Here is a 60,948-nt window from a genome sequence, read left to right on the forward strand (position 1 = left end):
CTCCCTTGCATATCATTAACGCAAGGAAGGTGTCCACCCAAAAAAATTACTCAAACTCCAAAATCTTTGGCGCTCCATGTGAGTTAGTTTTGCGTCGGATTTGCGTAAAAAAAAACAACGCAAATCCGCCGCAAAAAGAGTATAGATATGCCCCGAGGTGTTGGGAAGCAGTGGTTATTTGCACATCTCTAAATTCCTGGGTTCCCATACTAGCATGAGAATTGCAGGTCATTTCTCAAATAGGCGTCTTTGTACACACTGTCTTACATTTGGAAGGACAAAATGTAGAGAAAGATAAGGGGCAATAAAACTTGTTTTGCAATTCTGTGTTCCCCCACGTCTCCCAAGCTGTGGATTTTGGCCTCTAGCTCAGCCGGCACCTAGGGAAACCTACCAAACTTGCACATTTTTGAAAACTAGACACCTAGGGGGATCCAAGATGGGATGACTTGTGGGGCTTTCACCAGGTTCTGTTACCCAGAATCCTTTTTAAATCTCAAAATTTAGCCAAAAAAACACTTTTTCCTCACATTTCGGTGACAGAAAGCTCTGGAATTGGAGAGGAGCCACATATTTCCTTCCACCCAGTATTCCCCCAAGTCTCCTGATAATAATGGTACCAAACTTGTGTGGGTAGGCCTAGTGCCCGTGAAAGGAAATGCCCTAAAACACTATGTGGACACATCAAAATGATCAAATCTAAAGTACCTGTTTTTGAAGGGGGGAGGGGCCTGCGTTTTTCGTCCTGGGCTCAGCAGCCATATAGGGAAACCTACCAAACCCAAACATTTCTGAAAGCTAAACACCAGAGGGAATCCAGGGAGGTGTGACTTGCGTGGATCACCCAATGTTTTCTTACCCAGAATTCACAGCAAACCTCAAATTTAGCTAAATAAATCACATTTTTCCCACATTTCTGTGTAGGATCATCGCACCAGGACAAATTTCCTACCACCCAATGTTCCCCTCAGTCTCCCGATAAAAATGGTACCTCACTTGCATGGGTAGGCCTAATGCTTGCGACAGGAAACGCAACATGGACACCTCATATTTTTACTTTGCCATCTGACATGTTTTTTGCAAAGTGCCTAGCTATGGATTTTGGCCTCTAGCTCAGCCGGCACATAGGGAGACCTACGAACCCCGTGCTGTTTTGAAAACTAGACACCTAGGGGAATCCAAGATGGGGTGACTTGTGGGGCTCTCACCAGCTTCTGTTACCCAGAATCCTTTGCAAACCTCAAAATGTGTCTAAAAACACATTTTCCTCACATTTTGGTGACAGAAAGTTCTGGAATCTGAGAGGAACCACAAATTTCCTTCCACCCAGCGTTCCCCCAAGTCTCCTGATAAAAATGGTACCTCACTTGTGTGGGAAGGCCTAGCGCCCGTGACAGGACACGCCCCAAAACACAACGTGGACACATCACATTTTCCCAAAGAAAACAGAGCTGTTTTTTGCAAAGTGCCAAGCTGTGGAGTTTGGCCTCTAGCTCAGCCGCCACCTAGGGAAACTTACCAAACCTGCACATTTTTTAAAAGTAGACACCTAGGGGGATCCAAGATGGTGTGACTTGTGGGGCTCTCACCAGGTTCTGTTACCCAGAATCCTTTGCAAACCTCAAAATTTGGCCAAAAAAACACTTTTTCCTCACATTGCGGTAACAGAAAGTTCTGGAATCTGAGAGGAGTCGCAAATTCCACCCAGCGTTCCCCTAAGTCTCCTGATAAAAATGGTACCTCACTTGTGTGGGTAGGCCTAGTGCCCACGAAAGGAAATGCCCCAAAACACCATGTGGACACATCAAAATGATCAAATCTAAAGTACCTGTTTTTGCATGGGGGCGGGGCCTGCGATTTTGGTCCTGGGCTCAGCAGCCATATAGGGAAACCTACCAAACCCAAACATTTCTGAAAACTAGACACCAGAGGGAACCCAGGGAGGTGTGACTCGCGTGGATCACCCAATGTGTTCTTACCCAGAATCCACAGCAAACCTCACATTTAGCTAAAAAATCACAGTTTTCTCACATTTCTGTGTGGTATCACCGCACCGGGACAAATTTCCTACCACTCAACGTTCCCCTCAGTCTCCCGGTAAAAATGATACCTCACTTGTGTCGGTGGGTCAAGTGCCTGTGACAGGGAAGAGCCAAAAACATTGAGGGGGAACCAAAGCGGGACCAAAAGGGCGGTTTGAAAAAAAACATTTTTAGGCTGACTTTTTATCGATATAGATGAGACAATGCTGGGTGGTATGAATTTTGTGGATTCCTGCAGATTCCGGAAGGTTCCATCAAAAAAAATTTGGACAAATGTATCATTCCCAGCCAAGTTGGAGGTTTGCAGGGCATTGTCTGTAAGAAAATGGTGCGGGTGCATGTGAAGCACACCACCCTGGACTTACCCAGATGTTTAGTTTTCAGATGTGTCTAGGTATTGTGGATTTTTCTACATGGCAGCATCCCAAAGTCCAAAAAGTGCAACCCTCACCGTCTTTTTGGACGTGGAAACCTACCTTGCCTTAATGAGATGCAAGGTAGGCGTTTCCGTGCAAAAAATGACTCTAAGGCCTTAATGCCATATTTATACTCCCGTGCAAAAATGGTGCACAGGAGGGAGGAGGGGTAAACAAATGGTGAAAAGCTTGCTTTGCCCCATTTTTTAACACCTGGTTCAGGGAAGGCATTAGGGGACCTGTGGGCCTATTTCCATGATGGAACACCATAGGATAATCCCACAGGTGCCCTCCCCAGGCCCCAGGGATACCCCTACCCACACCAGAGGGACAGCGGAGGATGGCGGACCCCATCCTAGGTAAGTACAGGTAAGTATTTTATTTTATTTTTTTAAGTGCCATAGGGGGCCCTGAAATGGGCCTCCATACATGGCACAGGGTTCAGTGGCCATGCCCAGGGGACCCTAGTCGCCTGTGCTGGCCATTGGGGTGGTGGGCATGCCTCCTGTCTTTTCTAAGACAGAAGCCATGTGGTATGGATGGTTTCGCATCAGAAAATGACTCTAGGCATGTTAGAGTCCTTTTTTTTACTCTAACCTGCCTATAGTCATTTTTGGTACAAAACCCCCTTCTTACATACTGCCAGCCCCACCCGACTAACGTCATTTGTTTTTTACACTTGCCTACCCTTTGCACCGGCTTGCACCATTCCATAAATATGGTGCCCGGCTGGTGCATAGAAATGGTGCAAGCCGGTCCTAAACCTTTTAGTGCAAAACTGCGTTAGTGCAGTTTTGTACCAATGCGTTTAAATCAGGGCCATAGCTTGCTACCTGGAGGGAGTTCCAAGTGTTCTCTAAAGGAAGTTATGTGCTTCTTAACAGTCGGAGCTATTGTAGGGTGCGAGAAAGAATTGATGTAGTTTTGGTATCCCAAATTGTCAACTATTGTGACAACATTCTCCCCCCCCACACACACAACAGACAAAAGTATCAGATGTTTGGCTTTACATTGCTACTTCAAATGTGAATTTTGACAAGGTAAGCAGACTAAAAGATCTATTGTTCCGAAAACATTTGGCGCTGACATCTGCACACAAGACCTTTGCACTCCAAGTACTGAGGTCATCTGCAGAGATACACTCCCTTTTAATTACAAACTTTCCAAGACACCAGTGAACTTGTGGAATGGATTTTTAACATGTCTAGTACTACAGGGATTGTAGATTTCTTTAAGGCTATTGGTTCTGGTTGTGTCAGCACCTTTTCTCTACATTTGACATATTACCTTCAGCCATACACTTGATGTTGTTTAGTATTTTCAGAGGATTTCCAATTACTTTGGCTTTAACCCCTTCGCTGCCAGGTCTTTTCCCCCTCCTGTGCCGGGCCTTTTTTTGCCTATTTGGGGCAGTTCGCGCTTAGGCCCTCATAACTTTTTGTCCACATAAGCTAACCAAGCCAAATTTGCGTCCTTTTTTTCCAACATCCTAGGGATTCTAGAGGTACCCAGACTTTGTGGGTTCCCTTGAAGGAGGCCAAGAAATTGGCCAAAATACAGTGAAAATTTCGTTTTTTTCAAAAAAATTGGAAAAAGTGGCTGCAGAAAAAGGCTTGTGGTTTTTCCCCTGAAAATGACATCAACAAAGGGTTTGCGGTGCTAAACTCAGCAGCTTCCCAGCTTTCAGGAACAGGCAGACGTGAATCAGAAAACCCAATTTTTCAACACAATTTTGGCATTTTACTGGGGCATACCCCATTTTTGCAGTTTTTTGTGCTTTCAGCCTCCTTCCAGTCAGTGACAGAAATGGGCATGAAACCAATGCTGGATCCCAGAAACCTAAACATTTCTGAACAGTAGACAAAATTCTGAATTCAGCAAGGGGTCATTTGTGTAGATCCTACAAGGGTTTCCTACAGAAAATAACAACTGAAAAAGAAAAATATTGAAATTGAGGTGAAAAAAACATAAATGTTTCTCTATGTTTTACTCTGTAACTTTTCCCTGCAATGTCAGATTATCGAAAGCAATATACCGTTACGTCTGCTGGACTCCTCTGGTTGCGGGGATATATAGGGCTTGTAGGTTCATCAAGAACCCAAGGAACCCAGAGCCAATAAATGAGCTGCACCCTGACGTGCGTTTTCAATCTATACCGGGTATAAAGCAATTCATTTGCTGAAATATAAAGAGTAAAAAATTGCTATCAAGAAAACCTTTGTATTTCCAAAAAGGGCACAACATAAGGTGTTGAGGAGCAGTGGTTATTTGCACATATCTGAATTCCGGGGTGACCAAACTAGCATGTGAATTACAGGGCATTTCTCAAATAGATGTCTTTTTTACACACTCTCCTATATTTGGAAGGAAAAAATGTAGAGAAAGACAAGGGGCAATAACACTTGTTATGCTAATCTATGTTCCCCCAAGTCTCCCGATAAAAAAGATACCTCACTTGTGTGGGTAGGCCTAGCGCCCGCGACAGGAAACGCCCCAAAGCGCAACGTGGACACATCCAAATTTTTGGAAGAAAACAGAGGTGTTTTTTGCGAAGTGCCTACCTGTAGATTTTGGCCTCTAGCTCAGCCGGCACCTATGGAAACCTACCAAACCTGTGCATTTCTGAAAACTAGAGACCTAGGGGAATCCAAGGAGGGGTGACTTGCGGGGCTCGGACCAGGTTCTGTTACCCAGAATCCTTTGCAAACCTCAAAATTTGGCTAAAAAAACACATGTTCCTCACATTTCTGTGGCAGAAAGTTCTGGAATCTGAGAGGAGCTACAAATTTCCTTCCACCCAGCGTTCCCCCAAGTCTCCCGATAAAAATGATACCTCACTTGCGTGGGTAGGCCTAGCGCCGGCGACAGGAAACACCCCAAAGCGCAACGTGGCCAAATCCTAAATTTTGGAAAAAAACAGAGGTGTTTTTTGCGAAGTGCCTACCTGTAGATTTTGGCCTCTAGCTCAGCCGGCACCTAGGGAAACCTACCAAACCTGTGCATTTCTGAAAACTAGAGACCTAGGGGAATCCAAGGAGGGGTGACTTGCGTGGCTCGGACCAGGTTCTGTTACCCAGAATCCTTTGCAAACCTCAAAATTTGGCTAAAAAAACACATGTCCCTCACATTTCTGTGGCAGAAAGTTCTGGAATCTGAGAGGAGCTACAAATTTCCTTCCACCCAGCGTTCCCCCAAGTCTCCCGATAAAAATGATACCTCCCTGGCGTGGGTAGGCCTAGCGCCGGCGACAGGAAACACCCCAAAGCGCAACGTGGACACATCCCAAATTTTTGAAAAAAACAGAGGTGTTTTTTGCGAAGTGCCTACCTGTAGATTTTGGCCTCTAGCTCAGCCGGCACCTAGGGAAACCTACCAAACCTGTGCATTTCTGAAAACTAGAGACCTAGGGGAATCCAAGGAGGGGTGACTTGCGGGGCTCGGACCAGGTTCTATTACCCAGAATCCTTTGCAAACCTCAAAATTTGGCTAAAAAAACACATGTCCCTCACATTTTTGTGGCAGAAAGTTCTGGAATCTGAGAGGAGCTACAAATTTCCTTCCACCCAGCGTTCCCCCAAGTCTCCCGATAAAAATGATACCTCACTTGCGTGGGTAGGCCTAGCGCCGGAGACAGGAAACACCCCAAAGCGCAACGTGGACACATCCTAAATTTTGGAAAAAAACAGAGGTGTTTTTTGCGAAGTGCCTACCTGTAGATTTTGGCCTCTAGCTCAGCCGGCACCTAGGGAAACCTACCAAACCTGTGCATTTCTGAAAACTAGAGACCTAGGGGAATCCAAGGAGGGGTGACTTGCGGGGCTCGGACCAGGTTCTGTTACCCAGAATCCTTTGCAAACCTCAAAATTTGGCTAAAAAAACACATGTCCCTCACATTTCTGTGGCAGAAAGTTCTGGAATCTGAGAGGAGCTACAAATTTCCTTCCACCCAGCGGTCCCCCAAGTCTCCCGATAAAAATGATACCTCACTTGCGTGGGTAGGCCTAGCGCCGGCGACAGGAAACACCCCAAAACACAACGTGGACACATCACATTTTTTCATAGAAAACAGTGCCTACGTGTGGATTTTGGCCTCTAGCTCAGCCGGCACCTGGGGAAACCTAGCAAACCAGCGCATTTTTGAAAACTAGAGACCTAGGGGAATCCAAGATGGGGTTTGCGGGGCTCTGACCAGGTTCTGTTACCCAGAATTCTTTGCAAACATCAAAATCTGGCTAAAAAACACTTTTTCCTCTCATTTCGGTGACAGAAAGTTCTGGAATCTGAGAGGAGCCACAAATTTCCTTCCACCCAGCGTTCCCCTAAGTCTCTCCATAAAAATGGTACCTCACTTGTGTGGGTAGGCCTAGCGCCCACAAAAGGAAATGGCCCAAAACACAACATATTTTTTCACAGAAAACAGAGGTGTTTTTTGCAAAGTGCCTACCTGTGGATTTTGGCCTCTAGCTCAGCCGGCCCTGGGGGGGGGGGGGGGCGGGGGGGGGGGGAAATGCCCTAAAATAAATTTGACCCCCCACCCCCCCCAAACCCCCCCTGCCCAGGTGCGACCCTTGCCTACGGGGTCACTACCCCTTCGTGACATTGGCGCCAAAAAACAAATTCCCGGTGCCTAGTGGTTTCTGCCCCCTTGGGGGCAGATTGACCTAAAATCGACCAATCTGCCCCCAAGGGGGGCAGAAATGGTCTAAACACAGTTTTCCCCCCAGGGGAGCGACCCTTGCCTGATGGGTCGCTCCCCATCTCTAAAAAAAAAAACATACAAAAAAAAAAAACACAAAAAATTTTTTTGCCCTGGCGCCTAGAGGTTTCTGCCCCCCCCTGGTGGCAGATCGGCCTAATAATAGGCCGATCTGCCCCCATGGGGGGCAGAAATGGCCTAAAATAAATTTGCCCCCCGAACATCCACCCCCCGCCCCCGGAGCGACCCTTGCCTATGGGGTCGCTCCCCCTGCGTGACATTGGCGCCAAAAAACAAATCCCCGGTGCCTAGTGGTTTCTGCCCCCTTGGGGCAGATTGACCTAAAATCTACCAATCTGCCCCCAAGGGGGGCAGAAATGGTCTAAACACAATTTGCCCCCCAGGGGAGCGACCCTTGCCTGATGGGTCGCTCCCCATCTCTAAAAAAAACCAAACAAACAAAAATAAAAACACACAAAAAAAATTTGCCCTGGCAACAAGAGGTTTCTGCCCCCAGGGGGGGCAGAAATGGCCTAAAATAAATTTGCCCCCCGAACACCCCCCCCCCGGAGCGACCCTTGCCTACGGGGTCGCTCCCCCTGCGTGACATTGGCGCCAAAAAACAAATCCCCGGTGCCTAGTGGTTTCTGCCCCCTTGGGGCAGATTGACCTAAAATCGACCAATCTGCCCCCAAGGGGGGCAGAAATGGTCTAAACACAATTTGCCCCCCAGGGGAGCGACCCTTGCCTGATGGGTCGCTCCCCATCTCTAAAAAAAACCAAACAAACAAAAAAAAAAACACAAAAACAAAATTTGCCCTGGCAACAATCGGCCTAATAATAGGCCGATCTATGGCCTAAAATAAATTTGCCCCCCGAACACCCATCCCCCCCTCCCCCGGAGCGACCATTGCCTACGGGGTCGCTCCCCCTGCGTGACATTGGCGCCAAAAAACAAATCCCCGGTGCCTAGTGGTTTCTGCCCCCTTGGGGCAGATTGACCTAAAATCGACCAATCTGCCCCCAAGGGGGGCAGAAATGGGCTAAACACAATTTGCCCCACAGGGGAGCGACCCTTGCCTGATGGGTCGCTCCCCTTCTCTAAAAAAAACACCAAACCAATAAAAAAAAACAAAAAAACAATTTGCCCTGGCGCCTAGAGGTTTCTGCCCCCCCTGGGGGTAGACCGGCCTAATACCAATAGGCCGATCTGCCCCCAGGGGGGGCAGAGATGGCCTAAAATAATTTTGCCCCCCCCCGGGGAGCGACCCTTGACTACAAGGTCGCTCCCCTTGTGTGACGGCGCAAAAAAAAGATCCCTGGTGCCTAGTGGTTTCTGCCCCCCTTGGGGGCAGATTGACCTAAAATCGGCCGATCTGCCCCCAAAGCGGGCAGAAATGGCCTAAATACATTTTGCCCCTCCAGGGGAGCGACCCTTGTCCAAGGGGGTCGCTCCCCATCTGTAAAACAGAAAAACAAAAAAATCCCTGGTGCCTAGTGGTTTCTGCCCCCCTTGGGGGCAGATCAGCCGAATCAAAATAGGCTGATCTACCCCCCCCAGGGGGGCAGAAATGGCCTAAAATAATCCCCCCCCCCACCCCCCCCGCAGGGAGCGACCCTTGCCTAAGGGGTCGCTCCCTTTGCGTGAAATTCACGCAAAAAAAAAAACTCCCTGGTGTCTAATGGTTTCTGCCCCCCTTGGGGGCAGATTGGCCTCATCAAAATAGGCCAATCTGCCCCCAAGGGGGGCAGAAATGGCCTAAATATAATTTGCCCCCTAGGGGAGCGACCCTTGCCTAAGGGGTCGCTCCCCACCTAAAAAAAAAAGAAAACATAACAAAAAGAAAAAAAGAAAAAAAAAGATCCCTGGTGCATAGAGGTTTCTGCCCCCCCTGGGGGCAGATCGGCCTAATAATAGGCCGATCTGTCCCCAGGGGGGGCAGAAAAGGCCTTCCCAAAAAATTGCCCCCCCTGGGAGCGACCCTTGCCAAAGGGGTCGCTTTGTTGCGTGACATTTGCGCGCAAAAACAAACTCCCTGGTGTCTAATGGTTTCTGCCCCCCTTGGGGGCAGATTGGCCTTATCAAAATAGGCCAATCTGCCCCCAAGGGGGGCAGAAATGGCCTAAATATATATTGCCCCGTAGGGGAGCGACCCTTGCCTAAGGGATCGCGCCCCACCTAAAAAAAAAGAAATCATCACAAAAAAAAAAAAAAAAAAAAAAGGTCCCTGGTGCCTAGAGGTTTCTGCCCCCCCTGGGGGCAGAAAAGGCCTTCCTAAAAAAATGCCCCCCTGGGAGCGACCCTTGCCCAAGGGGTCGCTCCCTTTTGCCAATTTCAAGAAAAAAAAAAAAATCCCTGGTGTCTAGTGGGGTTTCAAAAGCCGGATTGCAAGCAATCCGGCTTTTGAAACCTGTGAGAGACTTCAAAGGGAAGGAAATACATTTCCTTCCCTTTGAAGCCTCTCGGGGCCTCCCCCATGGGATTGAAAAAGAAATGCAAAAGCATTTCTTTTTCAATCGCGCTGGAAGCTCTGCTTCCAGCGCGATGGGGGAGACCCTGTGACTAATCAGCGCGCGCTCGCGCGCTGACGTCACAGGGGGGGTTGGGGGGGTCGGGGGTGGGAGGGGAAGGGCTTCCCCTTCCATCCCTGACTTGGGGGGGTGGGGGGGAACCCCACAGAGGGAGCGAGAGCGCTCCCTCTGGGCTCTTTGCACAGGACGTAATGGTTACGTCCTGGGCACAGCAGCACTGTGCCTCAGGACGTAACCATTACGTCCTGGGCACAGAAGGGGTTAATAGCTGGCAATTTGCTGTTGCTGCTTTTTATTCGCAATGGCTGTCCTAACGCAACTAGGAGGACTGATAGCGCTTTGACCAGCACAACTATGTTGTGAACGCATGATGCAGTTTTTTTTAGCTCCATTCCTGGAAGAATTGGAGTGCAACTGGTCTCTGTCATTTAACCTGGTTTGGGATTGAATGCAGCCCATGTTTTGGTGCCTCTGGTGCCTTTTTCAATGTGCACTAGAAGTTTGTCTTTCTACGCGGTGGTTACTTTCATTGGACGCTGATCTGTTCATTTTCTCGCTAAGGGCTCATTACCAGACATGCGCACTGAGGGTTCGTTTGCAAAGGGAAGCCACTTACGAGCTGCTCTTCATGGGTTATGCAGCTTTTGACTCTGTGACAACACTGAATGCTGCAGCCTCTGCTGGAGCTCAGGCTTTGGAACATGTGTCCTCTTTTGTTTTCCTTGTCACCGACTTGGTCACATTAACACCTGCTGAAGTGGACATTTCATTGATTCAATTGTCCTGACTGTGATTTGAGATTTTCAAAATGATGCTGAGGCACATATTTATACTTTTTTAGCGCTGCATTTACGTAATTTTTTGACACAAAAGCGGTGCAAACTTACAAAATATAATTACGTTTTGTACGTTTGCGCCGCTTTCGCGTCAACAAATAATGCCAATGCCGCACTAAAAATGTATAAATCAGGCCCTAACTGTTATAATTCAGCTTTATTGACCCCCTTGTTTTTTTATTGTCTTTAATTATGTCTGGTCCTGTATGTTTTGACTTGTCACAATTGACATTTATTTGCATATATATGCAAAACAAAGTTGTACTCCGCACAAAAGCACACTATTAACAAGGTTGCAGTTTATTTTGGAAAGCAGCAAAGCCAGTAACATTCAAAGAATTCTTTACACATTTTCCAGGCCTTACGGGTTTCAGACATCTCGTCCTTGGTGACAGGCCAAATACTTGGGTTGAGCAAATTATTGCAGACACCTGATTACTTGATGAAATACTCTGGTGTGTTACACAATGCATCCTGGTAGTGGTAGTCCTGCACATTTATATTACATCTTTAGTAGACAATCCTTTCTGCCTTGTTAGGTTGCTGCAGCCAAACACACATTAAAGCACATTTAAAAACCTCTGTAGGCGAATTCAAAGCACAGTTACCGAGTCTTGCTGAAATTATTCCATCCTGTTGCTCTTTGAACGACGATGTAGTAAAGTCACGCAGACCTGCTTTCTATCTGCAGTGGTGCTTCATCACTTTTTTATTTAATGACATTTTACAATAATCACTGCACTGCTCAAGTTTTGACCACGAGCTACACTACGAGGACTTTTTATCTTTCTATGGGGGGCATTAGCGCGAAGCTTCGCCACTTTTTTCTTTAATGGTTCTTTTACCATATTCACTGAGATACTTAATGATTAACCATGGGATATGCTACCAGGATTATTCTGACCTGATAGCGCGCACGCTTACGAAGCGTGAATATAAGCAAAGTAGGTTTTCCCCTCCAAAAAATGACTTAAACTCCATCACTTTGGTGCTAGACGTGTCTAGCGCCAAAGTATAAATATGGAGCTAGGTTTGCGCTGAATTAGCGTAAATCAAAATGACACTAATTCAGAGCAAACCGAGTATAAATATGGGCCATAGAGATTAAAAGTTGTAGGATGAATTAGCAAGTAGGGAGAACCAGCTCCATCTGCAAGTTTTATTCCATTTCAGGAGCCCAAGTCCCAAAGATCCTTCTTCCAAGGTTCCTCAAATTCGAATGTAGAAGCTGGAGTTGGCAACCATGGAGAAGGAACTTCAGGGCATATTTACAAGAAAGTGGTGCATCAGTCCCGAAGTGCCACTTTTCTTCAGTTGCGCCTGACAACACCATGGTTGTGCCGTATTTACAGTATGGTGTACCATTACAGTCATTAGAACAAGAGCGTGTCGAAAGTTTTGATGGTTTTGTTAACCTTAATGTAGCAAAGCACAGAGAAGCACATTCATTAAAATAGTTGTCTTTTTATGCCTGTTCTGAGCTAAACATTAAAAATGAAGGAAATATTGGTGTAATTAAATCTTGTAGGTTTCACTGCACCTTTTTTTCAGGCCTCCCTGTGCAAGCCTCTACAAACTGAGCCTTGGGCTCAATGCATTAGTTCATAGCTATGAAACAGTGGAACAGTGTGGAGCACGGATATGCACTACTACTATATTAAAAAAAAATATATATAGAAAGAAATAAAGTGACTCAGCCAAGCTCCTTGTAAATAAGATCCTTTGGGCCATATTTATACTCTGTTTGCGCCGGATTTGCGTCGTTTTTTTTAATGCAAATTCGACGCAAAACGAACTCCATATTTATACTTTGGCGTTAGACGCGTCTAGCGCCAAAGTCCATGGAGTTTGCGTCATTTTTTTGCGTGGACACCTACCTTGCGTTAATGATATGCAAGGTAGGCGTTCCCGTCTAAAAAATGACTCCCAGGCCTGTGCGCCTTATTTACACTCCCGTGCAAAAATGGCGCACAGGAGTGGGCGGGTAAAAAAAAATGACATCTAGCCGAGTTAGCGTAATTTTTTAACGCCTGCTCAGGGCAGGCGTTAAGGGACCTGTGGGCTCGGAAGGAGCCCACAGGTGCCCTCCCATGCCCCCAGGGACACCCCCTGCCACCCTTGCCCACCCCAGGAGGACGCCCAAGGATGGAGGGACCCACCCCTGGGACATTAAGGTAAGTGCTGGTAAGTATTTTTTTTTTTTTTTTTGTGGCATAGGGTGGCCTGATTTGGGCCCCCCTACATGCCACTATGCCCAATGACCATGCCCAGGGGACAAAAGTCCCCTGGGCATGGCCATTGGGCAAGGGGCCATGACTCCTGTCTTTGCTAAGACAGGAGTCATGTTAATGGCGTCTGGGCGCCAAAAAAAATGGCGCAAATCGGGTTGAGGCGATAATTTTGCCTCAGCCTGACTTGCCCCATTTCTTGACGCCCAAACTCCATTTTCCCCTACGCCTGCGCTGCCTGGTGCGTGTCATTTTTTTTGGCGCACACCACTCCGCAGCGCCGGCTAACGTCATTGAATAAATACGGCGCCCGCATGGCGCTTCAGAATGGCGTTAACTTTTTTGACGCACAACTGCGTTGGCGCAGTTGTGCGTCGAAAAGTATAAATATGGCCCTTTGTGAATAAGGCTAAGTTCAGCTGATGTCCATTGGGGCATTAATACCTCCCAAATACATCAGCAGGACAACTGACAGGATCAGACCCAGATGTACCATGAAAGGCTCAGACCCAGATGTCGAAGGTGTCACACAATGCTGCGCAGCACCCAGAGGTACTCAAGGGGTGGTAGTCATCTTTGCATAAGTCTCCTATCTTTGATGCAGTCACACTGCGTGTGGTGACTGAGGACGAGCTAGTGACACTTTTGGAAAACCTTTGCTAAAGCAGAGGTCGAGCAACATATTAATAAACAAAAGGTTGTGCATAGATAGTTTGGTTTGGAATTAATCTGAATAGATTTCAAGATCATAATTTTTGATATTTTTGTAAACAAAGGTTCAATTAAGCACTTTGTGAGAGTTGAAGTCTGTATTTTCTCTTTTTATCTTTAGATAATTTGTTACACTGTGCACTCACTTTTTAATCTAAAGGAAACCAGGGTAAGGTAGATCAACTAACAAGGCGCGTCGCTCCCAATGGGAGTTGATAAACATCTTTGGAAGGTTTCCATCTCACACTGTGTGTACGGTTAAACACAACTGATGTCCATGGGGCCATTAATATCTCCATATGACATCAGCGGCAGCCATCAAAGGCTCAGACCCGGATCTACAAAGGTGTCACACATGCAGCGCAGCACCCGAAGGTACTGCCTGTGTTGCACGACAGGGAGAGGGTAGGAGAGAACCATTTCTACCTCTATGTGGCTCTCTCCTGCCCTCTCCCCCACCGCTGGCGCGCGCACACACCTTTGCACCATAGTGCAAGTGTGTCCCTAATGAAGTCAGCCTGGCATCACACTGTAAATACACCAGGGTGCAGCACCACAGGTCGTCACTAGGGGTCCCAAATCAATGCAGCCCAGCCACCAAACTGTATGTGCACAGGGGGTGTAGTACCAAGACTTGTCACTAGGGCTCTCTGAACAAGTCGTGAGGCTGTTACTAGAGGTCCAACGTGTCCATAATGCATTGCAAAAAGTCAAACCCGGAGCCTCCGAAACAAAATAAACTTCTCATAAGTAGACTAATATAGTTGTACTCAGCATAATATCACCAAAAGTTTTTCTGTTCGTCTCGACCTTTTTAACTTGTATTTAATTGCCCTACTATTGAAAAGATCGAAAATTATACTCCATTCAAGGAGTTTCTTAGTTAAATTGCAGATTCACATCCTATATTGAATCGATCACCCCGTGCCTGCAGTACCTTTAGTGTCCACTAGAGGTCACTGTTCTGCCAAAGAACTACCTGGTGCTATATGCACACAAGGGCACTTTTAAGTGCTATTCCTGGAGCTGCATCCTGCTGAAGATACCTGCCTGCTGAAACCTGCCTGCCTGCTGTGGACCTTCACCTGACTACTGTGGACTTCGCCTGCCTGCTGGAACCGCCTGCTGGAGCTGCTTGTCTGCTGGAGACCCTTCCTTGCCTGCTGGAGCTGCTTGGATACTGAGGCCTGCCTGCCTGCCTGCTGAGGGGATCCCCTGCCTGCCAAGCTTCCCTGCCTGCCTGAAGGGAACCACTGCCAGCCACCAGGAGCAGGCTTGAGGAGTACCTACCTGCTGCAGCTCCCTGAAGGACCCTTCCCAAGGCACGCCGCAACAGCAAGGACAGGATGAGCAGACCGCTGAACCCCTGGTTCCACAACACGGTGAAGATGCAGAGGAAGGTGGAATCGGACGGATCCTCACCAGAGCTGAGCAGAAAGACTTTCACAGAGTTGCTGGTGACCAAGATGGGGTTCACAGCAGCAGAGATTTGGTGCATAATGTCGGATGCACCCAAAGGCACTTACCTGCTGACGTTCATGTCGAAATCAATCTGCAGGAGATACTGGCAGATGTGCTGGTCAAGACGGGACGAGAAACCCTTCGCCAACTTCCACCTGGAGTGCCAACTCGTGTTGGAGGTGAAGAGGATGACCGTGCACGTCTACAACCCGCATGTCAACATCCAGGACCTGACCACCTTCCTACGCCGACACTGCACAGTGACGAGAGAACCCTCCCGCAACCTGGACAGTGATGGCATATGGGATGGTAAATGGACAGTCATGGTGAAGCTGAAAGAGGACCCGGCCGCCCCGGATGGAATCCATCACCCTCCTTCAAGCTTCTCCCTAGGGCGCGACTCGGGCTACCTCTACTACCCCGGGCAGCCCAGACTGTGCAACAAGTGTAGTAAACCGGGCCACACCGCTAAAGATTGCACAGTGCAAGTGTGCAAGAACTGCAAAAGAGAAGGACACACAGCCAGGGCATGCAAAAAGGAAGCCCCCTGCAACCTCTGCGGTGCCGTGGGCCACCGTTTCAAAGACTGCCCGCAAAGAGCCAAGTCCTACGCCCAGGCGGCCAAACCTCCTGGGAGAGAGGCACAGGAGGAGGCTGCCGTGGCCAGCCTTCCAGTCCCAGCACCCAGAAAGACCAAGGAAACTGGGAGGAGGAAAGGCCCCAGGCAGGAGCAAGTCAAACCTGACCAAGGCTCCACCCCAGTCCTGGAGCCACAGAGCACAGAAGAAGGAATGCCTGCCATCCCTGAGAGTATGCCAACAGACAACCCTCCCGAACCCGCCTCTGAGATCCAGGAAGAAGAACCCTGGACAAAACAGGAGCGCAGGAAAAGGAGGCACAGTCCCCCACAAGTAACAAAGAAGACAAGGAAGAAACACCTGAGCAACCACAACCCCAACTCCGATCCAGAGGAGTCAGAAGAAGAAGAACAACCAGGGAATGAGGGTCCAGATGACCAACTGGACCAAGTCACCAGAGTGATGCAGGAGATGAGGGCGCTAGCCAGCGTCATGGAAGCGTCCCCACCACCATCGCCAGCAATAGCTGAGAAGGAAGAGACCTCCAGGGAGGAGGAAGAGCCAGAGACCAGCCACGTGGGCAAGCCAGCCTCAGAGAAGCACCAAGCAACGGTGGCCAAGACAACAGCCCCCGCGCCGGAGACACGCCAGGAGCCTGACCAGCCCTGTAAGTAGCCTTGTCACTGTGTAAAAACAGCTAATTACTCTGACTTGATAGTTAGTATTTAAGCCTAAGTTAAACTATTAAACACTAATTAAGATGGCTATTTCATTGTTTTCCATAAATGTGAGAAGTATCAGAGACAAGCGCAGATGTGCTAGCACCTTGAACTTTCTTGCCAGCCAGGAATGTGATGTGTACATGATTCAGGAATGCTCCATCCCTTTTTCAGCTTCATACGCACACCTAGAACAGCAGTGGACATTTGGGCCTTCTTTTTGGTCTGGGGGAACAGCAGTAGGTCTGTAGGAGTCGCTACCTTAGTCAGAGGGAGGTGCTTCACAATGGACTCGGTCACCGAGCTGGAAGGCGGCAGGGCTCTTGTTGTTGACGGCTCATGGGCAGGAGAACCGGTTAGACTGATCAATGTGTATGCGCCTTCTGATGTAGGTGAGAGACGGGAGCTGTTCCAGCGCCTCAGACCACAGCTGGTCACCTCCAGAACAATCATGATGGGTGGGGATTTCAACTGTATACTAGAGAGTGGTGGTCGATGTGGGACCAGAGCTAAGGAAGGATGGTTGGATGATGGTGCGAAACTCCTAGCGGAGATGGTGGGTGAGGCCTCCCTGATGGACGTCATTGGATCCATGGGGGCGGACGCCAGGAATTTCGCCTGGAACCGCCCTGATGGATCTGTGCGCTCCAGGATAGACTTTGTTTTCACCTCTAGATCAGTGAGGATCAGGCAGCACTCCATGGTGACAGTGCATTTCTCTGACCACAGGGCTATCAGGTTCCAGGGGGAACTAACAGGGAAGTTCCTGACAGGTCCGGGCACCTGGAAACTGAATAGCTCTCTGCTGGGGAGAGAGGATGTACAGGAGGAGCTGAGGAGGACTTACAGTGAGTGGCAAGACATGAAAGACACCTTCCAGTCCGTAGGGGAATGGTGGGAGTGGGTGAAAGGCAGGATTCAGGATTTCTTTAAGAACGTGGGCAGGAAAGCAGCAAGGGGGAGGAAGAGGGAGTTCAGTAGACTGCAGCAACAGCTGCAGGAACTGCACAACCTCCAACTCCGGGAATGGGACGTCATGAACCCTCTGGAGGCAGTCAAGAAAGAGCTGAGCGAGCACTTTCATGAGGAATCCAGGAGGATCATCTTCCGTTCTAAGGTGGAGAACCTGGAAAAGGGGGAGAAATGCAACTCCTTCTTCTTTAAGAAAATCCACTCTGCGCACACCCCTCTGGTTCAACTGCGCAACAGGGAGGGAATTTTGTGTGACACCAAGGAAGACATTAGGAAGGCTGTGACAGACTTCTATGGGGACCTCTACTCAGAGAAGAGGTCAGATGGGGATCAGGCAGAAAGGTTTTTGGCAGGTATCCCGAGAAAGGTTTCCACACCAGCAAGGGAAGTCCTCAACGCACCCCTCACTCTGGAGGAGCTGCACATTGCAGTTAAATCCTTCAAGTCAGGAAAGACACCAGGCAGTGATGGTCTACCAATTGAATTCTACACATCACTGTGGTACCTAGTGGGACCAGACCTTCTGGAGCTGTATGAGGAGATGGAGCAGGAGGGAGTCATGCCCCACACATTAAGGGAAGGAACGATTGCGCTCCTGTATAAACATAAGGGGGAGAGATGTGACCACAAGAACTGGCGTCCCATCTCTCTCCTGAATGTGGACTACAAGATCCTGGCAAAGACAATGGTGAATAGACTCAAGAGCGCTATGGGAGAGATAGTTCACCCAGACCAGACCTGTGGGGTTCCAGGACGCAGAGTGGCGGACAGCCTAGCACTGATCAGGGACACGATCCAATACATCACAGACCGGAATATCCACGCTGCGCTGGTCTGTCTCGATCAGGAAAAGGCCTTCGACCGCGTCTCCCATGAGTTCATGGAGAGGGTACTGCAGGGTTTTGGGCTGGGGGAGCGCTTCTGCAATTATGTTAGAATAATGTATACAGACATTTTCAGTTCAGTCATGGTAAATGGTTGGAAAACAGACCCCTTTCCTATCAGGTCTGGGGTAAGACAAGGCTGCCCGCTCTCGCCCTCTTTGTTTGCTTTGGTTATAGAGCTACTCGCAGAGTACATCAGGAAGAACCCGAACATCAGAGGGATCCCGACACCAGGAGACGCAAAGAAAGAAGTCAAGTGTTCGCTGTACATGGACGACGTCACCCTCTTCTGCACGGATGGGAAATCGGTCCAGTCCCTGCTGGAGGCATGCAAGGACTTTGGCAAAGCATCAGGAGCAAAGATCAACGTGGACAAATCACAGGCAAAGCTTTTCGGCCGCTGGGACCTATGCAACGAGCCTCTCCCTTTCCCCGTTGAGGCAGGACTGGTAAAGATCCTCGGTATCTGGTTTGGGGGAGCGGCGGTGAAAAGCTGGAACGAATGCCTGGCCAAAGTCAAGCAGAAACTGGGCTTTTGGAGCTTGAGACACCTGAGCATTGAAGGAAAGGCTCTGGTGCTCAGGAACGACGCACTGCCCGTGCTGCAGTATGTGACACAGGCCTGGCCACTCCTGGCCAACGTAGCACGGGCTGTGAACAGCATGGTTTTCCACTTTGTTTGGCAATCAAAGATGGACAGGGTGAAAAGGACAGTCATGCACAAGGAGCATCGCAAGGGAGGGAAGGCAGTCCCTGACATCCCGACAATCCTCAGAGCCTTCTTTGTGTGTGGCTGCGTCCGAATAACCCTGACGAACGAGAACAAGGACCACTCAGCTTACAAGGTCTTCCGCTTCTTCCTGCTCCCAGTATGGAGAAGACTGGGATGGGATAAGTGGGAGAATGCAACAATGTTCAACTGGGACCTCCCCTGGTACTACAAGGAGATTGAGAAGTTTGTGGTGGAATTTGGGCTGAACTGTGTCACACCAAGCCTATGGAAGCCCAGGACAATCCACAGACTAATCAGGTCCAGGGACACCACAGAACCAGTGAGCGACCTGCCACCTGCTACAGCAACAAGGGTGTGGGAAAATGTATCCTCCCCCATCTCTAACCAACAGACACAAAGACATTGCATGGATGGCCGTGAAAGGGGGACTGCCAGTCGGGTCATTCATGCACAGCAGGGGCCTGTGCCCACACAGAGAATGCCCAAGGGGATGCCCTGCAGAGGAAACTACATACCATCTGTTCTGGGCCTGCCCCTTTGCCCAGAGACTGCGGGGAGCCTTAAAACAAGAAATGTAAGCCCACATCCCATACCCAAACATCACTCACCACTCTGTGCTGTATGGGCTGTTTCCAAAAACACACTCAGTGGAGGCCATCCAAGGATGCTGGAGAATCCTCTGCTGCGTAAAGGACATCCTCTTGTACGCCAGGACCTGACTGGTGACCAACGGGGAGGTGGTGAGCAGGGAAGCGTGCCGCCGAATGGTGCTCAACCTGCTGAGAGACTACACAGACAAGGACAACAAGGAGGGTGAGAAGGAGGAAGAACTGTAAACCCTAACCCCTCCTTCCCACTGAACTCCCCACACTGCCCCAAGAAACCAAACCCCCTTTACTACTTATTTCATATGTAAACTGACTGTGTTGTTAAAATGTGATTTGAAACAAAGTTGAAGTGGACTGCCCTTCCTAAGGGAAGAGGTACCACTCTTTAAAAACCTACGTATCGCCTACTTAAAGCACTTAATAAAGGTTTTTGAAACTTAAAAAATAAATAAATAAAAAGTGGTGACTGAGACCATCTAGTGAAATTTTTGGAAACCTTTATCAAACAAAGGTAATAAATAGTTCAAAACGAATGTCGTGCTTCCGCAGTTTAGAACAACGTTATATAGAATTAAAAAACATGTAGTTTATCGATCCAGCACGCAAGCGCTATGTGATCTTACAGTGTATGTGTGATCACTTTCCCTGTTTGGACTTGCCTTTCAAAAATCCTTTGTTATCGTAGTTAAATGCTTCACGTTTGCTACTCCTTGCGGCAGATTTGTTACTGCCTCTGTTACATGGATGATTGCACTTTTGCTGGTAGGTTTGACTGTAGCCAACTTTTGGCAGAGGCCGCCCTCACATGGGCATCAAGGGCCGGCGCAATAACATCCGCCTGGCCCCGGGAATGACTGGATTAAGCCGCTTTAGTGGCAAACCAACAAAGGGAGGGGCATTCTGCTCCCCATCCTTAATGGGAAGACAAGCGCGCCAAGGGTGGCGCGAAGACACCAGGCCAATGAGGGCCTGGCAAAGACAAGTTTGGCAAAGGCCCGCCCCCGCAGGGGGCATTAGGGGCCGGCGCGTTAACCGCCGCCGGGGACCCGGAAATGGAAACAAGGATTCAAAGCCGCCTCAGCGGCAAAACAGCAAAAGGACAGCCAAGTGCGGGGGTTATGGGTTTAAATCCCCCTATGGGGAAACACCACCGCCCCCATGCTGGGGCACGAGGTGGGGGTTTAAAAGGGCTGTGCTGCCCCTGCCGAAAATACATTTGTGGGGCAGCGAGCAAGAAATGCAAGACGGTGGACAATGTATGTGGTGGGCGCTGATTTAATTTTGCGAAGGCCTCGATTGGAAACAACTGGCGGCGCGATTGATGACCGTCCCGCCATGCCCCCAGCATATCATCTCTGCTCTGGTTCCTGAGGCCTTTTTCCCTGCTTCACAACCCGCGCCGCTGCCCCTTCCAAGATTTTCTGTATCACTAACGGACCGAAGGCGCACGCAACAACTTACAAAGGTAAATAGTGACTTGAGGGTTGCAGACTGTGAGCCTTATATTGTCTTTGGCAGGTTGCCGAACCTAGAGAGATGGTGTGTGCATAATTTCAGTTTCACTCACTGAACACACAAAGAAAACCACCTAGCACGTCCAAGATCACACATGTTGTTAGCTGGTAAAGTTCATCTTCCGCACGCTTTTCTCGAATTAAGCGTTTGCCATTATAGTGCCTGGGTTTATCAAAACAAGTGGATGAATGATCTATCATCCTTGCCCACCCCAGGAGGAAGCCCAAGGATGGAGGGACCCACCCCAGGGACATTAAGGTAAGTGCAGGTAAGTATATTTTTACGTAATTTCTTTGTGGCATAGGGGGGCCTGATTTGTGCCCCCCTACATGCCACTGTGCCCAAAGACCATGCCCAGGGGACATAAGCCCCCTGGGCATGGCCATTGGGCAAGGGGGCATGACTCCTGTCTTTGCTAAGACAGGAGTCATGTCAATGGCGTCTGGGCGTAAAAAATAAAATGACGCAAATCGGGTTGAGGCAATAAATAATTTTGCCTCAGCCTGACTTGCCCCATTTTTTGACGCCCAAGCTCCATTTTCCCCTACTCCGGCGCTGCCTGGTGTGAGTCATTTTTTTTGACGCACACCACTGCGCAGCACCGGCTAACGGCGGCTAACGTCATTCAATAAATACGGCGCCAGCATGGCGCTTTGGAATGGCATTAGCCGGTGTTAATAATTTTGACGCACAACTGCGTTGGCGCAGTTGTGCGTCAAAAAGTATAAATATGGCCCAAACACCCTTATATTTTGATTTGGTGTAGCCTCATCCACTTCAGGCGCTCAACCCGCTCTACTTAATTCAGACAGGATGCCGGTGCAGTGCGCTTATTAATGGAACAGCGGCCTTTTTCGGGTTCGCTTAATAGGCGCGGCCGGGTGTTGTAATGCTAGGCTTGGGCACAGAAAGGGAGATCTCATAGCTCTGGCATGAAAAACATATAATTTTATTTGCCAGAAGGACAGCTCAGCGTGTTGAATGCTTGCAGCTCAACAATCGGTAAACTGCGAACAAAATATTTGGTTACTACTGACTTCATACTAGCAACTATGTGAACGGGGTACAGCCCAAAGGGAGATGCTTTGCACTGACAATAGGAGCATTTGGGCCCGTATTTATACTTTTTGACGCTAATCTGCGCTAACGCAGTTTAGCGTAAAAAAAATTAGCGCCGGCTAACGCCATTCTGAAGCGCCATGCGGGCGCCGTATTTATTGAATGGCGTTAGCCGGCGTTAGCCGACCGGCGCTGCCTGGTGTGCGTGGAAAAAAAACACGTACACCAGGCAGCGCCGGCGTAGGGCGAAAATGGCGTATGGGCGTCTAAAAATGGGGCAAGTCAGGTCGAGGCAAAAAAATCGTCTTAACCCGATTTGCGCCATTTTTTTTCGACGCCCATCCCCCATCAACATGACTCCTGTCTTCGCAAAGACAGGAGTCATGCCCCCTTGCCCAATGGCCATGCCCAGGGGACTTATGTCCCCTGGGCATGGTCATTGGGCATAGTGGCATGTAGGGGGGCACAAATCAGGCCCCCCTATGCCACAAAAAAATTACGGAAAAATATACTTACCTGCACTTACCTTAATGTCCCTGGGGTGGGTCCCTCCATTCTTGGGCGTCCTCCTGGGGTGGGCAAGGATGACAGGGGGTGTCCCTGGGGGCATGGGAGGGCACCTCTGGGCTCATTCTGAGCCCACAGATCCCTTAACGCCTGCCCTGACCCAGGCGTTAAAATCCGGCGCAAATGCGGGGTTTTTTGCCCCGCCCACTTCCGGGCGTCATTTTTGCCCGGGAGTATAAATACCACGCACATGCCTCGGAGTCATTTTTTAAGACGGGAACGCCTCCCTTGCATATCATTAACGCAAGGGAGGTGTTCACGCCAAAAAATGACGCTAACTCCATGAACTTTGGCGCTAGACGCGTCTAACGCCAAAGTATAAATATGGAGTTAGTTTTGCGTCGAATTTGCGTCGAAAAAAACGACGCAAATTCGGCGCAAACAGAGTATAAATATGCCCCTTAATGAGCTAGATCTCTTTCCTGCTGCCACCCCATATGGTGATTAAGATCTGAACGGAGTTCTTCATGTTTATGCCTATTCATTAGGGCAGTATCGTTTATGCCCTTGCCAGTGATATGTGATGCTGAATCAATTGTCGACGTACTGTGTTTGATGCTTGTATGGAGTCTCCCGTTAAATAAAAAGTTTCAAGGCCACAGACCACCACGCTGAGAGGGGAGGGTTTGTTTATTCCGAAGACATTTACAGCTTTAAAATTCTTTCACACAAAAAATGAATAAAAAATAAAACCCTAACGCTTCTGAAACATCAATTAAAGATTATGTTAATTCAAAGTTTAAAATTCAGGGAAATATTAAAATCGAGGCTAACTTAGTGGGCCACTATAGGCAGATAAAACACACAGAAAATGGAAAACATGTAAGGTAGCATGTATGTGAAAGAGGTGTAAGGGCCAGAGATACCACTTTTAGTGCTGGGGAACCAGGTTCGAGCTGCGGCACAACATCCTACGATCTGGCGCAGAGCGCTTAATCTCCCTCGGCCTAGCGAAAAGGAATATGTCCTCGTATCATGTAACGGGTTCTCAAGTAAGTGCCCCAATACTTGCAGACCAAGTTTCACGCTATTTGGTGGGTTGCAATAAATAAAAAATAAAAAAACGAAATAATAATAAATATATATCTTTTTTTAAAGTAAATACAAAAGAATTGAAGCAGCAACCTTACCAGAATGTACCAAGGCCAAAGGAAAGTTAACGCATGATTATTATGGTATGTTACTATTTTTCTAGAGGTGGACAAAACAAGGATAATGGTCTACAGGTAAATAAAACAGAATGGGGTAGAGGCATAACAGCCCGTGCTGCTACCTTTGTAGCTGGGGAACCAGATTATGGTCTAGGCACTGGATCAACATCCTGTGATCCTGGGCAAATCACTTAATCTCCCCAGGACTAGCAAAAGGAATGTGTCCATGCGTAAGGTACCAGGACCTCAGGTAGAGCACTGCAAATACTTTTAGGTTGAGTCTCGCTAAATAAAACTGCAATAAATAGATATAATAATTTAAGCAGTAACATGCTGCTATATCACACACGACTAGTGCTAGAGAACAATGTATTCCTACATGAGGGCCATTGGTACAGACAAATCCCAGGGAGTAGCAATGGGAGCAAAATTCTCACCCTCGTATGCTAACCTATATATGTTTTTTTTTTAAAAACAACATCTGTGGGCAGACTGCCCCTCTACCATCACACAACATATCCTCTTCTGGGGAAGGTACATTGATGACATACTTGTTATTTGGACTGGTAACAGACAGGACCTATCCACACTTATAGACCATCTTAACACCAACCACTACAATCTGGTCTTCACGCACAAGGTGAATCAAAATTAAATTTTGTTTCTTGATCTTCTCTTATACGCTAGTAACAGCAGAATCTCTTTTAGAATATATAGGAAACGGACGGCTTGTAACTCTATCCTCAATGCACTCAGTACACATCCTAGTGCTCAGATTAAAGCCACCCCTATGGCAAAATGGTAAGAACCAGATGTAACTGCAGTGAGAACGAGATCTTTCTAGAGGAAATGGATTTGTTAGCCCAACGCTTCCACAAGAGAAGATACTCTGCGGAAGCAGTGTCCCTAGCCAGGAAACACATAGGGCCTGATTCTAACTTTGGAGGACGGTGTTAAACCGTCCCAAAAGTGGCGGATATACCACCTACCGTATTACGAGTCCATTATATCCTATGGAACTCGTAATACGGTAGGTGGTATATCCGCCACTTTTGGGACGGTTTAACACCGTCCTCCAAAGTTAGAATCAGGCCCATAGTCTCCAAACAACGGAGTACCCTACTTATTAGGGGACACAAACAAGTCTAACAATCGTAGGAGAAAGGAAATCTCCCTTATCACTAGATTTAGTCCTGTCAGCAATTCTTTGTTTCGTATACTTAAAAAACACTGGCTTCTGCTACTTTTGGACACAGGGTTTGGGACAATTGTAGGCAAGAGACCATCCATTACTCACAGTAAGGGCCGTACTCTGAGAAACATTCTCTGTCCAAGTTACATAGCACCTCTCACACTAGCCCAACCCCAAATGTGGTTACCCAACAAACTGGTTGGGTTCTACAAATGTGGTTGCTGCATTTCGTGCCAATTTGCTCTAAACAGAACCCTGACTTTCACATACAACACAGGGGTTAATTACCACGTTAGACAGTTCATTAATTATAATACGAGGTTTACAGTTGACTGCATCATTTGTGTGTGTGGACATATCTATGTGGGCAGCACGATCCGCCCTCCGAAAGAACGCATCCAAGAATACATCAGAGCAATTAGGAACTTCAGTGCCACCTATCTGCTTGCAACACACTTCAACTCACAAAATGAGGAAACACACATTCCTAACATTAGGTTCCATGGCATTACCCAAGTAGCCCCATCACCCAGAATGGGGGATAGGACTAAAGAACCAAATGGATACTTAAACTTCGGGCTGTGGAAAAAGGTCTAAATATTGACAGGGAACTTTGTGTTTTTGACCTTATTACACTGTTGACTTGTATGCAACTTGAGACTTCCATACGTAATTTCCCTTGGCTGGCTATACTTGAGGACCAGCTAACACTATGGGTACTTGTCTGCTTGTATATGTATATGGATATATTTTCAGACCTCAGTATACAAACATCCATTTGTAGTTATCTCAGTACCAGTGTTCTTTACACATCTTGACATGGTCATACCCTTTGATTGTTTTGCCTCTACGTACTTCTTTGTTTGTTTAAATATGTCACCTTAATGCTATAATATATTTTGTGCTGTGTGAATACTTGATTGCCTCATGCCTCATGGCACTAGCCTGTCGACTGACTATTTTAATTCTGCCTATATGTTAATATACTTGCTTATTAACAGCAGGTACCTGCTTCCACTCTACCGCATGACAATGTTGTACCATCTCACATCTTCAACTTGAACTGGTCTTTGGATGGGTGCACACTGATACAGTACTCTATATTTTGTCATCATATTTCTCTAAATAATTGTTACCAGCCCGTATGGTTCTTTGCACATTGTGGAAAAACTCCTTCACCGCACGGGCTTACCTATGCACACGGTCTCCCTTGTCTGTTTTCTAGGCAACACCACGCACCAGCGCAACTTTATTTTATCCTTCACAGACTCTGCAATTTGTAGGACACCTCCATTCTCTCATGACTTTCTCCCTTCTTTGTCTTACCAATGTTTTTGAGGTGCACTAGGACTAAATGTGCCTAAAAACTTGGCCTTTCTTAGTCTTTCGTACTCAACATGGCTGCCATTATACACACTCTCGTAAGATAACTCCTGCGGTATAGCTTCTACGGACTGCATTGGGTTAAGTCCGTTCTCTATGTCTAACCCTCACAACCATTATTTAACCACAACCATTTGGTACGCTAACGGGACCGTTCTAACCAGAGAGCGCGCATGCTTACGAAGCGGGGATGTAAGTTCCTTTTCCTTCGTTTTAAGGGAGGCTTCATCACTTTTTTCTTTAACGACATTTTACAATAATCACTACACTGCTCAAGTTTTGATCACGAAATACGCTACCAGGACTTTTTATCTTTCTATGGGGGCCATTAACGTGAGGCTTCGCCACTTTTTTCTTTAAAGGTTCTTTTACCATATTCACTGCGATACTTAATGATTAACCATGGGATACGCTACCAGGATTATTCTGACCTGATAGCGGGCACGCTTACGAAGCGTGAATATAAGCTCATTTTCCCCCAAACTAAGGGGGGACACTAACGGGAGGCTTTGACACTTTTCTCTTAACCCACATATGTTTAGGTCTACGGTTAACTGACCTGGCCTTCTTACTCCATAACGTTGGGAACGTACGTATATCCCTTGCAGAATTCTTATGCCAGACTAGGTGTGTTTTGTCCCATGACCCAGCAATTCTTTTGCCCGCAGGTCCTGGTTACACATCTCTCACCTGTGTACTAGTAGGATACCTCAAGCTTTCTCCCTATTCTTCACAGGACTTACCAAGGTCCTCTGGCTCTCTACTCTAACATACTTGGCACTAATGAACATTTTGATGCCCACTACTTGGCAACATCTGTACTATTAACTTTACTACGTACTTCTTTGGAATACAGGTACCTTTATCTAATCTAATTACTTCTTACTATGCCTACCCATCCCTTGTTGCTCATTTGGCAATTTTCCTTCCTTTGTCTCTTCTCTCTCTCCTGTGTCCCCTTCATAGCTTCAACTTACCTTTTCTCCCATTTGGACTTTCTACTTTTTGGTGTACAAGTTTAGATAGTTTTCTTTAAATTCCTAGACGTTTTTTCACTAACTCACGCGTGTTGCTCACTTCATGCACAAGGAGCCGTATATACAGCTCTACATTCATGCATGGATCGGCTTGCCTTTGGCACAGCACTTCTTGATGTCCTTTTTCGAACACATTTACTTGGTGTGTTGATAATTTATCCCACTTTTTGGCTACCTTAGGCTATTACTGACACTTCTTTGCTCCTTTCACATCACATTATTAGTTACCTGGTTCATGTCTGTATTTTTCCTATTATTTATATATGTTCTTATATTATACTTTCTCACCTCTATGACAATCATACGTATATTTTTTCACACTTTCAATACATTTCCTTACTATTTGTTGTTTGTATGTATCATGAAATAGCAACAAACCTTTGTACCCCATATTCCCTACAGCCTTGAAAAGTCACTGTGTGATGAAACATGTGTTGGCTGTGTTTACTTGACTGTACCTATTGACCTACAAATGATCGACACAAATAAACATCCTTCTGAAAGATGAAGATTACTGTACTATCAATCAACCTTGTTCTTTACTCACCAAAGTTGTTCACTTTTACTCTATTATTATGTATGCTTTCTGTGTGCTGTGGTCATATTTCCTCAGGGCTTTGGAGGCGTAGGGGGAACCGGGGCTTGTGTGCCAATTTATGGCGCTACACTGTTTTTTGCGTTGGGGTGTTCCTGGGGCCAGGGAAAGGCACCTGTGGGCAATTTCCATGGTCTCCGACCCACAGCCTACAGGTCACCTTATGCCTGCCCAGACCAAGGTGTTACATAATGGCGATAAGCAAGCTTAGCCCTATTATTTAAGGCCCAGCACGGGGATAAATATGGCCCAAAGGCCATACCGTCCTTTTCTGGACGGGAATGCCTACCTTACAGCTCATGGACGCAAAGTAGGTTTTCCCCTCCAAAAAATGACGTAAACTCCATCACTTTGGTGCTAGACGTGTCTAGCGCCAAAGTATAAATATGGAGCTAGGTTTGCGCTGAATTAGCGTAAATCAAAATGACACTAATTCAGAGCAAACCAAGTATAAGTATGGGCCGTAGAGATGAAAAGTTGTAGGATGAATTAGCAGGTAGGTAGGACCAGCTCCGTCTGCAAGTTTTATTCCATTTCAGGAGCCCAAGTCCCAAAGATCCTTCTTCCAAGGTTCCTCAAATTCAAATGTAGAAGCTGGAGTTGGCAACCATGGAGAAGGAACTTCAGGGCATATTTACAAGAAAGTGGTGCATCAGTCCCGAAGCGCCACTTTTCTTCTGTTGCGCCTGCCCCTCCTAACAACACCATGGTTGTGCCGTATTTACAACACGGCGTACCATTACAGTCATTAGCACAAGAGCGTGTCGAAAGTTTTGATGGTTTTGTTAATCTTAATGTAGCAAAGCACAGAGAAACACATTCATTAAAATAGTTGTCTTTTTATTACTGATCTGAGCTAAACGTTAAAAATGAAGGAAATATTGGTATAATTAGATCTTGTAGGTTTCACTGCACCTTTTTTTCAGGCCTCCCTGTGCAAGCCTTTACAAACTGAGCCTTGGGCTCAATGCATTAGTTTATAGCTATGGAACAGTGGAACAGTGTGGAGCACTGATTGGACCACTGCTGTATAAAAAAAATATATATATAGAAAAAAATAAAGTGACTCAGCGCAAGCTCCTTGTAAATAAGATTCTTTGTGCATAAGGCTAAGTTCAGCTGATGTCCATTGGGGCATTAATACCTCCCAAAGACATCAGCAGGACACATGACAGGATCAGACCCAGATGTACCATGAAAGGCTCAGACCCAGATGTCGAAGGTGTCACACAATGCTGCGCAGCACCCAGAGGTACTCAAGGGGTGGTAGTCATCTTTGCATAAGTCTCCTATCTTTGATGCAGTCACACTGCGTGTGGTGACTGAGGACGAGCTAGTGACATTTTTGGAAAACCTTTGCTAAAGCAGAGGTCGAGCAACATATTAATAAACAAAAGGTTTGCATATATAGTTTGGTTTAGAATTAATCTGAATAGATTTCAAGATCATAATTGTTTATGTATTTTTGTAAACAAAGGTTCAATTAAACACTTTGTGAGGGTTGAAGTCTGTATTTTCTCTTTCTATCTTTAGATAATTTGTTAGACTGTGCACACACTTTTGAATCTAAAGGACACCAGGGTAAGGTAGATCAACTAACAAGGCGCGTCGCTCCCAATGGAGTTGATAAACATCTTTGGAAGGTTTCCAACTCACACTGTGTGTACGGTTAAACACAACTGATGTCCCTGGGGCCATTAATATCTCCATATGACATCAGCGGCAGCCATCAAAGGCTCAGACCCGGATCTACAAAGGTGTCACACATGCAGCGCAGCACCCAAAGGTACTGCCTGCCTTGCACGACAGGGAGAGGGCAGGAGAGAGACATTTCTACATCTATGTGTCTCCTGCCCTCTCCCCCACCGCTGACGCGCGCACACACCTTTGCACCATGGTGCAAGTGCGTCCCTAATGAAGTCAGCCTGGCATCACACTGTAAATACACCAGGATGCAGCACCACAGGTCGTCACTAGGGGTCCCTAACCAATGCAGCCCAGCCACCAACCTGTATGTGCACAGGGGGTGTAGTACCAAGACGTGTCACTAGGGGTCTCTAAACAAGTCGTGAGGCTGTTACTAGAGGTCCAACGTGTCCATAATGCATTGCAAAAAGTCAAACCCGGAGCCTCCGAAACAAAATAAACTTCTCATAAGTAGACTTATATAGTGGTACTCAGCATAATATCACCAAAAGTTTTTCTGTTCGTCTCGACCTTTTTAACTTGTATTTAATTGCCCTACTATTGAAAAGATCGAAAATTATACTCTTTTAAGGAGTTTCTTAGTTAAATTGAAGATTCACATGTTTCGCATATCCTATTTGAATCAGTCACACTGCGTGTGGTGATTGAGGCCATCTAGTGAAATTTTTGGAAACCTTTATCAAACAAAGGTAATAATTTGTTCAAAACGAATGTCGTGCTTTCGCTGTTTAGAACATCGTTAAATAGAATTAAAAAACATGTTGTTAGTCGATCCAGCACACTTTCCCTGTTTGGACTTGCCTTTCAAAAATCCTTTGTTATCGTGGTTAAATGCTTCACGTTTGCTACTCCTTGCGGCAGATTTGTTACCGTCTCTGTTACATGGTTGATTGCACTTTTGCTGGTAGGTTTGACTGTAGCCAACTTTTGGCAGCGACCGCCCCCACAGGGGCATCAAGGGCCGGCGCAATAACATCCGCCTGGCCCTGGGAATGACCGGATTAAGCCGCTTTAGTGGATAACCAACAAAGGGAGGGGCATTCTGCTCCCCCTCCTTAATGGGAAGACACCAGGCCAATGAGGGCCTGGCAAAGACAAGTTTGGGTTTAAATCCCCCTATGGGGAAACACCACCGCACCCATGCTGGGGCACGTGGTGGGGGTTTAAAAGGACTGCGCTGCCCCTGCCGAAAATACATTTGTGGGGCAGCGAGCAAGAAGTGCAAGACGGAGGACAATGTACGTGGTGGGCGCTGATTTAATTTTGCGAAGGCCTCGATTGGAAGCTACTGGCGGCGCGATTGATGACCGTCCCGCCGTGCACCCGGCATATCATCTCTGCTCTGGTTCCTGAGGCCTTTTTCCCCTGCTTCAGAACCCGCGCCGCTGCCACATCCAAGATTTTCTGCATCATTCACGGACCGAAGGCGCACGCGACAACTTACAAAGGTAAATAGTGACATGAGGGTTGCAGACTGTGAGCCTTATATTGTCTTTGGCGGGTTGTCGAACCTAGAGAGATGGTGTGTGCATGATTTCAGTTTCACTGACTGAACACACGAAGAAAACCACCTAGCACGTCCAAGATCACACATGTTGTTAGCTGGTAAAGTTCATCTTCCTCACGCTTTTCTCAAATTAAGCGTTTGCCATTATAGTGCCAGGGTTTATCAAAACAAGTGGATGAATGATCTCTCGGTTATCTCATAAAAATTACTCGGGTGAGATTACAATTACATTTGAAATCATGATTGAAAAAAAAAAAAAAAATGAATATAGCCCCTTGATCCACAAGAGCAGTGGAGACATAAAGGGGCATATTTATACTCTATTTGCGCCGGATTTGCGTCGTTTTTTTTTACGCACATTCGGCGCAAACGCTGCCCCATATTTATACTTTGACGTCCGACGCAGCGGGCGTCAAAGTTCCACCATGTGCGCCATTTTTTAGAAGGGGGAACCAGCCTTGCGTTAATGATATGCAAGGTAGGCGTTCCCTTCTAAAAAATGACTCCCAGACCTGTGTGCCATATTTAAACTCCCGTGCAAAAATGACGCACAGGAGTAGGCGGGCCTTAAAAAATAACGCTCAGGGCAGGCGTTAAGGGACCTGTGGGCTCGGAAGGAGCCCAGAGGTGCCCTCCCATGCCCCCAGGGACACCCCCTGTCATCCTTGCCCACCCCAGGAGGACGCCCAAGAATGGAGGGACCCACCCCAGGGACATTAAGGTAAGTGCAGGTAAGTATATTTTTCCGTAATTTTTTTGTGGCATAGGGGGGCCTGATTTGTGCCCCCCTACATGCCACTATGCCCAATGACCATGCCCAGGGGACATAAGCCCCCTGGGCATGGCCATTGGGCAAGGGGGCATGACTCCTGTCTTTGCTAAGACAGGAGTCATTTCAATGGCGTCTGGGCATCAAAAAAAAATGACGCAAATCGGGTTGAGGCAATAATTTTGCCTCAGCCGGACTTGCCCCATTTTTTGACGCCCAAGCTCCATTTTCCCCTACGCCGGCGCTGCCTGGTGTGAGTCATTTTTTTTACGCACACCACTCCGCAGCGCCGGCTAACGGCGGCTAACGTCATTCAATAAATACGGCGCCTCATGGCGCTTTGGAATGGCGTTAATAATTTTGACGCACAACTGCGTTGGCGCAGTTGTGCGTCAAAAAGTATAAATATGGCCCAAACACCCTTATATTTTGATTTGGTGTAGCCTCATCCACTTCAGGCGCTCAACCCGCTCTACTTAATTCAGACAGGATGCCGGTGCAGTGCGCTTATTAATGGAACAGCGGCCTTTTTCGGGTTCGCTTAATAGGCGCGGCCGGGTGTTGTAATGCTAGGCTTGGGCACAGAAAGGGAGATCTCATAGCTCTGGCATGAAAAACATATAATTTTATTTGCCAGAAGGACAGCTCAGCGTGTTGAATGCTTGCAGCTCAACAATCGGTAAACTGCGAACAAAATATTTGGTTACTACTGACTTCATACTAGCATCTATGTGAACGGGATACAGCCCAAAGGGAGATGCTTTGCACTGACAATAGGAGCATTTAATGAGCTAGATCTCTTTCCTGCTGCCACCCCATATGGTGATTAAGATCTGAACGGAGTTCTTCATGTTTATGCCTATTCATTAGGGCAGTATCGTTTATGCCCTTGACAGTGATATGTGATGCTGAATCAATTGTCGACGTACTGTGTTTGATGCTTGTATGGAGTCTCCCGTTACATAAAAAGTTTCAAGGCCACAGACCACCACGCTGAGAGGGGAGGGTTTGTTTATTCCAAGAGTGTCCGAAGACATTTAGGGGCATATTTATACTCCGTTTGCGCCGAATTTGCGTCGTTTTTTTCGACGCAAAACTAACTCCATATTTATACTTTCGCGTTAGACGCGTCTAGCGCCAAAGTTCATGGAGTTAGCGTAATTTTTTGGCGTGAACACCTCCCTTGCGTTAATGAGATGCAAGGGAGGCGTTCCCATCTTAAAAAATGACTCCGAGGCATGTGCGTGGTATTTATACTCCCGGGCAAAAATGACGCCCGGGAGTGGGCGGGGCAAAAAACCCTGCATTTGCGCCTCTTTTTAACGCCTGGGTCAGGGCAGGCGTTAAGGGACCTGTGGGCTCAGAATGAGCCCAGAGGTGCCCTCCCCTGCCCCCAGGGACACCCCCTGCCACCCTTGCCCACCCCAGGAGGACACCCAAGGATGGAGGGACCCACCCCAGGGAAGAAAAGGTAAGTCGGGGTAAGTATTTTTTTCAAATTTTTTTTGGGGCATAGGGGGGCCTGATTTGTGCCCCCCTACATGCCACTATGCCCAATGACCATGCCCAGGGGACATAAGTCCCCTGGGCATGGCCATTGGGCAAGGGGGCATGACTCCTGTCTTTGCTAAGACAGGAGTCATGTTGATGGGGGATGGGCGTTGAAAAAAAATGGCGCAAATCGGGTTAAGACGATTTTTTTGCCTCGACCTGACTTGCCCCATTTTTAGACGCCCATATGCCATTTTCCCCTACGCCGGCGCTGCCTGGTGTACGTGTTTTTTTTTCACGCACACCAGGCAGCGCCGGTCGGCTAACGCCATTCTATAAATACATCACCCGCATGGCGCTTCAGAATGGCGTTAGTCGGCGCTAATTTTTTTGACGCAAAACTGAGTTAGCGCAGTTTTGCGTCAAAAAGTATAAATATGGCCCTTACAGCTTTAAAATTCTTTCACACAAAAAATAAATAAAAAATAAAACCCTAACGCTTCTGAAACATCAATTAAAGATTATGTTTATTCAAAGTTTAAAATTCAAGGAAATATTAAAATCGAGGGTAACTTAATGGGCCACTATAGGCAGATAAAACACACAGAAAATGGAAAACATGTAAGGTAGCATGTATGTGAAAGAGGTGTAAGGGCCAGAGATACCACCTTTGGTGCTGGGGAACCAGGTTCGAGCTGCGGCACAGCATCCTACGATCTGGCGCAGAGCGCTTAATCTCCCTCGGCCTAGCGAAAAGGAATATGCCCTCATATCATGTAACGGGTTCTCAAGTAAGTGCCCCAATACTTGCAGACCAAGTTTCACGCTATTTGGTGGGTTGCAATAAATGGAAAAAAAAAAACGAAATAATAATAAATATATATATATTTTTTTAAAGTAAATAAAAAAGAATTGAAGCAGCAACCTTACCAGAATGTAACGAGGCCCAAGGAAAGTTAATGCATGATTATTATGGTATGTTACTATTTTTCTAGAGGTGGACAAAACAAGGATAATGGTCTACAGGTAAATTAAACAGAATGGGATAGAGGCATAACAGCCCGTGCTGCTACCTTTGTAGCTGGCGAACCAGGTTATGGTCTAGGCACTGGATCAACATCCTGTGATCCTGGGCAAATCATTTAATCTCCCCAGGACTAGCAAAAGGAATGTGTCCATGCGTAAGGTACCAGGACCTCAGGTAGAGCACTGCAAATACTTTTAGGTTGAGTCTCGCTAAATAAAACTGCAATAAATAGATATAATAATTTAAGCAGTAACATGCTGCTATATCACACACGACTAGTGCTAGAGAACAATGTATTCCTACATGAGGGCCATTGGTACAGACAAATCCCAGGGAGTAGCAATGGGAGCAAAATTCTCACCCTCGTATGCTAACCTATGTATGTTTTTTTTTTTAAAACAACATCTGTGGGCAGACTGCCCCTCTACCATCACACAACATATCCTCTTCTGGGGAAGGTACATTGATGACATACTTGTTATTTGGACTGGTAACAGACAGGACCTATCCACACTTATAGACCATCTTAACACCAACCACTACAATCTGGTCTTCACGCACAAGGTGAATCAAAATTAAATTGAGTTTCTTGATCTTCTCTTATACGCTAGTAACAGCAGAATCTCTTTTAGAATATATAGGAAACGGACGGCTTGTAACTCTATCCTCAATGCACTCAGTACACATCCCAGTGCTCAGATTAAGGCCACCCCCTATGGCAAAATGGTAAGAACCAGATGTAACTGCAGTGAGAACGAGATCTTTCTAGAGGAAATGGATTTGTTAGCCCAACGCTTCCACGAGAGAAGATACTCTGCGGAAGAAGTGTCCCTAGCCAGGAAACACATAGGGCCATATTTATACTCTGTTCGTGCCGGATTTGCGTCGTTTTTTTTTTACGCAAATTCGACGCAAAACGAACTCCATATTTATACTTTGGCGTTAGACGCGTCTAGCGCCAAAGTCCATGGAGTTTGCGTCATGTTTTAGCGTGGACACCTACCTTGCGTTAATGATATGCAAGTTAGGCGTTCCCGTCTAAAAAATGACTCCCAGGCCTGTGCGCCTTATTTACACTCCGGTGCAAAAATGGCGCACAGGAGTGGGCGGGTCAAAAAAAATGACGTCTACCCGCGTTAGCGTCATTTCTTAACGCCTGCTCAGGGCAGGCGTTAAGGGACCTGTGGGCTCGGAAGGAGCCCACAGGTGCCCTCCGATGCCCCCAGGGACACCCCCTGCCACCCTTGCCCACCCCAGGAGGACGCCCAAGGATGGAGGGACCAACCCCTTGGACATTAAGGTAAGTTCAGGTAAGTATATTTTTTTATTTTCTTTTGTGGCATAGGGGGGCCTGATTTGTGTCCCCCTACATGCCACTATGCCCAATGACCATGCCCAGGGGACAAAAGTCCCCTGGGCATGGCCATTGGGCAAGGGGGCATGACTCCTGTCTTTGCTAAGACAGGAGTCATGTTAATGGTGTCTGGGCGCCAAAAAGAAATGGCGCAAATCGGGTTGAGGCGATAATTTTGCCTCAGCCTGACTTGCCCCATTTCTTGACGCCCAAACTCCATTTTCCCCTACGCCGGCTAACGTCATTGATTAAATACGGCACCCGCATGGCGCTTCAGAATGGCGTTAGCTGGCGTTAACTTTTTTGACGCACAACTGCGTTGGCGCAGTTGTGCGTCAAAAAGTATAAATATGGCCCATAGTCTCCAAACAACGGAGTACCCTACTTATTAGGGGACACAAACAAATCTAACATCAGTAGGAGAAAGGAAATCTCCCTTATCACTAGATTTAGTCCTGTCAGCAATTCTTTGTTTCGTATACTTAAAAAACACTGGCTTCTGCTACTTTTGGACACAGGGTTTGGGACAATTGTAGGCAAGAGACCATCCATTACTCACAGTAGGGGCCGTACTCTGAGAAACATTCTCTGTCCAAGTTACCTAGCACCTCTCACACCAGCCCAACCCCAAATGTGGTTACCCAACAAACTGGTTGGGTTCTACAAATGTGGTTGCTGCATTTCGTGCCAATTTGCTCTAAACAGAACCCTGACTTTCACATACAACACGGGGGTTAATTACCACGTTAGACAGTTCATCAATTATAATACGAGGTTTACAGTTGACTGCATCATTTGTGTGTGTGGACATATCTATGTGGGCAGCACGATCCGCCCTCTGAAAGAACGCATCCAAGAATACATCAGAGCAATTAGGAACTTCAGTGCCACCTATCTGCTTTCAACACACTACAACTCACAACATGAGGAAACGCACATTCCTAACATTAGGTTCCATGGCATTACCCAAGTAGCCCCATCACCCAGAATGGGGGATAGGACTAAAGAACCAAATGGATACTTAAACTTCGGGCTGTGGAAAAAGGTCTAAATATTGACAGGGAACTTTGTGTTTTTGACCTTATTACACTGTTGACTTGTATGCAACTTGAGACTTCCATACGTAATTTCCCTTGGCTGGCTATACTTGAGGACCAGCTAACACTATGGGTACTTGTCTCCTTGTATATGTATATGGATATATTTTCAAACCTCAGTATACAAACATCCATTTGTAGTTATCTCAGTACCAGTGTTCTTTACACATCTTGACATGGTCATACCCTTTGATTGTTTTGCCTCTACGTACTTCTTTGTTTGTTTAAATATGTCACCTTAATGCTATAATATATTTTGTGCTGTGTGAATACTTGATTGCCTCATGCCTCATGGCACTAGCCTGTCGACTGACTATTTTAATTCTGCCTATATGTTAATATACTTGCTTATTAACAGCAGGTACCTGCTTCCACTCTACCGCATGACAATGTTGTACCATCTCACATTTTCAACTTGAACTGGTCTTTGGATGGGTGCACACTGATACAGTACTCTATATTTTGTCATCATATTTCTCTAAATAATTGTTACCAGCCCGTATGGTTCTTTGCACATTGTGGAAAAACTCCTTCACCGCACGGGCTTACCTATGCAAACGGTCTCCCTTGTCTGTTTTCTAGGCAACACCACGCACCAGCGCGACTTTATTTTATCCTTCACAGACTCTGCAATTTGTAGGACACCTCCATTCTCTCATGACTTTCTCCCTTCTTTGTCTTACCAATGTTTTTGAGGTGCACTAGGACTAAATGTGCCTAAAAACTTGGCCTTTCTTAGTCTTTCGTACTCAACATGGCTGCCATTATACACACTCTCGTAAGATAACTCCTGCGGTATAGCTTCTACGGACTGCATTGGGTTAAGTCCGTTCTCTATGTCTAACCCTCACAACCATTATTTAACCACAACCATTTGGTACGCTAACGGGACCGTTCTAACCAGAGAGCGCGCATGCTTACGAAGCGGGGATGTAAGTTCCTTTTCCTTCGTTTTAAGGGAGGCTTCATCACTTTTTTCTTTAACAACATTTTACAATAATCACTACACTGCTCAAGTTTTGATCACGAAATACGCTACCAGGACTTTTTATCTTTCTATGGGGGCCATTAACGTGAGGCTTCGCCACTTTTTTCTTTAAAGGTTCTTTTACCATATTCACTGCGATACTTAATGATTAACCATGGGATACGCTACCAGGATTATTCTGACCTGATAGCGGGCACGCTTACGAAGCGTGAATATAAGCTCATTTTCCCCCAAACTAAGGGGGGACACTAACGGGAGGCTTTGACACTTTTCTCTTAACCCACATATGTTTAGGTCTACAGTTAACTGACCTGGCCTTCTTACTCCATAACGTTGGGAACGTACGTATATCCCTTGCAGAATTCTTATGCCAGACTAGGTGTGTTTTGTCCCATGACCCAGCAATTCTTTTGCCCGCAGGTCCTGGTTACACATCTCTCACCTGTGTACTAGTAGGATACCTCAAGCTTTCTCCCTATTCTTCACAGGACTTACCAAGGTCCTCTGGCTCTCTACTCTAACATACTTGGCACTAATGAACATTTTGATGCCCACTACTTGGCAACATCCGTACTATTAACTTTACTACGTACTTCTTTGGAATACAGGTACCTTTATCTAATCTAATTACTTCTTACTATGCCTACCCATCCCTTGTTGCTCATTTGGCAATTTTCCTTCCTTTGTCTCTTCTCTCTCTCCTGTGTCCCCTCCATAGCTTCAACTTACCTTTTCTCCCATTTGGACTTTCTACTTTTTGGTGTACAAGTTTAGATAGTTTTCTTTAAATTCCTAGACATTTTTTCACTAACTCACGCGTGTTGCTCACTTCATGCACAAGGAGCCGTATATACAGCTCTACATTCATGCATGGATCGGCTTGCCTTTGGCACAGCACTTCTTGATGTCCTTTTTCGAACACATTTACTTGATGTGTTGATAATTTATCCCACTTTTTGGCTACCTTAGGCTATTACTGACACTTCTTTGCTCCTTTCACATCACATTATTAGTTACCTGGTTCATGTCTGTATTTTTCCTATTATTTATATATGTTCTAATATTATACTTTTTCACGTCTATGACAATCATACGTATATTTTTTCACACTTTCAATACATTTCCTTACTTTTTGTTGTTTGTATGTATCATGAAATAGCAACAAACCTTTGTACCCCATATTCCCTACAGCCTTGAAAAGTCACTGTGTGACGAAACATGTGTTGGCTGTGTTTACTTGACTATTCCTATTGACCTACAAATGATCGACACAAATAAACATCCTTCTGAAAGATGAAGATTACTGTACTATCAATCAACCTTGTTCTTTACTCACCAAAGTTGTTCACTTTTACTCTATTATTATGTATGCTTTCTGTGTGCTGTGGTCATATTTCCTCAGGGCTTTGGAGGCGTAGGGGGAACCGGGGCTTGTGTGCCAAATTATGGCACTACACTGTTTTTTGCGTTGGGGTGTTCCTGGGGCCAGGGAAAGGCACCTGTGGGCAATTTCCATGGTCTCCGACCCACAGCCTACAGGTCACCTTATGCCTGCCCAGACCAAGGTGTTACATAATGGCGATAAGCAAGCTTAGCCCTATTATTTAAGGCCCCTTTCTCCCCGTGCTGGATTTTAGCACGGGGATAAATATGGCCCAAAGGCCATACCGTCCTTTTCTGGACGGGAATGCCTACCTTACAGCTCATGGACGCAAAGTAGGTTTTCCCCTCCAAAAAATGACGTAAACTCCATCACTTTGGTGCTAGACGTGTCTAGCGCCAAAGTATAAATATGGAGGTCATTGGGCATAGTGGCATGTAGGGGGGCACAAATCAGGCCCCCCTATGCCACCAAAAAAATATATAAAAAAAAAAAAATTATACTTACCTGAACTTACCTGAATGTCCCTGGGGTGGGTCCCTCCATCCTTGGGGGTCCTCCTGGGGTGGGCAAGGGTGGCAGGGGGGGTCCCTGGGGGCATGGGAGGGCACCTGTGGGCTCATTTTGAGCCCACAGGCCCCTTAACGCCTGCCCTGAGCAGGCGTTAAAAAGTGGCGCAAATGCGCCGTTTTTAGCCACGCCAACTCCCGGGCGTCTCTTTTGCCCGGGAGTATAAATACCACGTAAAGGCCTGGGAGTCATTTTTTAGACGGGAACGCCTCCCTTGCATATCATTAACGCAAGGAAGGGGTTCACGCTAAAAAATGACGCACATTCCGGGAACTTTGGCGCTATTCGCCTCTAACGCCATAGTATAAATATGGCGTTAGTTGGCGTTAGTTTTGCGTCGAAATTGCGTCAAAAAAAACGACGCAATTTCGGCGCAAACGGAGTATAAATATGGCCCCAAGTATAAATATGGGCCATAGAGATGAAAAGTTGTAGGATGAATTAGCAGGTAGGTAGGACCAGCTCCGTCTGCAAGTTTTATTCCATTTCAGGAGCCCAAGTCCCAAAGATCCTTCTTCCAAGGTTCCTCAAATTCAAATGTAGAAGCTGGAGTTGGCAACCATGGAGAAGGAACTTCAGGGCATATTTACAAGAAAGTGGTGCATCAGTCCCGAAGCGCCTCTTTTCTTCTGTTGCGCCTGCCCCTCCTAACAACACCATGGTTGTGCCGTATTTACAACACGGCGTACCATTACAGTCATTAGCACAAGAGCGTGTCGAAAGTTTTGATGGTTTTGTTAACCTTAATGTAGCAAAGCACAGAGAAGCACAGAGTCATTTTTTTGCACGGGAACGCCTACCTTGCATCTCATTAAGGCAAGGTAGGTTTCCACTTCCAAAAAATGACTTTAACTCCATAAATTTGGTGCTAGACGGGTCTAGCACCAAAGTATAAATATGGAGTTAGTTTTGCACTGAATTAGAGTAAAACAAAAATGACGCTAATTCAGTGCAAACAGAGTATAAATATGCCCCTTAGCGTCAAAAAATGATGTTAATCTGGTCAGAATCATTTATTTTGACTCAAAACTGCCTAACGTCATTTTTTTTTAAGCTAGCCTACCCTTTGCACCGGCTTGCACCATTCCATAAATATGGTGCCCAGCTGGTGCTAACAAATGGTGCAAGCCGGTGCAAAACTTTTTGGGGCAAAACTGCCTTAGTGCAGTTTTGCACCAAAAAGTATAAATAAGGCCCTTTGTGCATAAGGCTAAGTTCAGCTGATGTCCATCGGGGCATTAATACCTCCCAAAGACATCAGCAGGACGCATGACAGGATCAGACCCAGATGTACGATGAAAGGCTCAGACCCAGATGTCGAAGGTGTCACACAATGCTGCGCAGCACCCAGAGGTACTCAAGGGGTGGTAGTCATCTTTGCACAAGTCTCCTATCTTTGATGCAGTCACACTGCGTGTGGTGACTGAGGACGAGCGAGTGACATTTTTGGAAAACCTTTGCTAAAGCAGAGGTCGAGCAACATATTAATAAACAAAAGGTTTGCATAGATAGTTTGATTTGGAATTAATCTGAATAGATTTCAAGATCATAATTTTTTATATTTTTGTAAACAAAGGTTCAATTAAGCACTTTGTGAGGGTTGAAGTCTGTATTTTCTCTTTCTATCTTTAGATAATTTGTTAGACTGTGCACACACTTTTGAATCTAAAGGAAACCAGGGTAAGGTAGATCAACTAACAAGGCGCGTCGCTCACAATGGGAGTTGATAAACATCTTTAGAAGGTTTCCATCTCACACTGTGTGTACGGTTAAACACAACTGATGTCCCTGGGGCCATTAATATCTCCATATGACATCAGCGGCAGCCATCAAAGGCTCAGACCCGGATCTACAAAGGTGTCACACATGCAGCGCAGCACCCGAAGGTACTGCCTGCCTTGCACGACAGGGAGAGGGCAGGAGAGAGACATTTCTACATATATGTGGCTCCTGCCCTCTCCCTCACCGCTGACGCGCGCACACACCTTTGCACCATGGTGCAAGTGCGTCCCTAATGAAGTCAGCCTGGCATCACACTGTAAATACACCAGGATGCAGCACCACAGGCCGTCACTAGGGGTCCCTAATCAATGCAGCCCAGCCACCAACCTGTATGTGCACAGGGGGTGTAGTACCAAGACTTGTCACTAGGGCTCTCTGAACAAGTCGTGAGGCTGTTACTAGAGGTCCAAGGTGTCCATAATGCATTGCAAAAAGTCAAACCCGGAGCCTCCGAAACTAAATAAACTTCTCATAAGTAGACTAATATAGTTGTACTCAGCATAATTTCACCAAAAGTTTTTCTGTTCGTCTCGACCTTTTTAACTTGTATTTAATTGCCCTACTATTGAAAAGATCAAAAATTATACTCTGTTAAGGAGTTTCTTAGGTCAATTGAAGATTCACATGTTTTGCATATCCTATTTGAATTAGTCACACTGCGTGTGGTGACTGAGGCCATCTAGTGAAATTTTTGGAAACCTTTATCAAACAAAGGTAGTAATTTGTTCAAAACGAATGTCGTGCTTCCGCAGTTTAGAACATCGTTATATAGAATTAAAAAACATGTAGTTAGTCGATCCAGCACGCAAGCGCTATGTGATTTTACAGTGTATGAGTGGTCACTTTTCCTGTTTGGACTTGCCTTTCAAAAATCCTTTGTTATCGTGGTGAAATGCTTCACGTTTGCTACTCCTTGCGGCAGATTTGTTACCGCCTCTGTTACATGGATGATTGCACTTTTGCTGGTAGGTTTGACTGTAGCCAACTTTTGGCGGAGGCTGCCCCACAGGGGCATCAAGGGCCGGCGCAATAACATCCGCCTGGCCCTGGGAATGACCGGATTAAGCCGCTTTAGTGGCAAACCAACAAAGGGAGGGGCATTCTGCTCCCCCTCCTTAATGGGAAGACAAGCGCGCCAAGGGCGGCGGAAGACACCAGGCCAATGAGGGCCTGGCAAAGAGAAGTTTGGGTTTAAATCCCCCTATGAGGAAACACCATCGCACCCATGCTGGGGCACGTGGTGGGGGTTCTAAAGGACTGCGCTGCCCCTGCCGAAAATACATTTGTGGGGCAGCGAGCAAGAAGTGCAAGACGGAGGACAATGTACGTGGTGGGCGCTGATTTCATTTTGCGAAGGCCTCGATTGGAAGCTACTGGCGGCGCGATTGATGACCGTCCCGCCATGCACCCGGCATATCATCTCTGCTCTGGTTCCTGAGGCCTTTTTCCCCTGCTTCAGAACCCGCGCCGCTGCCAAATCCAAGATTTTCTGCATCATTCACGGACCAAAGGTGCACGCGACAACTTACAAAGGTAAATAGTGACATGAGGGTTGCAGACTGTGAGCCTTATATTGTCTTTGGCGGGTTGTCGAACCTAGAGAGATGGTGTGTGCATGATTTCAGTTTCACTGACTGAACACACAAAGAAAACCACCTAGCACGTCCAAGATCACACATGTTGTTAGCTGGTAAAGTTCATCTTCCTCACGCTTTTCTCAAATTAAGCGTTTGCCATTATAGTGCCAGGGTTTATCAAAACAAGTGGATGAATGATCTATCGGTTATCTCATAAAAATTACTCGGGTGAGATTACAATTACATTTGAAATCATGATTGAAAAAAAAAAAAAACTGAATATAGCCCCTTGATCCACAAGAGCAGTGGAGACATAAAGGGGCATATTTATACTCTGTTTGCGCCGGATTTGCGTCGTTTTTTTTTACGCACATTCGGCGCAAACGCTGCCCCATATTTATACTTTGACGTCCGACGCAGCGGGTGTCAAAGTTCCACCATGTGCGCCATTTTTTAGAAGGGGGAACCAGCCTTGCGTTAATGATATGCAAGGTAGGCGTTCCCTTCTAAAAAATTACTCCCAGGCCTGTGCGCCATATTTAAACTCCCGTGCAAAAATGACGCACAGGAGTAGGCGGGCCTTAAAAAATAAAGCTCAGGGCAGGCGTTAAGGGACCTGTGGGCTCGGAAGGAGCCCAGAGGTGCCCTCCCATGCCCCCAGGGACACCCCCTGTCATCCTTGCCCACCCCAGGAGGACGCCCAAGAATGGAGGGACCCACCCCAGGGACATTAAGGTAAGTGCAGGTAAGTATATTTTTCCGTAATTGTTTTGTGGCATAGGGGGGCCTGATTTGTGCCCCCCTACATGCCACTATGCCCAATGACCATGACCAGGGGACATAGGCCCCCTGGGCATGGCCATTGGGCAAGGGGGCATGACTCCTGTCTTTGCTAAGACAGGAGTCATGTCAATGGCGTCTGGGCATCAAAAAAAAATGACGCAAATCGGGTTGAGGCAAAAATTTTACCCCAACTTACCTTTTCTTCCCTGGGGTGGGTCCCTCCATCCTTGGGTGTCCTCCTGGGGTGGGCAAGGGTGGCAGGGGGGGTCCCTGGGGGCAGGGGAGGGCACCTGTTGGCTCATTTTGAGCCCACAGGCCCCTTAACGCCTACCGTGACCCAGGCGTTAAAAAGTGGCGCAAATGCGGAGTGTTTTGACCCGCCCACTCCCGGGCGTGGTTTTTGCCCGGGAGTATAAATACGACGCATTTGCGTCGCCGTCATTTTTTTAGACGGGAACGCCTTCCTTGCATCTCATTAACGCAAGGAAGGCGTTCACACAAAAAAATGACGCTATTTGCCCATACTTTGGCGCTAGACGCGTCTAACGCCAAAGTATAAATATGGCGCTAGTTTTGCGCCGAATTTGCGTCGAAAAAAACGACGCTAATTCGGCGCAAACGGAGTATAAATATGCCCCTTAATGAGCTAGATCTCTTTCCTGCTGCCACCCCATATGGTGATTAAGATCTGAACGGAGTTCTTCATGTTTATGCCTATTCATTAGGGCAGTATCGTTTATGCCCTTGCCAGTGATATGTGATGCTGAATCAATTGTCGACGTACTGTGTTTGATGCTTGTATGGAGTCTCCCGTTACATAAAAAGTTTCAAGGCCACAGACCACCACGCTGAGAGGGGAGGGTTTGTTTATTCCAAGAGTGTCCGAAGACATTTAGGGGCATATTTATACTCCGTTTGTGCCGAATTTGCGTCGTTTTTTTTCGACGCAAAACTAACTCCATGTTTATACTTTCGCGTTAGATGCGTCTAGCGCCAAAGTTCATGGAGTTAGCGTAATTTTTTGGCGTGAACACCTCCCTTGCGTTAATGAGATGCAAGGGAGGCGTTCCCGTCTTAAAAAATGACTCCGAGGCATGTGCGTGGTATTTATACTCCCGGGCAAAAATGACGCCCGGGAGTGGGCGTGGCAAAAAACCCTGCATTTGTGCCTCTTTTTAACGCCTGGGTCAGGGCAGGCGTTAAGGGACCTGTGGGCTCAGAATGAGCCCAGAGGTGCCCTCCCCTGCCCCCAGGGACACCCCCTGCCACCCTTGCCCACCCCAGGAGGACACCCAATTATGGAGGGACCCACCCCAGGGAAGAAAAGGTAAGTTGGGGTAAGTATTTTTTTCATTTTTTTTTTTGGGCATAGGGGGGCCTGATTTGTGCCCCCCTACATGCCACTATGCCCAATGACCATGCCCAGGGGACATAAGTCCCCTGGGCATGGCCATTGGGCAAGGGGGCATGACTCCTGTCTTTGCTAAGACAGGAGTCATGTTGATGGGGGATGGGCGTTGAAAAAAAATGGCGCAAATCGGATTAAGACGATTTTTTTGCCTCGACCTGACTTGCCCCATTTTTAGACGCCCATATGCCATTTTCCCCTACGCCGGCGCTGCCTGGTGTACGTGGTTTTTTTTCACGCTCACCAGGCAGCGCCGGTCGGCTAACGCCGGCTAACGCCATTCTATAAATACGGCGCCCGCATGGCGCTTCAGAATGGCGTTAGCCGGCGCTAATTTTTTTTACGCAAAACTGCGTTAGCGCAGTTTTGCGTCAAAAAGTATAAATATGGCCCTTACAGCTTTAAAATTCTTTCACACAAAAAATAAATAAAAAATAAAACCCTAACGCTTCTGAAACATCAATTAAAGATTATGTTTATTCAAAGTTTAAAATTCAAGGAAATATTAAAATCGAGGGTAACTTAATGGGCCACTATAGGCAGATAAAACACACAGAAAATGGAAAACATGTAAGGTAGCATGTATGTGAAAGAGGTGTAAGGGCCGGAGATACCACCTTTAGTGCTGGGGAACCAGATTCGAGCTGTGGCACAGCATCCTACGATCTGGCGCAGAGCGCTTAATCTCCCTCGGCCTAGCGAAAAGGAATATGTCCTCGTATCATGTAACGGGTTCTCAAGTAAGTGCCCCAATACTTGCAGACCAAGTTTCACGCTATTTGGTGGGTTGCAATAAATGAAAAAAAAAAAACGAAATAATAATAAATATATATATTTTTTTTTTAAGTAAATAAAAAAGAATTGAAGCAGCAACCTTACCAGAATGTAACGAGGCCCAAGGAAAGTTAATGCATGATTATTATGGTATGTTACTATTTTTCTAGAGGTGGACAAAACAAGGATAATGGTCTACAGGTAAATAAAACAGAATGGGATAGAGGCATAACAGCCCGTGCTGCTACCTTTGTAGCTGGCGAACCAGGTTATGGTCTAGGCACTGGATCAACATCCTGTGATCCTGGGCAAATCATTTAATCTCCCCAGGACTAGCAAAAGGAATGTGTCCATGCGTAACGTACCAGGACCTCAGGTAGAGCACTGCAAATACTTTTAGGTTGAGTCTCGCTAAATAAAACTGCAATAAATAGATATAATAATTTAAGCAGTAACATGCTGCTATGTCACACACGACTAGTGCTAGAGAACAATGTATTCCTACATGAGGGCCATTGGTACAGACAAATCTCAGGGAGTAGCAATGGGAGCAAAATTCTCACCCTCGTATGCTAACCTATATATGTTTTTTTTTTTTAAAACAACATCTGTGGGCAGACTGCCCCTCTACCATCACACAACATATCCTCTTCTGGGGAAGGTACATTGATGACATACTTGTTATTTGGACTGGTAACAGACAGGACCTATCCACACTTATAGACCATCTTAACACCAACCACTACAATCTGGTCTTCACGCACAAGGTGAATCAAAATTAAATTGAGTTTCTTGATCTTCTCTTATACGCTAGTAACAGCAGAATCTCTTTTAGAATATATAGGAAACGGACGGCTTGTAACTCTATCCTCAATGCACTCAGTACACATCCTAGTGCTCAGATTAAGGCCACCCCCTATGGCAAAATGGTAAGAACCAGATGTAACTGCAGTGAGAACGAGATCTTTCTAGAGGAAATGGATTTGTTAGCCCAACGCTTCCACAAGAGAAGATACTCTGCGGAAGCAGTGTCCCTAGCCAGGAAACACATAGGGCCATATTTATACTCTGTTTGTGCCGGATTTGCGTCGTTTTTTTACGCAAATTCGACGCAAAACGAACTCCATATTTATACTTTGGCGTTAGACGCGTCTAGCGCCAAAGTCCATGGAGTTTGCGTCATGTTTTAGCGTGGACACCTACCTTGCGTTAATGATGTGCAAGTTAGGCGTTCCCGTCTAAAAAATGACTCCCAGGCCTGTGCGCCTTATTTACACTCCGGTGCAAAAATGGCGCACAGGAGTGGGCGGGTCAAAAAAAATGACGTCTACCCGCGTTAGCGTCATTTCTTAACGCCTGCTCAGGGCAGGCGTTAAGGGACCTGTGGGCTCGGAAGGAGCCCACAGGTGCCCTCCGATGCCCCCAGGGACACCCCCTGCCACCCTTGCCCACCCCAGGAGGACGCCCAAGGATGGAGGGACCCACCCCTTGGACATTAAGGTAAGTTCAGGTAAGTATATTTTTTTATTTTCTTTTGTGGCATAGGGGGGCCTGATTTGTGCCCCCCTACATGCCACTATGCCCAATGACCATGCCCAGGGGACAAAAGTCCCCTGGGCATGGCCATTGGGCAAGGGGGCATGACTCCTGTCTTTGCTAAGACAGGAGTCATGTTAATGGCGTCTGGGCGCCAAAAAGAAATGGCGCAAATCGGGTTGAGGCGATAATTTTGCCTCAGCCTGACTTGCCCCATTTCTTGACGCCCAAACTCAATTTTCCCCTACGCCGGCTAACGTCATTGATTAAATACGGCGCCCGCATGGCGCTTCAGAATGGCGTTAGCTGGCGTTAACTTTTTTGACGCACAACTGCGTTGGCGCAGTTGTGCGTCAAAAAGTATAAATATGGCCCATAGTCTCCAAACAACGGAGTACCCTACTTATTAGGGGACACAAACAAATCTAACATCAGTAGGAGAAAGGAAATCTCCCTTATCACTAGATTTAGTCCTGTCAGCAATTCTTTGTTTCGTATACTTAAAAAACACTGGCTTCTGCTACTTTTGGACACAGGGTTTGGGACAATTGTAGGCAAGAGACCATCCATTACTCACAGTAGGGGCCGTACTCTGAGAAACATTCTCTGTCCAAGTTACCTAGCACCTCTCACACCAGCCCAACCCCAAATGTGGTTACCCAACAAACTGGTTGGGTTCTACAAATGTGGTTGCTGCATTTCGTGCCAATTTGCTCTAAACAGAACCCTGATTTTCACATACAACACGGGGGTTAATTACCACGTTAGACAGTTCATCAATTATAATACGAGGTTTACAGTTGACTGCATCATTTGTGTGTGTGGACATATCTATGTGGGCAGCACGATCCGCCCTCTGAAAGAACGCATCCAAGAATACATCAGAGCAATTAGGAACTTCAGTGCCACCTATCTGCTTGCAACACACTACAACTCACAACATGCGGAAACGCACATCCCTAACATTAGGTTCCATGGCATTACCCAAGTAGCCCCATCACCCAGAATGGGGGATAGGACTAAAGAACCAAATGGATACTTAAACTTCGGGCTGTGGAAAAAGGTCTAAATATTGACAGGGAACTTTGTGTTTTTGACCTTATTACACTGTTGACTTGTATGCAACTTGAGACTTCCATACGTAATTTCCCTTGGCTGGCTATACTTGAGGACCAGCTAACACTATGGGTACTTGTCTGCTTGTATATGTATATGGATATATTTTCAAACCTCAGTATACAAACATCCATTTGTAGTTATCTCAGTACCAGTGTTCTTTACACATCTTGACATGGTCATACCCTTTGATTGTTTTGCCTCTACGTACTTCTTTGTTTGTTTAAATATGTCACCTTAATGCTATAATATATTTTGTGCTGTGTGAATACTTGATTGCCTCATGCCTCATGGCACTAGCCTGTCGACTGACTATTTTAATTCTGCCTATATGTTAATATACTTGCTTATTAACAGCAGGTACCTGCTTCCACTATACCGCATGACAATGTTGTACCATCTCACATCTTCAACTTGAACTGGTCTTTGGATGGGTGCACACTGATACAGTACTCTATATTTTGTCATCATATTTCTCTAAATAATTGTTACCAGCCCGTATGGTTCTTTGCACATTGTGGAAAAACTCCTTCACCGCACGGGCTTACCTATGCAAACGGTCTCCCTTGTCTGTTTTCTAGGCAACACCACGCACCAGCGCGACTTTATTTTATCCTTCACAGACTCTGCAATTTGTAGGACACCTCCATTCTCTCATGACTTTCTCCCTTCTTTGTCTTACCAATGTTTTTGAGGTGCACTAGGACTAAATGTGCCTAAAAACTTGGCCTTTCTTAGTCTTTCGTACTCAACATGGCTGCCATTATACACACTCTCGTAAGATAACTCCTGCGGTATAGCTTCTACGGACTGCATTGGGTTAAGTCCGTTCTCTATGTCTAACCCTCACAACCATTATTTAACCACAACCATTTGGTACGCTAACGGGACCGTTCTAACCAGAGAGCGCGCATGCTTACGAAGCGGGGATGTAAGTTCCTTTTCCTTCGTTTTAAGGGAGGCTTCATCACTTTTTTCTTTAACGACATTTTACAATAATCACTACACTGCTCAAGTTTTGATCACGAAATACGCTACCAGGACTTTTTATCTTTCTATGGGGGCCATTAACGTGAGGCTTCGCCACTTTTTTCTTTAAAGGTTCTTTTACCATATTCACTGCGATACTTAATGATTAACCATGGGATACGCTACCAGGATTATTCTGACCTGATAGCGGGCACGCTTACGAAGCGTGAATATAAGCTCATTTTCCCCCAAACTAAGGGGGGACACTAACGGGAGGCTTTGACACTTTTCTCTTAACCCACATATGTTTAGGTCTACGGTTAACTGACCTGGCCTTCTTACTCCATAACGTTGGGAACGTACGTATATCCCTTGCAGAATTCTTATGCCAGACTAGGTGTGTTTTGTCCCATGACCCAGCAATTCTTTTGCCCGCAGGTCCTGGTTACACATCTCTCACCTGTGTACTAGTAGGATACCTCAAGCTTTCTCCCTATTCTTCACAGGACTTACCAAGGTCCTCTGGCTCTCTACTCTAACATACTTGGCACTAATGAACATTTTGATGCCCACTACTTGGCAACATCCGTACTATTAACTTTACTACGTACTTCTTTGGAATACAGGTACCTTTATCTAATCTAATTACTTCTTACTATGCCTACCCATCCCTTGTTGCTCATTTGGCAATTTTCCTTCCTTTGTCTCTTCTCTCTCTCCTGTGTCCCCTCCATAGCTTCAACTTACCTTTTCTCCCATTTGGACTTTCTACTTTTTGGTGTACAAGTTTAGATAGTTTTCTTTAAATTCCTAGACATTTTTTCACTAACTCACGCGTGTTGCTCACTTCATGCACAAGGAGCCGTATATACAGCTCTACATTCATGCATGGATCGGCTTGCCTTTGGCACAGCACTTCTTGATGTCCTTTTTCGAACACATTTAGGCCCATATTTATACTTTTTGACGCTAAACTGCGCTAACGCAGTTTAGCGTCAAAAAGTTTTGCGCCGTCTAACGCCATTCTGAAGCGCCAAGCGGGCGCCGTATTTATGGAATGGCGTTAGACGGCGCAATCAGACCGGCGCTGCCTGGTTTGCGTGGGAAAAAACCACGTAGACCAGACAGCGCCGGCGTAGGGGGAAAATGGCGCATGGGCGTCTTAAAATGGGGCAAGTCAGGTTACGTCGAAAAAATCGTCTTAACCCGACTTGCGCCATTTTTTAACGACGCCCATCCCCCATCAACATGACTCCTATCATTGTAAAGATAGGAGTCATGCCCCCTTGCCCAATGGCCATGCCCAGGGGACTTCTGTCCCCTGGGCATGGTCATTGGGCATAGTGGCATGTAGGGGGGCACAAATAAGGCCCCCCTATGCCACCAAAAAAAAATATAAAAAATAAAAAATTATACTTACCTGAACTTACCTGAATGTCCCTGGGGTGGGTCCCTCCATCCTTGGGGGTCCTCCTGGGGTGGGCAAGGGTGGCAGGGGGGGTCCCTGGGGGCATGGGAGGGCACCTGTGGGCTCATTTTGAGCCCACAGGCCCCTTAACGCCTGCCCTGAGCAGGCGTTAAAAAGTGGCGCAAATGCGCCGTTTTTAGCCACGCCAACTCCCAGGCGTCTCTTTTGCCCGGGAGTATAAATACCACGTAAAGGCCTGGGAGTCATTTTTTAGACGGGAACGCCTCCCTTGCATATCATTAACGCAAGGAAGGGGTTCACGCTAAAAAATGACGCACATTCCGGGAACTTTGGCGCTATTCGCCTCTAACGCCATAGTATAAATATGGCGTTAGTTGGCGTTAGTTTTGCGTCGAAATTGCGTCAAAAAAAACGCCGCAATTTCGGCGCAAACGGAGTATAAATATGGCCCTTACTTGGTGTGTTGATAATTTATCCCACTTTTTGGCTACCTTAGACTATTACTGACACTTCTTTGCTCCTTTCACATCACATTATTAGTTACCTGGTTCATGTCTGTATTTTTCCTATTATTTATATATGTTCTAATATTATACTTTTTCACGTCTATGACAATCATATGTATATTTTTTCACACTTTCAATACATTTCCTTACTATTTGTTGTTTGTATGTATCATGAAATAGCAACAAACCTTTGTACCCCATATTCCCTACAGCCTTGAAAAGTCACTGTGTGACGAAACATGTGTTGGCTGTGTTTACTTGACTATACCTATTGACCTACAAATGATCGACACAAATAAAAATCCTTCTGAAAGATGAAGATTACTGTACTATCAATCAACCTTGTTCTTTACTCACCAAAGTTGTTCACTTTTACTCTATTATTATGTATGCTTTCTGTGTGCTGTGGTCATATTTCCTCAGGGCTTTGGAGGCGTAGGGGGAACCGGGGCTTGTGTGCCAAATTATGGCGCTACACTGTTTTTTGCGTTGGGGTGTTCCTGGGGCCAGGGAAAGGCACCTGTGGGCAATTTCCATGGTCTCCGACCCACAGCCTACAGGTCACCTTATGCCTGCCCAGACCAAGGTCTTACATAATGGCGATAAGCAAGCTTAGCCCTATTATTTAAGGCCCCTTTCTCCCCGTGCTGGATTTTAGCACGGGGATAAATATGGCCCAAAGGCCATACCGTCCTTTTCTGGACGGGAATGCCTACCTTACAGCTCATGGACGCAAAGTAGGTTTTCCCCTCCAAAAAATGACGTAAACTCCATCACTTTGGTGCTAGACGTGTCTAGCGCCAAAGTATAAATATGGAGCTAGGTTTGCGCTGAATTAGCGTAAATCAAAATGACACTAATTCAGAGCAAACCAAGTATAAATATGGGCCATAGAGATGAAAAGTAGTAGGATGAATTAGCAGGTAGGTAGGACCAGCTCCATCTGCAAGTTTTATTCCATTTCAGGAGCCCAAGTCCCAAAGATCCTTCTTCCAAGGTTCCTCAAATTCAAATGTAGAAGCTGGAGTTGGCAACCATGGAGAAGGAACTTCAGGGCATATTTACAAGAAAGTGGTGCATCAGTCCCGAAGCGCCACTTTTCTTCTGTTGCGCCTGCCCCTCCTAACAACACCATGGTTGTGCCGTATTTACAACACGGCGTACCATTACAGTCATTAGCACAAGAGCGTGTCGAAAGTTTTGATGGTTTTGTTAACCTTAATGTAGCAAAGCACAGAGAAACACATTCATTAAAATAGTTGTCTTTTTATTACTGATCTGAGCTAAACGTTAAAAATGAAGGAAATATTGGTATAATTAGATCTTGTAGGTTTCACTGCACCTTTTTTTCAGGCCTCCCTGTGCAAGCCTTTACAAACTGAGCCTTGGGCTCAATGCATTAGTTTATAGCTATGGAACAGTGGAACAGTGTGGAGCACTGATTGGACCACTGCTGTATAAAAAATATATATATATAGAAAAAAATAAAGTGACTCAGCGCAAGCCCCTTGTAAATAAGATCCTTTGTGCATAAGGCTAAGTTCAGCTGATGTCCATCGGGGCATTAATACCTCCCAAAGACATCAGCAGGACACATGACAGGATCAGACCCAGATGTACCATGAAAGGCTCAGACCCAGATGTCGAAGGTGTCACACAATGCTGCGCAGCACCCAGAGGTACTCAAGGGGTGGTAGTCATCTTTGCATAAGTCTCCTATCTTTGATGCAGTCACACTGCGTGTGGTGACTGAGGACGAGCGAGTGACATTTTTGGAAAACCTTTGCTAAAGCAGAGGTCGAGCAACATATTAATAAACAAAAGGTTTGCATAGATAGTTTGGTTTGGAATTAATCTGAATAGATTTCAAGATCATAATTTTTTATATTTTTGTAAACAAAGGTTCAATTAAGCACTTTGTGAGGGTTGAAGTCTGTATTTTCTCTTTCTATCTTTAGATAATTTGTTAGACTGTGCACACACTTTTGAATCTAAAGGACACCAGGGTAAGGTAGATCAACTAACAAGGCGCGTCGCTCCCAATGGGAGTTGATAAACATCTTTGGAAGGTTTCCAACTCACACTGTGTGTACGGTTAAACACAACTGATGTCCCTGGGGCCATTAATATCTCCATATGACATCAGCGGCAGCCATCAAAGGCTCAGACCCGGATCTACAAAGGTGTCACACATGCAGCGCAGCACCCGAAGGTACTGCCTGCGTTGCACGACAGGGAGAGGGCAGGAGAGAGACATTTCTACATATATGTGGCTCCTGCCCTCTCCCCCACCGCTGACGCGCGCACACACCTTTGCACCATAGTGCAAGTGTGTCCCTAATGAAGTCAGCCTGGCATCACACTGTAAATACACCAGGATGCAGCACCACAGGTCGTCACTAGGGGTCCCTAATCAATGCAGCCCAGCTCCAACCTGTATGTGCACAGGGGGTGTAGTACCAAGACTTGTCACTAGGGCTCTCTGAACAAGTCGTGAGGCTGTTACTAGAGGTCCAAGGTGTCCATAATGCATTGCAAAAAGTCAAACCCGGAGCCTCCGAAACTAAATAAACTTCTCATAAGTAGACTAATATAGTTGTACTCAGCATAATTTCACCAAAAGTTTTTCTGTTCGTCTCGACCTTTTTAACTTGTATTTAATTGCCCTACTATTGAAAAGATCAAAAATTATACTCTGTTAAGGAGTTTTTTTTAGGTCAATTGAAGATTCGCATGTTTTGCATATCCTATTTGAATTAGTCACACTGCGTGTGGTGACTGAGGCCATCTAGTGAAATTTTTGGAAACCTTTATCAAACAAAGGTAGTAATTTGTTCAAAACGAATGTCATGCTTCCGCAATTTAGAACATCGTTATATAAAATTAAAAAACATGTAGTTAGTCGATCCAGCACGCAAGCGCTATGTGATTTTACAGTGTATGAGTGGTCACTTTCCCTGTTTGGACTTGCCTTTCAAAAATCCTATGTTATCGTGGTGAAATGCTTCACGTTTGCTACTCCTTGCGGCAGATTTGTTACCGCCTCTGTTACATGGATGATTGCACTTTTGCTGGTAGGTTTGACTGTAGCCAACTTTTGGCAGCGGCCGCCCCCACAGGGGCATCAAGGGCCGGCGCAATAACATCCGCCTGGCCCTGGGAATGACCGGATTAAGCCGCTTTAGTGGATAACCAACAAAGGGAGGGGCATTCTGCTCCCCCTCCTTAATGGGAAGACAAGCGCGCCAAGGGCGGCGGAAGACACCAGGCCAATGAGGGCCTGGCAAAGACAAGTTTGGGTTTAAATCCCCCTATGAGGAAACACCACCGCACCCATGCTGGGGCACGTGGTGGGGGTTTAAAAGGACTGCGCTGCCCCTGCAGAAAATACATTTGTGGGGCAGCGAGCAAGAAATGCAGGACGGAGGACAATGTACGTGGTGGGCGCTGATTTCATTTTGCGAAGGCCTCGATTGGAAGCTACTGGCGGCGCGATTGATGACCGTCCCGCCATGCCCCCGGCATATCATCTCTGCTCTGGTTCCTGAGGCCTTTTTCCCCTGCTTCAGAACCCGCGCCGCTGCCAAATCCAAGATTTTATTACAATCACGGAGGCTCCTATTATGCTTTCTTCTCTTGCTTTAATTCAGATAGCAGCCAAGAAAAAACTACAAGTCCCAACATTCCCTGTTGGGAAACTACAAATAACTACTATGTCATACCATATGTCATAACAAGTAACCAATCACGAACATGGAAGGGTATAAACATATTGACTGATAGCCGCAAGTCCTCTTTTCTTGCTGCTAGCAGTCAAGATAAGTACTACCTTTCTATTCATCTACATTTATGTCTTAATCAGTGTTTTTTAACTTATTTGACTTAGTTTTCAATTATAACTTATTTCGTTATTTTCCTTTTCTTCTTTCCGTGTTCATTTACTGTCTGCAACGTTATTTTTATAACGATATTTTATAATCTCTCTTTTGGTGTTGGTTATCGCGCCCCAACGTTCTAAATTGAACGCCCGGGGCGCGCGCTCTAATACGCTGCGTTTCTCTTCAAAACGCGAGCGGTTTCAGCCAGTTGACAGCGCGTTTTCTTGACGCGTGTCGGATCAGCTGTTTCTCAGCTGAAGCTTGTCGGCTGTCAGTCAGCGCTGCCGGGAAGACGTTTATCTCGGAAATCGGGTTCCTTAGTTTATTATCCGTCAACGCGGTCACGCTTGGCTGGATTATTAAATTATAGCTTTTCCGACGGTAACGGAGACATTCAAAACTCAGTTTATTTTTAAACTTGTTCAGAACGGATTTTATTTATTTATTCAAAAATAAGTATTTAACCCGGTTTTTAAGGGAAATTTTAGTTCTTCAGTTTTCATAAATCTCTTTTAAAAATGGAGAATTATTCGGAAGAAGACGACGCTCAACAATTTAAAGAAGATTTGGATCTATTTATCCAGGATTCTGTTCAGAAGGCGGTATCTTCTTCAATTTCGGGGTTTTCTAAAACTTTTGAAGCCTCCATTAAACGGCTAATTTCTTCTGCTTCTCCTTCCAAATCTAGGAAACGAAAGTCAGACAATGTTGAGGATAAATCCGACTCTCCTGCAAAAAAGGTAACTAATCAGCCGTCTACCCCCAGCACTTCCTTTCCTATACAGATCACTAATTTGGGAGACACAGAGGATGATATGGGTGATTCTGATTCGGATAGAGACTCAGATAAGGATGATCCAGACATAATGATCTGGCCAGGGCCTTCGGAGAAGAGGCGTAAAACTTCTCTTAATAAACTGGGAGAGTCATCGCAATCAAAAATAAAAAATTCTTTATTGGACTTTGAGGGTCAACCGATGTTTGACCCCTCCCTTATCCGTCACCCAAATTCCACCGAATGGACTCCCTGTGATCACGTTTCGGAATACGTGTTAAAGAACTTGCGACAACCACTAGACAAATTAGTGCGCAACAGACTTAAATCCGAGTGTCCCAGACCTTCACTGCCCAACAACATTACCAATACTCCTGCCATAGATCCTAATATGATTATGTTTTTTACCAAATTTGGGAAAGATCCCAAAAAAGGAGTGGACAGAGCCTGGACCAACTGTCAGGACAGGTTGCTGGACATATCTGGTCCACTCACCAGAATTTTGGACCTAGCGGAAGAGGCTAGGATGGAGGGTAAGAAAGTGGATCCGGTAATTCTTTCTAATTGGGCCCAACGGGCGATATGCCTTCTTGGCAACGCAAATGCATCAATGGCACAGGAGAGACGGAAAAGTCTACTTTTAAAAATTGATCCGAAACTTAATTCTCTCGCTTCTAAAGAGACTGGTCCGGAAGCCAATGGTTTGCTGTTTGGGGATTCATTCCTTAAAGAACTCAGCAAATATGTACAGACTTTTACTTCTATGGATAAGGCTCAGTCTTCCATGCACAAAATCTTCCACTCCCGTGTTTTTGGAAGAGCCGGCAAAGGTAGGAGCCGCTTTGCCGGCCGTTACACCCAGAGGGGTGCGGTCAGTCAGACCAGAGGCTCCACTTCCTACCCTCAGGAATACAAGCCACAATTTTATCCACAAAGATACCGGTCTTTCAGACGTGGCTTTAGGACTAGAGGCTCCCAGAACGCAGGTAAGCGCTCTTCCTTATGGCTCATTGTTGGTGGGAGGCCGGACGGCTTTGTTTATAATGAATTGGCGCTCTCTAACCGCAGATCCTTGGGTCCTGCAGACAGTCTCGGGTTATCATATAGAACTATATTCAATTCCGTTTCAACATCTTCCTCCAAAGCCCTTAAAGTTTTCCGCACAACAAGATGCTCTTCTCTCTCAGGAGGTCCACTCTTTAATTCTCAAACAGGCGATAGAGCCATGCGATCCTCATCCTTCAGGCTTCACCAGCACTCTTTTCCTGATACAAAAAAAGAACAAAAAATATCGTCCTGTTATAAATCTAAAGTTTTTCAACAATTTCGTAGTTTACCATCATTTCAAGATGGAAACCATTCTCCATCTTCGAGATTCCTTGTTAACAAACGATTGGATGGTCCGTTTAGACCTACAAGATGCCTACCTTTCCATTCCCATTCATCATTCCTTCAGGAAATTCTTACAATTTCAGTGGAACGACCAATTTTATCGATTTACATGTCTTCCGTTTGGCCTTTCCTCGGCCCCTTGGTGCTTTACCAAGGTGTTGAAGCCAGTGGTAACTCATTTACGAACACAGGGATTCAGGATTATCGTATATTTAGACGACTTTCTAATCTTACATCAGGACAGGTCCATTCTTTCACAGCAGGTAGACACATTAGTTTCTCTTCTTCAGGATTTAGGTTTTTTAATAAACAAAGAAAAATCCAACCTCATTCCATCTCGTCACATGGAATTCTTGGGGTTTCTCATAAATTCGGTCAAGGCCACCCTTCATCTTCCGACTCAGAAAATTTCCCATATCAAAAAGGAGATTCTCCTAGTTCTCAGCAAATCTCAACTTTCGATCAAAACTCTCGCCCGGATAATCGGTCTATTAGCATCTTCTATTCAAGCCATATTTCCAGGCCCTCTTCATTATCGAGCTCTTCAAAGACTAAAAATCCGACATCTCAGAGAAGGTTTTACTTACGAAGACCTGATTCTTCTAGACCACGAATCCAGAATCGAACTCCAATGGTGGCTCGATCATCTAGACGCGTGGAATGGCCGGGCAATATTCTCTACAGCACCAGATCTTGTCTTAGAATCCGATGCAAGTCGGACTGGTTGGGGCGCAAGATGCGCTCAGTTCTCGACTGGAGGTTTATGGTCAAAAGAGGAGTCTTTTCTGCATATAAATTGTTTAGAGATTCTTGCAGGTTCCTTTGCGATCCAAACCTTCGCCAAAGACAGGGTAAGCTGTTCTATTCTCCTTCGGATGGACAATCTTTCAGCGGTTCGTTACATAAATCATCTGGGAGGTACTCGATCAAAACCCCTTGCCGAACTAGCAAAGAGCCTATGGGAATTTTGTCTCCAAAATCAGATTTCTCTTCGAGCAGAGTATCTTCCGGGGGACATGAACACAATCGCAGATTGGTGTTCCAGATATCTTCGAGATTCCAGCGACTGGCGTCTTCACCCTTCAATATTCAAAGTTCTTTCTTCCAAATTCGGTCCCTTCTCGGTCGATCTATTTGCTTCTCGTTTAAACAATCAGATTCCGCGATTCTACAGTTGGCGACCAGATCCTCAAGCTTTGGCCACCAATGCTTTTCAACAGGACTGGTCCAATCAAACCAACTATGCTTTTCCTCCTTTCATTATGATTTCCAGGGTCTTAGCTCAGATTCGACGTCAGACCTCCAGAGTACTTCTGATCACCCCCCTTTGGAAGGGTCAGCCTTGGTTTCCGCTAGCTCTCGAATTACTTATAGACCTTCCGATCCTTCTTCCAATTTTTCCATCCCTTCTATTAAATCCTCAGGGTCAATCTCACGATCTGATACTCAATCAGTCCCTCCAATTAGTCTCTTGGATGGTTTCGGGTCTGCCTGGAGAACCCCAGGAATTTCGCAGGAAGCTTCAGATTTCATACGTCAAGCCTGGGCTCCTGGCACGACCAAAGCTTATAGGTCCGCCTGGTCAGTCTGGCATAATTGGTGTTTGCTCAGGGGTGCCAATCCCATTTCAGCAGATGTCGTCCTAGTTGTTAATTTTTTAGCATCTTTGGCTGCTCAGGGTAAGGCCTATAGAACGGTCAATATGTATAGATCCGCCATTTCCGCGGAACATGATAGAATAGATAATAAACCTATCGGTGAGCATCCTCTGGTATGTCGATTGTTAAAAGGGGTTCGTTTTTCCAAGCCTCCTTTACCCAAGTACAATTCCATGTGGGATGTAAATGTAATCTTACAGTTCTTTTTATCTCAACCGTCTAATTCCCTTCTATCTCTAAAATTACTTTCTGCTAAACTAACCATGCTTCTCTGTTTGGTTTCTCTGAAACGTATTTCCGATGTTAGAGCATTAGATGTGACCTTGGTACAGTATACCCCTCAAGGTGTTTTCTTTCAGATACAAAGAAGAACAAAAACTAATTTAATGTCTGTTTTTTATCCATATTTTCCCGAACATGTTAATTTATGTGTGGGCAATTGTTTGAAAGAATACATTGCTAGAACGAAGGATTTGAGAAGGTCTTCGGAAACCCAACTTCTCGTCTCATTCAGACCCCCTCATAAATCAGTCACTTCCACCACCTTAGCACGGTGGGTGAAATTGGTTATGGATTTGGCTGGTATTAACATTTCCATTTTTGGGGCCCATTCTACCAGAGGAGCTATGGCTTCCAAAGCCTTTTGGGCAGGTCTGGGTTTGGGAGACATTCTCAAATCCGCTGATTGGTCTAATGTTTCAACTTTTAGAACTTTTTATTGTAAACCTGTTTCTCATGTAGCTAATTCAATAATTTCTATGCTTTGAACTAAGCATAATAGGAGCCTCCGTGATTGTAATAAAATGGAGATTTTCTTAGCTTCAGTGAAAGAAAGTCTTGATTTTATTAATACACGGAGGCGAGTATTATCCCACCTCTGTTGTTACACTGTTAACCCTCCCTTTATTTTTATTAGGTACAACCTCCACCAACAACCAGTCAACTTAAAACTTTTCCTCCACCTTCACGAGACATTCCGCGTGCGGCGGTCTACTCGAGTCAAGCAAGGACTTTGTTTCAAGATCTCTTCATTCCTAACCTGGATCAAAAGACTATTAATATTATATATCGTTGTGAAGCTTTGTTTTCAATTCTTTTGGCATGTATTATTTTATTGTTGATATTTCCGTTGTTCAGAGTGACTTAACTGCTCTGCAAGAAAAGAGGACTTGCGGCTATCAGTCAATATGTTTATACCCTTCCATGTTCGTGATTGGTTACTTGTTATGACATATGGTATGACATAGTAGTTATTTGTAGTTTCCCAACAGGGAATGTTGGGACTTGTAGTTTTTTCTTGGCTGCTATCTGAATTAAAGCAAGAGAAGAAAGCATAATACTCGCCTCCGTGTTTTAATAAAATCAAGACTTTCTTTCACTGAAGCTAAGAAAATCTCCATTTTCTGCATCATTCACGGACCGAAGGCGCACGCGACAACTTACAAAGGTAAATAGTGACATAAGGGTTGCAGACTGTGAGCCTTATATTGTCTTTGGCGGGTTGTCGAACCTAGAGAGATGGTGTGTGCATGATTTCAGTTTCACTGACTGAACACACA

The 60,948-nt window shown here is 46.0% G+C and overlaps 1 long non-coding RNA gene across 1 annotated transcript; it reads left to right on the forward strand.

Moving 5' to 3' along the window:
- The first annotated feature begins 30,689 nt into the window (after nt 1-30,689).
- LOC138293574 (uncharacterized) lies at nt 30,690-60,726 on the forward strand. Its single transcript, XR_011203048.1, has 2 exons — nt 30,690-31,070; nt 60,306-60,726. It is a non-coding gene; the product is annotated as an uncharacterized lncRNA (long non-coding RNA).
- Nucleotides 60,727-60,948: the final 222 nt, after the last annotated feature.

This window comes from Pleurodeles waltl, chromosome 4_2 (assembly GCF_031143425.1).
Source record: "Pleurodeles waltl isolate 20211129_DDA chromosome 4_2, aPleWal1.hap1.20221129, whole genome shotgun sequence".
Classification (NCBI taxonomy): domain Eukaryota; kingdom Metazoa; phylum Chordata; class Amphibia; order Caudata; family Salamandridae; genus Pleurodeles; species Pleurodeles waltl.